At 32.5% G+C, this 72,089-nt stretch overlaps 1 protein-coding gene and 1 long non-coding RNA gene across 2 annotated transcripts; one reads left to right on the top strand and one right to left on the bottom strand.

Annotated features, from left to right (window-relative positions):
- Positions 1-31,065: 31,065 nt before the first annotated feature.
- On the bottom strand, positions 31,066-36,935 carry LOC132737386 (uncharacterized). Its single transcript, XR_009626729.1, has 5 exons — positions 36,740-36,935; positions 33,216-33,318; positions 32,862-32,920; positions 32,202-32,343; positions 31,066-31,080 (listed from the first exon to the last, which is right to left on the bottom strand). It is a non-coding gene; the product is annotated as an uncharacterized LOC132737386 (long non-coding RNA).
- Positions 36,936-44,099: 7,164 nt separating this feature from the next.
- LOC132737383 (adhesion G protein-coupled receptor L4-like) lies at positions 44,100-45,856 on the top strand. The gene has a single exon (XM_060724660.1). It carries the CDS (start codon positions 44,147-44,149, stop codon positions 45,395-45,397), a length of 1,251 nt encoding a protein of 416 aa, XP_060580643.1. The 5' UTR covers positions 44,100-44,146; the 3' UTR covers positions 45,398-45,856.
- Positions 45,857-72,089: the final 26,233 nt, after the last annotated feature.

Raw genomic sequence — 72,089 nt, 5'->3', positions numbered from 1 at the left:
TTTGGCTCTACTAATTTACTGCAGTGATTTTCAAACAATGATAAAAATAAAATTTACAAAATCTCTGTCCAAAATTGGCATCGTCTTTATCAACGATACAGGATTCAGAAATAAATTCGATTACCACATACAGATTATCTCTCGTAATATTTAGTAGTGGTCATCCTTACTGACGGTTAATCTTGGCAATAAAATCTTTTTCTCATTAATTAGCTTCAACATTATACACACACCATTAGGCAATTTGTTGCTGTGAAATTTTCAAGCCTCCCATTAACTTCGGCCTCAGCTAGAGCTAGCATTAATTTCAGGGGTTTTTTTTTTTTCGTCTAATGAAAACTTCCCCGTTGTAATGAATGATTATTAAAATCACATCCTTGATTAATTTGAACCATTCTGGAATAGCGATGGTAAATTTTTGTTATTTTAGATTGGCAAAGTTTTCTAGCAAAAATGACCTTTTAGAAAAATAGGCCGCAAATGCAAATAGGTGGCTTGTTTTCAATAAATAGTCCGGGAGCAGAATACCATATTTTAGCATTTTCTAAATGGAAACATTTTTGGCCTGCCTATGTTTGCATAATTCATTGTCAGCCTGAAGTAACTGATGGTCTATTACAACATGGAATATACTCATTATGAAATTTTATTTTAAGTCTTTCATTCTAATGTTTTATGTGTCTATTTTAGGCAATACAATTACCTTTAGTAAAATATACACCTCTGATAATGGGATATATATTTTTTTTTGTTTCCATATTGTATAACTGGTGGCATAATTATGAAAATGTTTTTAAATGTAATGAAAGTTCTTATCAAATCAGTTTTTTAAAATTTGCCTGTGTTAAGATTAAATTACCGTAAGTTGCTCCCTTTTAATAATATTGATATGTTTTGGGCCGAATAAACCCACTGACATTATTTTTTGGCAGAATCAAAATCCAGTTTTGGCAGGCTATTCTAGAGAAATTAGATTATCTCAAACCAGAACATCAAAAACTAAGCTTAACTTGGAAAGTTCTGTTGAGAAAATTCAAAACCAACTGTAATGAGGGAAACCCGTTGATTCAACATCGGTCAAGATTTTTAAACCAGTCTTTAAAACTGCTTACCCCAAAAATTAAGAACCAAAAAAAAATTAAATTTCTTTTAATGGAAATCTTCAATAATTTCTCCTCATGAAAAGATTATCAGACTTAACCCATCCTCACAGATGAAAGATTATCAGACTTAAACAATCCTCACAGATGAAAGATTATCATACTTAACAATTCCTCACAGAATGAAAGATTAAAGACTTAAACAATCCTCACAGAGAAAGATTTAACAGACTTAACAATCCTCACAGATGAAATTATTATCAGACTTAACAATCCTCACGATAAAAGATTAAATAACTTAACAATCCTCAACAGACATGAAAGGATTATAGACTTAACAATTTCCTCACAGATGAAAGGATTAATTTTTTTTTTTTTTTTCAGGAACTTAAAAAACCCCAAATTTTTCCTTTTCCCAAACCAGGGAATGGGAAAAATTATCAAGAACTTAACAATCCTCACAGATGAAAGATTATCAGACTTTAACAATCCTCACAGATAAAAGATTATCATAACTTAACAAATCCTCCACAGAGGAAAGATTAAATCAGACTTAACAACCTCACAGATGAAAGATTATCAGACTTAACAATCCTCACAATGAAAAGATTTCAATACTTAACAATCCCACAGATGAAAGATTCATTCAGACTTAAAACCAATCCTCACAGATGAAAGATTTAACCCAACCCTTAACAATCCTCACAGATGAAAGAAATTATCAGACTTAACAATCCCTGCACAAGATAAAAGAATTAAAATAGACTTAACAAACCTCACAATGAAAGATTTCCCAGACTTAAAACATCCTCACAGATGAAATAGATTATCAAAGACTTAACAAATCCTCCAGAATGAAAGATTAAACAGAACTTAACAATCCTCTCAGAGTTTTTTTTTTGACTGAGCTTTATTACAACCCCCACCTACACTATTTTCATACCTTTATCCCCACTTGGGATACTTTATAGGCTTTGTTTAACCAGGCCACTCTGTGTTTGGCTGGTCCCAAAAATCCTGAAAAATAAAATTTAAAATCACAATAAGTTGGTGCCAAATATCATAAAAAGAAACCCAATAAATTTAAAATCCAATAGTTGGGCTATAAGGATGGGAAGGACAGGGGAATAGGTGACAATATGATCCACCATTTTTTTTTAATCATAACTTCACAATGCAGATCTTTTGATCACAGATTATTCCCTACATTTTCAAATAAAAAACATTCCTGTTTCTAAAAAATCTATTTCATTTGAAAGTCCTCTCTTCCTTGGCATTTATTGCAGAAAAAATAAATACAATAACATTTCTGGCAATTATAAAGGGAATTCCTAAATTCTGGATTAAGTACAAAATTGGTACTAGACACTTAAGACGTTGACCTCAAAAGTAAGTAAAAATTCTGATTCAGGGGTGATAACTCAAAAACAAAGAACTGTGAAACCCAAAAATTATTTTTCCGCTTAAAATGTTTCCTGTTAACATGCCCCAAGTTTAAAGCAAATTTCTATAGAACAGTTTTAATTTTGCCTATATGTCTATATGAAAACTCCCAAAAACATCCTTAAATAGAGTAAGAATGGTTAGTTTTTATGTGACAACCGTCTTGCTATCTTACAGTTGGGACAATGTCTTGCTAATCTTACAGTGACAATGTCTTGCTTTTATTCTTACAGTGAAAAATGGTCTGCTATTTACATTGACAACGTCTTGCTATCTTAAGTGACAATTGAATTGCATCTTAACAGTGAAACTCTTCCTTCTGCTTATCTTAACATTGACCAACCGGTCCCTTGCTATCTTACGTTGACAACTGTCTTGCCTTATCTTACAGTGACAAACTGTCTTGCTATCTTACAGGTGACAACTGCTTCTATCTTAACATTCACAACTGTTCTTGCTATCTTAACAGTGACAACTGTCTTTGCTATCTTACAGTGACAAACTGCCCTTGCCTATCTTACTTGCTATCTTACAGTGACAATGCTTCTTCTTACATGACAACTGTCTTGCTTCTTCAGTGACAACTGTCTTGCTATCTTACAGGACAACTGTCTTGTATCTTACAGTTAACAATGTCTTGCTATCTTTACCATTGACAACTGTTCTTGCTTATCTTACAGTAAAAAAAAAAAAACTGGGACAACTGTCTTGCTATCCTTACAGTGACAACTGTCTTGCTAATCTTACAGTGAAAACTTCTTGCTTATCTTAAAACATTGAACCAACTGTCTTGCTATCTTACAGGGACAACTGTTTGCTATCTTACATGACAAACTGCTTGCTAATCTTACTTGCTATCTTACGGAAACAATTTGTCCTTGCATCTTAACAGTGACAAAACTGATTGCTACTTACAGTGACAACTGTCTTTGCTATCTTAAACAGTGACAACGTCTTTGCTATCTTACAGTGACAACTGTCTTGCTATCTTTACAGTGAGCAACCCCAAACTTGTTATCTTCAGTTGACAATTATTTGCTTTCGTACAATGAAACTCTTCTTGCTATCTTAAGTGAACAACTGTCTTGCTATCTTACAGTGACAAACTGTCTTGCTATCGTTACAGTGAAAACTGTCTTGCTACTTGTATAAGTGTTTTTTTCTGCGGGCCTCCAAATCCCTGGCGGTTTTCCAAATTTTTGGCATGTTTTTATTCTGCGGACTTTTATTTTACTGCGGGCACTTTCTTTGGACCAAAACGGGTGAATTTAAATATTCTGCCGACTTTCCTTATCTAAGAGTAACATTTCTCTTAGTTTATTTTTCAATGTTGAACAATTGATTTGTTTAAATCGTCGCCACCAAAAAAACTGTACCAGTAATTAAACAAACAATTTTATATTGTTTGCTTTGCAAACAAATATAATGGTGCCAAAAAAAAAAAAGTAATGCATCTTTTGTCAGCGGAAATGAACGTTTCTTGGTGAAAAAATATACCCCGGTAGTATCTTTAAATTTAATACCCGTAAATCAGAATGACAATTAAAGTATTCAACGATTATTAGCAGTATAAGAGGTTTGAAATGGTTTGAAATGATTTAGTGATAAACAAACCCTTTAGCGTATCGGCAAACACTATAAATTACATGCTGTTTAAATATTTTTATTCTTAAGGGGTTAAAAAATTTTAACAATAATACATTCTTACAAACAAACACAGAATACATACTTAGCAGACAACAGTTTTATTAACTTGAAAAACCCGCTAACCATTATAATCCGTTTATCGTAATTTACTTTTTAAAGGGTTTAGATGAAACAGGTCATTAATGCAGTGCACAAAATAGTACCAGGTTTAAAAAAAAAAAAAAAACATGGGAAAAAAAAAAAAAAAAAAAATTTTGCGGTTTTTGATTTCTGGCGGTGTGAAACTGACCGCAGAAAAACCAGAAATAAAGACACCGCAGAAAAAACCCACTTATACCAGTTATCTTAACCGTTGACCACCTGTCTTGCTATCTTACATTGACAACTGTTTGCTATTCTTACAGTGACAACTGTCCTTCTATTTACAGTGACAACTTCTCTTCTTTCTTACAGTGACAACTGTCTTGCTTTTTTACAAGTGACAACTGTCTTGCTATCTTACAGTGAAACTTCTTGCTATTTACAGTACAACTGTCTTGCTTCTTACAGTGACAACTGTCTTGCTATCTTACAGTGACAACTGTCTTGCATCTTCAGTGACAAACTGACTTGTATCTTACAGTGACAACTGTCCCTTGCTATCTTACAGTGAAACTGTCTTGCTATCTTACAGTGACAACCGTCTTCTATTCTTACTGACAACTCTTTGCTATCTTACAGTGACAACTTGTCTTGCTATCTTACAGTGACAAACTGTCTTGCTAAGCTTACAGTGACAACTTGTCGTGCATATTTTACAGTGGACAACTGCTTGCTATCTTATAGTGACAACTGTTTGTTTATCTTACAGTGACAAGCTCGTCTTGCTATCTTACGTGACAACCGTTTGCTATCTTACAGTGACAACTGTCTTGCTATCTTTGACATGTACAAATGTCTTGCTTCTTACAGTGACAACTGCGTTGCTATTTTACAGTGACAACTGTCTTGCTATCTTACAGTGAAACTGTTTGCTATCTTACAGGACAACCTCTTGCTTATCTTATCAGGTGACAACCGTTCTTGCTATTTACAGTGACAACCGGTGTCTTGCTATCTTACAGGGAAACTGTCTTGCTATCTTACAGTGACAATGTCTTGCTATCTTACATGACCACTGTTTGCTATCTTACAGTCATAACTTGAATTATTATGACAAGCAGTTATACAGCATCATTCTGTATTTATCCGCAATGGTAGGTTTTTTGGGGGACAGTTCTTCTGTATCTTCCTCTATTTACTTCAAACAAACTAACCCGAGGATAAATAATCTTGACAATATTGATCCAAACTTTCTCTGTGTTTATCAATTAACTGCTAATCTATCCCGATTGCTTGCAGTCTATCAATGTATCCCAGATTTAATATGGGTCCCATCGCAGATGAACAATTTTCAACATACAAGCAATCTGTCATTGCCGTGGCACCTGTTTATATTGTCAATGCAGGTTTATAAAAGACAATATAATGCTAGTCAACAGGGATATAATAAATCTTACCCTCAAAGAACAAAATTGCAGGAAAATTAAGTAACAATACCATGGCATTGAATAGGAGTGTGGGGAAGAAAAAAAGTTGGTGGTGGTGTTGGTTAGTTTTCACTCTGGATTTTACAGCGAAAGCTCCATTGAATTTACCAGAGCACAGGTCAGCCATCATTCCTTTGGCAGGCTGCAAGCAATTATACCAGTACTAGTCGCCTTTACTTTTGGGAATGAACTGAAACTTCTGTCATACCAGACAGAGGTAAATTTGAATGACCTTAGAATCGTTAGATCAATCCAACAATAAAAGGTTAATACTTAGCCCTTTTATAACTCTTTCCCCCAAAAACCCAATGGTGGTAGGGAGGGGGGAATGGGGGGAAGAAAGGGGGCAACAGTAAAAAGCGCAGCCACATTAGAGCTCGACTTTTTTTTAAAAAGAAAGCTAAAATGAATGTATTGATGATGCAACAATTGTTATGAAACAAAGCTATCTAAAACTAAAACTGTAACCCTTTTTTACTTCAAATAAAAAAGAAGTTTAGATCAAAAAAAAAAGCCCAGCTAACTGTCAAGAAAAAGAGACAAAAAAAATTTCAGATAATTATTCAGTTTAACTACTTAATAATTGGGGGAACTTTTTATGATGGGAACATAAAAAAACTATTCATATTTTAAATATAACTGAAATTTTGTAAAAGGTTTTCCCCTTTTCGGTCTTTTTAATGCCCACCTAAAAAAAAAATAAAATCAATAATTTGTGTTGTAAAAAACGTTATAAAAAGGAAAAACTTCACTCTCATGAGACATTAGAATGCAATCTTTAAAATTCCAATCCCACATTTGAGTAGTTTATTACAAACACGACAAAGGGTAAAGTTAAAATGTGGCTGACAAACATAAAGATTATTACAGACTCTACAATGACACATGATGTTCTTGCTTTAAGATAATATCTTTATTTTCAGACATGTTCTACCATTTTTTACTATTTGAGCCGCGTCACGACAAAACCAACATAGTGGGTTTGCGACCAGCATGGATCCAGACCAGCCTGCGCATCCGCGCAGTCTGATCAGGAACCATGCTGTTCGCTTACCAACCCTATTACAAGTAGAGAAACTGATAGCCAACAGCATGGATCCTGATCAGACTGCACAGATGCGCAGGCTGGTCTGGATCCATGCTGGTGCAAACCCATATGTTGGTTTTGTCGTGACGCAGCTCATTTCTAAACAGAAGGATGAGTAAAATGGTACTTCACGACCTGGCATTATGGTAACTAATATCTGTTAAAATTTGCAGTTTGGATCATTTTAAATCCGTCCCAAGTGAACACAACATCCCCGGCATTATTATATTCATATTTATAATTTTTAAAATGCCTTTTTCCTCAAATAAAACAATTTTTTCATGAAAAATAAATGTTATTTTTTTTCGTAACTATTTTTCTTACAATAGCGTAATGAATTTACCCGCGGCAAACATAACCGAAGAATGATGGTCACCCTAGGCAATGGTTATTTTCATTTTTAAAATAGGCCAAAATTATGTCATTTTAACAAAAGTTTCCTTCCCAAAAAATGTGCTAAAAATAGAATGCCATTGTATAGCATATCCCCAATCCAGATGAAATTTTCCGGCATGGGTAAAATTAACTAAACAACCAGTCTGATATGCAAGAATACAGAATACCCTCTCAGCATTTATGATCATTACTATTCATACACTTGTTTACTATATATAGTAACACAATTGCCTATGATTTTGCAACTGATTATGAGTGTCACTTGACCGATTATCAGTTTGCGGCCCGGAGCCAATAACTGATAATCATAATCTGCCCGCTGAACACGAGTACATGCACAAAAGCGCTTTATTTTTACAAAACACAGCGTTATTGAAATTTAAAGAAAGAAAAATACTAGCTACAATTTTTTATTCTGTGAAAATAAATTGTGTTTTCTAGATTTTGTTGAATACACATAAGGGAAACAACACTGTAGAAGTTACTGTAACAGTATAGTTCAGATGAAATCTACACAGATGGGATTTCACACGAAAAGAAATATCAGAGTAAATTTCGATCGATCAAGTGTATTTAAGACATTAATACATATCAAAAAATGGGCCAAAATGTGATAATCGGCCCTGAAATGAATAATGCCCTCGGGACTATTATTCATTTTGCGGGCCGATTATCACTTTCCGGCCCTACTCAGGCTTTCTATTTCCCTTTTCCCAAAAAAAAACGGGAAAAGTAGGGCTTTTTTTTAAAAAAAAGGGAGGGAAAAGTGGGGATTTCTGATTTTTTAAAAAGTGGGTAAAGTGGGAAATTTCCCCCGTTTTTTTAAAAAATTGGGAAAAACTACCATCACCAAGACCACATCAGGGGCTGTGTGTAACTTCAGTTCAGTCCATGCTTGAAAGACAAGCAACTCATAGCCAAAATGTTGCTTAATGTTTTTGCCAAGGCACCATGAGCAGAGCTGCATCAGTACTAAGGGTGTAGTACTTAATGTACCAGTTACCAGTACTTGCCAAGATTTGCAGTACCAGTAACTTGCCAAAGATTTGCATTACCAGTACTTGATTTTAGCTTGGTACTGCAGTACCAGTACTTTTTGGGGGGAAGTAATTAAGTACCAGTAGACTACTAATACTTTATAATATTTCATCAAAAGTTTGAATAAATACACAGTGTCATTCTAAAAATTGCAAACATTATTCAACAAAGAAATAAAATCAATTTAACTTTAAAAGTTGACATTGCATTTTTACAACTTAAATGAACGAACATACTTTTTTACAAACCAATAATTACAACATATATTTCATGTCATATGTTATCTGTTTTAGTAACCAGTCAACTGTAATACAATGCAAAATCTTACATTTTAAACCCACCAGTCTTTTTTTGTTGCCTTTCACATTTTCACACCTCTGTTTCAATTTATACCAAAGTAAATAACAAACTTTTTATGGTCGCTAACAATATCACTTGAAAATAGGATCATTTAGAATAGAAGTAATTAATTAGTGTTTTTTGCTTTTTTTTTTACTAGTAAATACAAAGTAATAAGATTGCAATAAGGATATTTTATCAGTAAAGATTTATTGACTCTGTTTATCTCAATTTTAATTTTACTTTAAGTCTTTTAGGTGCTTTTTTATGATAAATACTAAGTTAACATTTGAAGGAACTATTGCAGCAAATTATTCATTAGATTTGATAACTTTACTTTTTCACAAAAATAAAATAATACATGGAATTTACAGCTTTTACTTTATGAGTAAAATAAATGACATTTTCATCAAAAACCAAAAATTCTGCCTTGTAATGCAAGTAAGCAGTACACACCTTTTTAAGACAGTAATGCAGTACCAGTCCTGTGTAGAGCAAATTTTGTAAGAGTAATTCATACTGTATCAGTTACCATACTTTGCAAAAATCGCCTGCCAGTACACATACTGAGGTACCAGTACCAGTAATGCAGCTCTGACCAGAGTCTTTCAAGGCATGGGACCATCACAAGGAGACACAGCACACACAACCTGAACTACTCATCAATTGCCAACTGAAAATGCAACTGAAATACCACTTCCAATATCTTTCTTTTTTCATTTCATTTCAAAATGAAAAGTAGGGATAATAGGGCATATTTCAGAAAAAAAGTAGGGCCCCAAGTAGGGATCAAAAGAAAAAAAAAGTAGGAAAAAGTAGAAAATTAGGGACCAGTAGAAAGCCTGCCTACTGTACTCTGCTGTGTATTAATCATTTAATATCGTTCTATCTCGCATTAGGTGCCACATAGTGTGAAGCCATGGCCCCCTATAAAACCAGCGATAGAGCTGGGCCTGCCTTTACAACATAATTTTTTTTTGGAAGACCAAATTATCAAAGGAATCACCTGAAAACTAATTCTATTTCAAAAAAAATTTACCCACATTTGATAGCAAAACCAAGATTGCATTTGAGAAAAATGCTATGCCACCGCACTGGTTCAAACATTCATAGCCTGTACATCAAAGGATAAGGAAAGTAGTCACATCATCAAAATCTAGGTCAAAGTTCAATTTTACAACTAAAACTGTGCACATGGTCAAAAAATGTCATTGCTGTACATCAAAAAGGACAAGAAAGTAGGTCACTGTCCCTTGGGCAAGGCATAGTTTTGACCCCAAGGGTTTCATAACAATCTTGATACAGGTCACCACACAGCATTTCAAGTCAAATATCTAAAGCTATAGCTTTCTCCCATTCAGAAAAACATTTGTTTTATTTTCTGTTTTTACTACGTGTACATAATGAGAATCACTGCCCCCGGGCAGGGCCAATTTTGACATTTGAACAACTTTTGGTAGAGGACCTATAGATGATATTATATATCAAACATCAAAAGCTCTATGCCTTGAACCTTCAGACAAAAATTTCTTTTTTTTTTTCACTATATGTACATGTAACATAATGAAAATCATGACCACCGGGGCCCAGGGCTATAATTTGAACAATCTTGCTAGAGAGTTCACTACACAATGTTTCATGCAAAATATCTTAACTCTATCCTTTGTAATTTAGAGGAAGATGATTTTTTAAGTTTTTACTATATACATATAAGATAAAATCCTCTGGTACCCAGGGGCGGGGCTAATTTTGACACAAAGAGGCAAAATTTTGAAACAACTTTGGTAGAGTACCTTTAGATGATATTATTTAACAAATATTAAAAAGCTGTAAGCCTTGTACCTTCAGACAATAAGATTTTTTTTTTTTTTTTTACTATATGTATATATTAAATCAATTGACCCCAGGGCGGGCAATTTTGACCCCAGGGCTATAATTTGAACAATCTTGCTAGAGTTTTACCAACACAATGTTTCATGCAAAATATCTAACCTCTAGCATTTGTCAATTGCTAGAAGAATTTTTTTAAGTTTTTACTATTATATATATATATATATATATATATATATATATATATATAAGAAAAACCAATGACCCCTTGGGCGGGCCGATTTTGACCCCAGGGCTATAATTTTTGAACAATCTGGGTAGAGGTCTACCAGACAATGCCTTTATGCAAAATATCTAAGCTCTAGGCCTTTTGGGTCTTTACAAGAAGGTGTTTTAAGTTTTTACCTATATGTACATATAGTGAAAATAAAATGACCCCGGGGCGGGGCCGATTTTGGACCCAAGGGCTATAATTTGAAAACAATCTTGGTAAGGGTCCACCAGATGATGCCTTATGCAAAATATCTAAGCTCTAAGCCTTTTTGGGTTTTTACAAGAAGGTATTTTAAGTTTTTTACTATATGAATATAGTGAAAATCAATGACCCCCGGGGCGGGGCCAATTTGACCCCAGGGCTATAATTTGAACAATCTTGTTAGAGTGTCTACCAGACAATGCCTTATGCAAATATCTAAGCTCTAGGCCTTTTTGGGTCTTTACAAGAAGGTGTTTTAAATTTATTCTTATAATTCCTTTTGGTTGCCATGGCAACCAGATTTCTGCATGGAATGAAATTCTTTGAACATTACTTTGGAAGCCCTTCACCCAAGGAACAATCCTGCCAAGTTTGGTTGAAATTGGACTAGTGGTTTACAGGGCAAAAACACCATTTTTGGGGAAGGGGCCTCAGCCTTTTTCTTGGGGAAAATATGCGTGATTTTGGCATACTTTGGGAAAAGGGGTCTCAAATTTAACACAAACTTTTAACAAGTTCTTTAAAATAGAAAAGCAAAAAGCACTGGGAAATACAAATAAGGCAGTCAAAATCCTTAATTCAACACCATCATTTAATTTTGTTCTAAATTCTATGGGAAATTTCAAAAGACTGGGGAATTTTGAGGACCAAACTGGGGAAAAAAAGAGGCTAGTTTGGTTGGGGAAGTAGCCTATATTCGGCCTCTACAAAGAAGGGTTTTTTGACCCTGGACCGTTTTTCACAAGAAGATTTTTTAAGTTCACTATATAATCTATATAACACACACACAAACACACACACACAGGTGAATCGCTATATGCCACCGCATCGCAGATGCTGCGCCACCGCATCGCAGATGCTGCAGTGGCATAAAAAGAATATTTGGAATGAAAATTATTTCAGGGTTTTAGCAATCATGAAGATTTTTTATCAAACACATTTTTGTCCAATAAAACTCTTGTGCTCATACAAGAATCAATGTACCTTAATCAACATATTGGTAAACAAAAATATTGGAAATTGTTAGTTTGTTTGTATTTCTTTCAGTTCTTTGAGTTAAGATTATGATGCACTATTTTCATACATTATGATTGTTTTAATCATGCATATTTATGTCAGAATCACATATCTTCATGACATCAGAGTTTGATTACCACGTTATCATATTTGACAACGTCCTAATGGATCTAGTATGTTTTCCAGTTACAGTTGAGACTGTCATATGTGATAAAATTCATGAAAATCAAACAGGACAATGTTTTTACCCTATATCAACAAACCTTCTTTCATTCAACAGGCACTATTCCATTTAACTAGATGTGACAATAATCAAACAAATGCGTCAATGGACCAATAAAAAATCAATCTTATCTTGTAATATAAATGATAAAATTACAGTAATTATGGTACAATAATTACATTAATGTAAATGATAACTACCCTGAAGACAATCATTCTGTTCTGTCAGAGAAATTGATTTATATATTTTGACGGGACGTTGAGATAGCAGATAGATTAGCTTTTATAAGGTTTTACAGATAGCAAACAGTTTATTAATCTGATAGGGTTATATTGATTTTTAGATTTATAAGTCTAATAATCTGAGGAGTCTGGGTAGATTTTAATGTTTGTATCATAGTTTGGGGACCTTTCTGTTGAAAATGTGTCAGAGTTAAATCCTATACATATGTATGCACAGTGCATTAACTGATGTGCTAGTATTAGTTACACACACTCCAGAGCATGCCCAATGATTGGCTCATTTTTGCTGGGGTTTACTTATTGTGATGGCAGAGAAAGACAAGTGATAGAAATATCATATTCAGATGGTTACTTTTTTTCTGGGGTTTCATATTAGGACAACAGGGAAAGTATTTTATGTTTGACTATGATACAAAAGAGAAAGAACATCAAAATACTCAGCAATCTGATTTAATACTCGGGGGGCTACTCCCTCTCGTACAAATCAGAAAGCCTTGTGTTTCAATGCTCTTTCTATTACTTAGACTATATTCACTATAATGCATGTTAACTTACATACCCCGTCCAAAATGTAACAATTAATATTCTTTATCTATAATAAGTCATAATAAGTAAACCCCAGAAAAATCTAGCCAATCAAAAAGTATGCTCTTTGTTTATCCCCTACAGACAGTGCAGTAACTGCAGTGAGGGTAACTTAAATAATATCACACCCTGCATGTATGGGTATACGATTTAACTCTTGACATATTTTCAATATAAAGGTCTCCAAACTATGATACAATTAATAAATATATTATAAGTAATCAGGATCATGTGCCTCATAAAAGTACATTTGTACAAGTTTAGAGAAATAATAATTCATCTGTTTGACATTTTCTGTAAGCAACTTTTACTGAAGAGGAAATAAAAACCTATATACAGACATGCTTTTAATGTTTGTTTATCTCAAGTATTGATCTGTCTGTATTGCACAACAATTGCATCATTTACTACGCCTCTACATATTACATTTTCTGTACAACATGTAAAACAGCAAAATGGAAAATTATCAAGAACATTATTATTACAATGGACTTTTTCATGCTCTGATTTTCACCAATGTTTATTCTAAAATATCTTAAACTTTAAAGGGACTCCACTTTTGCATATCTTTCTGTTTTTAGTGCCCTAGCTTATCTTTATAACAAATTCAAATTTTATATTTTTAGGCCTTTAGACCTCAGTGGAGTTCCTTCAATTCATATTTAGTAATGCAGAATGCCTATATAATTAACAACATGGGAGAAGTTTACCATCAAAATACAAACACTGTATGAACACTACTCCATGACTGGTAAAAAAGTAACTAGCACAACTGGCTTGTGAAAAATTAGCAGTTAATCACATTAGTTAATGAAAATGAAATATGGATCTCATCCAAAGCTTTTCCTTTTAAATTAAATGGGTGGACTCATATGTGAAGAAGGCATAAAACAAGGCTTTACTGGTGAAGGAAGATCTCAGTTGCCCCTCTTCAATGCCTTTAACGGGCACCTGAGTAAAATCACCAGCGTTTCGTAAACTAGCTGGATAGCTTTCTCAGATAAAAGAATCCAAAGATGCTTGTGTGGCTCGAACCAAAAACGGGGTAGCAAGTTAAGTTTGATGTCAAAGAAGTTAACCACTCGGCCACAGATGCCCTTCCATAAACTAGTTCCTTTAACCACTGACATGCTTGATAATGAAAGTGACTAGCCTTTCCAAGAAGAATAAAACCAGGGCTGTAAATGCATCCATGCACTCTAATCAACTAGGCTTTATATTGTTGGTACAAAAATGTAGCTAATTGTTTATATCTGAAAAGAAAATCCCTTAAAGGCTTCATATTGTTGGTAGCTGATTCTTTGAATTTTAATATCCCCTAAACCTTGAATGGACTGTTCCAAAATCAAAGTTAGGCAAATCCATTACAAAGGCAAAGCGTTAAAACAAAGGTTAAACCTTTCTAAATTTCAGGTGGGAAAGTTATGATCCCAGACTCTTACAAAGCTGCCAATAATTTTACTTTATAAAAGTTACTACTTCTGTCAGTTAGCAAGAAATTTCCTATTATCAAAAAAACAAATAATTTCTATCAATTTTACAATATGATACTTAACTTCCTAGAATTTATTTTGAAGCATTTCCTTTTAAAAGAATAAAGTAATTACTTTACCAAGCAAATCAATTTTCTAATTTTCTCACAAATTACAATATTTAGTGTTTTCATATTCTGGGAATGCTATCAAGTAAACTGTACAATTTATAAACAAGACGCAAGTATGCTATGAGATTTTCTAAAGAAGAGATCAAAGGTTCCTTAAAGATATAAAATGAGTTATTACCCACTTTATAATTTAGCAGAGAATACATGCTTGTATCTAGATCTATTACTCAGAAAGTGAATTGTACAGAGCCAAAAGACTTCCTGAACTTTATAAAATAGGTAAAAGTGGACTGGTCTACAATGGGTACACTGTCAATAAGTATTTTAAATGTTGATGAAAATATTGGAAATATTTGAGCCGCGTCACAACAAAACCAACATAATGGGTTTGCGTCCAGCATGAATCCAGACCAGCCTGCGCATCCGCGCAGTCTGATCAGGATCCATGCTGTTGGCTTACTAACTCTATTACAAGTAGAGAAACTGATAGCAAACAACATGGATCCTGATCAGACTGCCCGGATGCGCAGGCTGGTCTAGATCCATGGTGGTTGCAAACCCACTGTTGGTTTTGTCATGACGCGGCTCATATATCATTTGGATACATATTCTTACAAAATATTTCTTAAAAAAAAAAAAATTGAATTCTAGTTCTAATAGATTTACTATGATCATTTTGATATGATAATAATAAATGATAATGATCATATTTTGTTGAAGAACACTTTACTATCTGCTATATACATGTATAAATATGTTACATCCAATCATGTATTTCCATACGCCCACAGCATCCATGTATATTTAAGGTATTTCATACTTTCCATTATGGACCAATTCTCTTTAAAGTTTAACCGTCTGGATTCGGAAGATGAAAAAATATTTCAAGAAAATCAATATTGAGAAAAATGTACTAAAATTTTAAGAAAGGTAAAAACATTCAAGATCCATAAGATCCAAATTATATTTTACATGTAATGTGCGGTTAAGACAGATTTTGCAGTATTCTATCACCATATTTCTACTGCGTTACTAACACAGTAATGGCTGTTTTTGCATATGTTGACCACTTTTTGGTAATTTTCTTGGATTGTAAGTGCCAATTGCAATGTGTAAATTACTATTTTTGTTAACCTCACAATATTTTACTTTCAAAAACAATTCTAAAATTTTCATGAAAATTAACATGAATCAGGAGACGTGCTGCTTTAAGTTTTAACCAGCTGGAAGTAGTAAGCCTTTGCCAACAGTGTTCTGAGAGCCAGACCAGTCTGGACATTCATACAGTCTGACCAGGCTCTATACCGATGGTAGCTTAAATTTTGTGTTCTAATATTAAACCCCTTAAACTTGGAATGGAATGTTCCAAATTCAAAGCAGGGCAAATCCATTACACAAATTTAGCAGGTTAAGGAATACAAATCAAGTACTGCACTTAGAGAATGTGTAGTTGAATATCAATGGAGCTGACAGTTAAAGACAGGTGTTTCAATGTAATATTTCTGTCTGTAACAAATTGGTTTTTCATGTATGGGATACTGTATGAAATACTTATAGCCTCTTAGTACAGGTGAATAAATCATTTATGCAGTCAGCAAATTTAGCACTGGCCCGGTGGCCTATGGCCAGTGAAAATTAGTTTGGCCTGTTTGAATTTTAAGAAAATTTTGTTAAATACCTTTGTAAATTTTAAGAAAATTTAGTTAAATATATAGTAGAATAAATTCAAAACTGTAATTCGGGCCAGTAAATTCAAAATCTTAAATTCAATGACTGTTCATGGTAGGTGAATTATATGAAATTCAAAAATGTTAGCCAAAGATATTGTGACAAACGAAAAAAACATAGTACAATTTCACTTACTACATGTTACATGTCAGGAAATACTTTAGCATTCCCACAACTACTATCTAGCTGTTATATGCTTATTAGTGGGCGGGATTTTATGACATCCATCATGTTCATAGCATCGTAAAATTTTACCCGCAATCATGACTTATTAATTTTGGAAAACAATTTTTAAAACTTGTAATTTGCTCATTTGCATTTTGGTAAAATTGAACAAAAAGTTTAAACACTTTACCAGTATCTTATGCCTGATTTTAATGTGTATAATTATGATCATATAATCTGCCATTTTTTTTTATCAGAATCAAGTAAAAACAGTTAAATTTGTCTCAGATTTTTAAATTTTTTTGACTGCTGATTTTTTTTTTAATTGGAAAAAAAGAGAGGCTAATTGGGATTTGGAATGGAGCCTTATTTCCGTGCCTAGTGATTTGGCAGAAATTGCGCTGTACAATCCAGAGATTTCATTTTCTTTAGTTAAAGGCACACTTTGCCTCAGAAACTAATATTTCTTTCTGTCTTTAGGAAGGGCAAACATGATTTTTATAATTTTTTAAATAATGGTTTTAAAGCATAGTACATGCATGATGCTTATATACGAAGGAAAGTAGTGCTGAATGTTAAATTATTTGTCATAAAGGTAACAAATTAGTATTTTGACTTCCATACAGAATACTTAATCACTATAACTGTACTAATTGCCGGAAAGCAACAGAAGCAAAAAAATGGTTCAGGCTCAAATGACTGATGAATATCTTTCTGGAAACAATAACAGGACACCAACAATACAAATCTTTTGAGAAATAAAAAATAAAGGATTTTTGAAGCATAATGGGCCTTTAAAATGTAGGTTTTACTCTATATGATATCGTATTTCTCATAAAACAAACAAACTTTTCTGTCAATCATTAACAACAAATATAGATACACATTGTATTATTATATGCACAACTTTAACACAAAAACCTATGGTGTTGAGAATAATATTATTCAGGAATGTAGTAATAATTGATATTTTCATGAAGAGATCCCCGACAATTACATGTAACACTCCTGTGAATATGATACATTTTGCTTCCAAAAACAACATGTATTTAATAAATACCTTTTTGTCGTATCCATCACTGACAGGGGACATAATTCCTGCTATAACATTGTATTTACCACCTCTTTGTAGCTGATCACGACCTAGTTCTGAAATGCATAAAGTAAGTATACATGATTTAAATCTCTTTTTTGGAGTTGAGTTTAAATGGCACCAGCTTAGTAAAGGTCATTTGGTGTCTTTCCAGCTTCACTAGTGGAGGAAGACCTCAGGTGTCCCTCTGTGCATTATTTCACACACAAACAAGCACACAAGTAAGAACCACCTAGAAAGATTTTAGGTGATGTTCAGAACACAGTAAGTCGTTCAAATGCTCACAGAATACAAGGTTATGATCTAAAATTGACACCATACATATATACGCTTGCAGTTATGCAACACCTAAAAGATAATGAGAGTCAGTCGACTTCGATTTGTAAACTGGGTAAAGGACAATTTAGACACATTAGAATTTAGTTGATTTGCTTTGGTTTAGTGACAAATCTCATTTCTATTGGAATGCTGCTTTGAATTAGAAAAACTGTCGCTATTGGGGAAGTGAAAAACCAGACTATCAAAACTGTCGCTATTGGGGAAGTGAAAAACCAGACTAAACCAGACTATCACCTGGAAAAATTGCTGCATAGTGATAAAGTCTTGGTTTAGGCAGCATTTAGCAAAGAAGGAATCATAGGGGCATTCTTCTTCAAAGACAAAGACAGACAAGCAAGCAGAAATGAATGTTACATGTATCTCAAGATCCTGGAACAGAGATATATTCCAGCCTTACGTAAGAAGGGTTATAATGTGAATAATATTTGGTTCCAACAAGATGGCGCAACGACCCACACCTGTTCTGTAGTGCTCTAGTGGCTCAAACAGACATTTAAAGACAGAGTCGTTTCCCTGAAGACACAGTACATATGGCTGCATGCAGCACTCACCAGATTTGAGTGTGTTAGACTTTTATTTATGGGGATATTTGAAAGACAGAGTGTACAAACCATATATCCAATTTCTTTAAATGAACTTAAAGAAAAGAAATTAGACACATCACTGAGGAAACTGGCAAAGCTGTGATTGGCAATTTCAAAACATGCTGCCGCATTGTTTTTAACAAAATGGACGTCATGTGGAACACATGCTTTAAAAACAAACATGTTATTCTCAGGAAAGTAATATTTTTTCAGTAATTATATGTACACTACATAAACTTTATTATATTACCTTTCCTGTAATGTAACTTTCGAATAAATACTGATTAAACAAATATGTATGAAAAACATTGTGAAATTTGTGATTTTGAGCACAAGCTTTGAATTGTCTAAAATCATGTTAGAATTTATAGCGAGCTCGAAGAGCCCAAAGGGCCTGCTAGCAAAGCAAGCTTAAATTTAAGGTAACGAGAGTACCTGCAAGATAGTGATGGTTTTGAAAGCTTTCGTTGGAAGTACTGAGCTGACACATCGCAACTTTTTAAATTACAAGATAACCATAAAAGCCAAGGAATTCTGATTAATAACAGATGCATAGAATGGTGTCTTGCGCACTTTTATAGGAACCATAATAGAACAGGGAACCAGAATAAATGGAAGCAGTGTATAAAATACCAAATTTATATGACAGTTTTAAAACGGAAAACTTAAAATAAATATGAATGATTATTTTATACTATTTCACGGTAAAAGTAAATTGAGCTCGCTTTGAGGCTTTGCCTTTTTCATATTATTTGAACAAATTGTCTATGATACTTTTAAAGATTATCCATTTCTACATAAATTTCAATTTTATTTAAGTAAATAGAAGCAAATTTCTGACCCAGAACAAAATATCTCAGAATCTAGCCTTTGGCATCTCAGTGTTATTTTTCCCTTATAATGTAACTGATACCGGAAAACGGCACAGTTAAAATAGACAACAAATTTCCCAATTCATGACTGATAAATTAAAAAAAAAAACACTGAAAATTTTCTCAAAAATTGGCAATTTTAAAGGTTAACAAAATCAGAAATGCCATTGACAGTGAGCTCGATGAGCTGGCCCGAAGGGCCTGCTCGCAAAGCGAGCTTTACGGTAACACGAGTACCTGCTAAGTGATGGTTTTGAAAACTTTCGTCTGAAATACCAAATTGGACACATCGCAACTTTTCGAATTTAAAGATAACGATAAAAACTAGTGATGGAAATCGGATGAAATTTGTCCCAATCGATCATCGGTTCAGTCGGATGGGACATAATCGATAACTTTTCGAATAAAGTCGCGTTTAAAAAGAAATAGGGAAGTAACATTTCTTTCCAAGGCACTTGATTATATTCAGTAACATGAACTTCATTTAGCACTTTTCAACACAGTTTTAACCTTGTATAGTCATAATTTTACGAAATAGGTTTTATTTTTCAATGTATGTCAAATAATAACATTCAAATCACATTACATTACTATTGTTTACATTACTTATTAATTCTGTTTAACTCCAAATTGTCTCTGACATTATTTTTTGCGATTGGCGAGGTGAAAATTACCGTCAGAATAATTCCCTTTGACACTTTAAACATTTTCGACGACGTCGCGGAACAAAATTTTATGAATCGATTATTGTCGCTTTACATAACAGTAAGTGATTTTCGGCGACTGGCGACAATCGGAACATCACTAATAAAAACTGAGGAATTCTGAGTGAAAACGGATGTGTAGACTGGTCACCCATGCACGTCTATGGTAACCATAAATGGATAGGGAACCAGAATAACGGAAGCTGTGTATAAAATATCGAATGACAGTTTTAAAACGGAAAATGTAAAATGAAAATTGAAGGCGCCATTTTGTTTGAAAAATCTGATAAATAAAAACAATTTTTTGTCGAATTTTGTTGTGAAAACTATCTAAAATGAAAGAAAATGGTCTAACTAAGAAAATGAATCCGAACACCAATATCTTTTATTCAGTCGTTTAACAAACGTTTAACTTTAAATAAAGTATTGTTTACGTGACGTCACAATGTAGCGCCAAACAGCACGTGCAAAACAATCAAATCAAGTACGCTATTTTTATGTCGCAAACGTTTTAAGTTTTACATTTATTTCACTTTTGATAATCTTTATTTTGCTTGAAAAATTATAAAGTGAAATAAAATAAACAAATAAAGTTCTATCAATGTTTTCAAATCTCGATATTCATTTAACGACAGGGGCGGAGCCTAGTCAAAATATATTGACGTGCCAAAGCTTGATTCTGAGATATTTTCGTTCTGGGGCAGAATCTCGCTTTAACGTCAAAACCAAAAGGAGACCTTTCTGTGGTGAAACGTGGATTTCGATGTAAATGTGAAAATGCAGACAATTTAAACTAAGAATTTATTCAACAATACAATTTTAAGGAATTAACAGCACAAAAAGTACCAGACTATCAACTTAGAAGAAAGTAAACCACGTTAGTTTCATTTCATCGTCTCATTTGTGTACCAACGCCGCCATATTGTGATGTTGCTACAGTAATGTAACATGTACGCTAAAAATCGATATTGTTCGGTACCGTGCGTGAATGTTGTTGTTTTTTTTTTCGTGGCTAAAAAAAACATGTAAAACTATTAAACAGTGGTAATTTTTCTTTAATGTTGTTATCATTAATTACATTTATTGCTACATTAAAATAAATCGCCAGGAATTTATCTTTAAATATTTTTCTAATTGATTGAAATCTTTAAAATGATGCGGGGAAACTTTTAATTTTGTCCTCTTTTTTATAAACATGTTTATTAAAGGATAAACAAAATACTGTATTTCATTAAAATTTATATTATCACCACTCTGTAGTATTATCTATGTTAGTATAATTATGTTAGTCACAACTTGCTGTGTATTAAAAACAGCAACTCCTTGCCTATAGAAAAGTTTGGTTTTTTAAACGTGTATTACGCAATGAAAGTTTTTTGAATTCAAATGGTAAATTCTTGCGTTAATTTTTCATTCCTCAACAGTTTTCAGAAAAGTAAAACTCGTTACTCCGAGCGCCCATTTTTCGTTTGTCTGTATCTGAAAGAACCTGTGTACATGTACCATTTATCCGTGTAATAAAAGACTGTTATCATAGCATGCCGTAATGGCTTAGATATCTGGTGTTGTTTAAGCGAGTTTCCAGACGGTATAGAAAATATATTCAACCGAATATTTATTTTTAAAATGTGTCAACTATTTCACAACGCCGACACCGGTACGCTGGCCAATATACACTTCGGAAATGTTGACACTATTAATAATTAGTGTCCAACTTTATTTATCATCCAATGAAAACGCTGTTTTTCTTAAAAAGTGTGTGTGTTAATTTTCATAGAACAAAAGTCGATACTATATCGAATTCCGTTCATAGTCGCCTTCTATTTTTCATAGTACTTCATAGAACGGCATAGTGACGTAATAAAGTAAGTGATTATGAGGCCAAATAAAGTTTGACACTAAATATGTTAGTATTCATCCGTAGCTGTTCTACAGAAATTAGAAACATTCTCCTGTCGCTATCGCTCCCGTCAAAGTTTCTAATTTCTGTAGAACAGCACGGATGAAGTTGAACACTAACATGCGCAGTCCTGTTTCTTCCTTACTTAATTTCTTTGTGTCAACTTAAAATTTATAAGAGTTAAATAAATAAATTTGGTTTATAGATTAGTATTTAAATTCGAGCCGTGATTCCTTTCCGGAATCAGTTAAACAATTTTCCATGCTGACACGGTCCAAATTGAAAAGAAGTTATATTTGTATTGCATGTATTTATTTTTCAATTTATAATTATAAATATACTTGATGATTTATTTTAAAGACGATAATCTTATGCTTAAATTTCTTTCTATAATACATTGATTAAAGTTGTTTAAACGGTGGTAAGAATTTAAATGTGTTACGGTCCCGAGTTTCCTCAGTACAGTTTCCCGTCTTACCAATACACTCTGAATTTACGCAAGATTTGCCAACTTTTTAAGTTTTGAGTAGTGGCATTTAATTATTAGGAACTTTTTTCTGGTTTTCTATCTAAATTTACTAGAAGGTTAAAATCTTAATTTTCGTTCTATATCAAAAACTCAAAAATTTACAGATAAAAAGAACTGAAGAGACGCCGTGATTAACGATTTTTTTCTAGTTCGTTTTCCAAAGCAACACCTTTTGTGTTTGGGGCAGTAACAATCTGTATCATATTATTGTTTAAAATGAGTAAATGTGTTGCATAACCCTTAAATCTGATAAGATTGGGCAAGAATCAAAGAAATCACAGACGCTTGGGCTGTGAAGCTCAAAACGCCTTTAAAATCCAAATAAAATGTATATTTTTCAAAGCTGGGGAGCAACGTTTGAGTATTTATCATGCCATTACATTGATTTCTGTTGATAAAGTGCATGCCTGATAAACCTAGCTTTATCAGTCACCCCAAGCTTTATCAGACACCTCATCAAAAATATGCAAAATTTGGAAATATTTAACTGATAAACTTTGAATCGAATAGAAATTTTGAATATGAATGCGTCACTTACAATTAACTAAAACATTCGGGACTATTTCTTTTTGATTTGGCATTTCACATATTATTGCGCGCCGTCTGAACACGAGAGGTTCTGGATAGGGTTTTGCTTCAATTAAAATAAAAAAATTCAAACAACAATTGAAATTGAAAACATGATAAATAGAATACCAAACAAGTGTCTAATATTATAAAATTTATCAGGCTCGGCACGAAAAAAAAGGAGAGCTCGGCACAGCCTCGCCCTTCTTTTTTTTTTCTTAGCCTTGCCTGATAAATTTTATAATATCAGACACTAGCATGGTATTCTCTATTTAGCGGCGATAATCTCGATGTTTATTTTCCTGTTGCGTTGTTTATATTGACGTTGAAGTTTAAAATTGACCATCATCGTGAAGAATAAGCCAAAGGATTTTGTGAAAATATTGGAAACAGAATAAAATACATAGAGGATATTTGTTTATTTCAGTGTAAGATCGGAATATATTTCACCGAGTGGGCACCAGAAGGTATATTTCACGAGTGGCGCAGCCCAAGTGAAATATGTACTTTTGGTGTTCACAAGGTGAAATATATTTCGATCTTACACTAAACTAAACAAATTTTCTTTTTATTACATGCAAAGAAACGTTTTAAAAAGACATTAAACCTAATACTGAATGAAAAGCGCGCCAAATAATAATACAACGTGACGTCTTTTACGACGTCACGTCATTAAGTTGGTACCCAGTACTGTGCACGCTGGTATTTCACTGAAACAACGTAAGGGGCTTAAATTCAAAACAGTGAAATTATCAAAGTGGTAATTTCACTGTTTCAAACAGTGAAATTAACAGTTTTAAATCAGTGATATATTTCTATAAACCACCGAAAAGCATGTAATAAATGGTGTTTTTGACGGCAGGTGTACGGATTTTTTCCGGCGAACATATTTATCTTGTGTATTATTATAGACGTTGAAATATTTTTTTTTCAAAACGGCTTTTATTAAGTTTTTTGATATATATGATCAGTAAATGTGCTGGTATTGACAAATATTCATTTTATTTGGATTTTAAAGGCGTTTTGAGCTCCACACCCCCAAGTGTCTGTGAAAGAAATTAGCGGCGCAGCGTTTTGTAACATAGTAAAATAACCGCGTTGATTCTTCAAATCGCACCTCGCAATGCATGTTTTTTTATAAAAGAAAATAATTTCTTAGACAGCATAAAAGTGAAATGTATGGAATAAATCTTTACTGTATACCAACATTAATATGAAAGTCTTTTGAAAAACAAAATCAACAACAACAACAAAATGAAGCGGGCACCTGTTTCATGAAATAAAGTATTTTTTCTCTGCTACCACGGTCATTTTAAAACAATTTTCATAGCTACGTTTGTGTGTGTCTTTTTCTTTCTAAAAATCATCTTCAGAAAGCTTTTTGGAGTAAACTATCCAGAATTATGGGCCTGCGTGGATAAGAAATAAAAAAAAAAGAAATTTACATAGAATGTTGTTTTCGCACATACATGTATAATGTCGAGGCACCGCGTTTGACATTTATTCGTTTTATTATTGATAAAAATTATTTTGAACATTGAAAGTATCGTTTAATAGTTAATCAATCTGAAATTCCTTAGAATGGTGTCTTCTTGTAGTCGCTAAGGCACTAGGAATCCGTACGTTGCTCTTAAAACATATAAACCTCGTGTTTCTGTTTCTATCATAACCCTATTTTCATCATAATAGTGGAAAAAAAATTCTATAGATACCAATAGGTCCCATGTCCTCTATTTACTTGGAAAGCTGAACAAAATATATTTTTATAGACAAGAAACGGTTTAGTGAGGAGTCCATTTACAGAGTAGCTATTCTATAAAAGATAATGATGATTCTGATATTTCCTTGAACTCTCTGACAGTAACATATAAGTTGTGCATCTGCTCCAATAAAATAATATTTTCATCCTTTCATAATTATTAATTTTTGCATGAATAAATGTCTTAAATATAACATTAAACTTGATATTTTACTAAGAGTGTTTCGTCGTTTCTCAGTAACGCAGTACCGCATACACACCAGTGTAGTTATCAACAGTGTATTTGTCACGTGACATTAGCGGCGATGTCTTTATTTTGATGGTGCATGTGTTTACTTTTCTATCAAAATCGTTATGTTAGGAATATTTTCAAAAATAAAACATCAAATTGATGTAGAAATGAATAATCTTTAAAGGTATCGTAACAAATTTATTCAAATATGAATTTTAATACGATTTTAGACGGTCCAAAGCTTGCGCTCAAAATCCCGGCGCAAATTTCACCACAGAAAAGGTACTTTTTATGTTGTACGTAGAGGCGAGATATTGCCCAGACACGAAAATAGCACAATATCTCGTCGCGCAGTACAATTAGTTGGACTAGGGCGGAGCCATATTTAACTGATGAGTGATATTCTTACCCAGTTAATTTCGTACTTTTATTATTTCACACCTGAACATTATTTATGTACAATTATTATGATTATCATTTTTTTTCAACCTCAAGAAGCATAAAGTTAATAATACATGGTTTTAAAGTGTTTTTTAAACATAATTTTCATGTCTCCCTGGATAAAAGAAATTCCCTAAGAATATTTTGCATCTAACATAAAATTCCAAATTTGAGTCAAACTGATGAATTTCTTTCCCAATCTGTCCGGTACCGGCACCATTCCCAAAGAAGTGGAAAAAAAAACACTGCACCTTAACATAAACTAGTAGATCTATGACTAGTCAGGCTGCATTATCATAAATTATATTTGACAAATATATATTTTATTAAGAAAAAAGACGTTGTAAAAAAATTGTTGTAAAGATAAAATTCAAATGTTCAAAGATAATAAAAAAAACTATTGGAGATATTTCTTGAAAATGTAACCAAAAAAAAAATTTCTACTTTCAATTTCAGATTTTTTTTTCAATTTATTTGTGGCACTAAGTTATCGATCGAGATTTAAAAGTTATCTTACCAAACATTCGTAAATGCATATTTGTCGGTGGATTAAATGATCCGCATGCCAGCAACACAACCTTTTGTGGCGTTGTCATGTTTAATCTAAAACAATTCATTAAATGCAACTGTAATTCCCGTGATTTCCAAGCAAATGGGTAAGGGCGAAAGTCTATACAAATATTACAAGGTTTTCGTCTATACAGATTTGAAAGTCGTAAAATGTGCATGATGTCGTGAAAGTAAATATAGATATACTGTAAGGAATACATATTTTTCTGAAACTTTTTCATTTTCATGAAAAATAAATTAGGTTTTTATAAGGAATATTTTGAACCAAACCAAACAAAAAAATGCATTACTGCATGTCCTGCAAAAGGTTCCTGACCACCAAATTTTACTCCGATATTTTGTCTATACAGATTTCACTTGACCACATTGATATGATGTGTATCAGACTTCATTCGGTATGATCTGTCTATACAGATTTCATCAGACTTCATTCGGTATGATCTGTCTATACAGATTTCATCAGACTTCATTCGGTATGATCTGTCTATACAGATTTCACTAGACTTCATTCGGTATGATCTGTCTATACAGATTTCATTCAGTATGATCTGTCTATACAGATTTCATACAGTATGATCTGTCTATACAGATTTCATACAGCATGATCTGTCTATACAGATTTCATCACACTTCATTCGGTATGATCTGTCTATACAGATTTTAAATCAGACTACACTTGACATGATGTGTCTATACCAATTTGACTATATTTCAACCTTTATAATGTGTCTATACAGATTTCACTAGACTTCATTCGGTATGATCTGTCTATACAGATTTCACTAGATTTAATTCAATATGATCTGTCTATACAGATTTCATACAGTATGATCTGTCTATACAGATTTCATCAGACTTCATTCGGTATGATCTGTCTATACAGATTTCACTTGAGCACATTGATATGATGTGTCTATACTAATTTGACTATATTTCATCCTATATAATGTGTCTATACAGATTTCACTAGACTTCATTCGGTATGATCTGTCTATACAGATTTCCACTAGATTTTATCAATATGATCTGTCTATACAGATTTCATACTGTATGATCTGTCTATACACTCACAGATTTCATCAGACTTCATTCGGTATGATCTGTCTATACAGATTTCACTAGATTTCATTCAGTATGATCTGTCTATACAGATTTCATACAGTATGATCTGTCTATACAGATTTCATCAGACTTCATTCGGTATGATCTGTCTATACAGATTTCATTAGACTTCATTCGGTATGATCTGTCTATACAGATTTCATTAGACTTCATTCGGTATGATCTGTCTATACAGATTTCACTAGACTTTATTCAATATGATCTGTCTATACAGATTTCACTAGACTTTATTCAATATGATCTGTCTATACAGATTTCAACAGACTTCATTCGGTATGATCTGTCTATACAGATTTCATCACACTTCATTCGGTATGATCTGTCTATACAGATTTCATACAGTATGATCTGTCTATACAGATTTCAACAGACTTCATTTGGTATGATCTGTCTATACAGATTTCACTAGACTTTATTCAATATGATCTGTCTATACAGATTTCAACAGACTTCATTCGGTATGATCTGTCTATACAGATTTCATCACACTTCATTCGGTATGATCTGTCTATACAGATTTCATACAGTATGATCTGTCTATACAGATTTCAACAGACTTCATTTGGTATGATCTGTCTATACAGATTTCACTAGATTTCATTCATTATGATCTGTCTATACAGATTTCAATCAGTATGATCTGTCTATACAGATTTCACTAGATTTCATTCAGTATGATCTGTCTATACAGATTTCACTAGACTTCATTCGGTATGATCTGTCTATACAGATTTCATCAGACTTCATTCGGTATGATCTGTCTATACAGATTTCATTAGACTTCATTCGGTATGATCTGTCTATACAGATTTCACTAGACTTTATTCAATATGATCTGTCTATACAGATTTCAACAGACTTCATTCGGTATGATCTGTCTATACAGATTTCACTAGACTTCACTGGGTATGATCTGTCTATACAGATTTCATACAGTATGATCTGTCTATACAGATTTGAACAGACTTCATTTGGTATGATCTGTCTATACAGATTTCACCGATTTAATTTGTTATGATCTGTCTATACAGATTTCACCAGATTTGTTATGATCTGTCTATACAGATTTCACTAGACATCATTTGGTATGATCTGTCTATACAGATTTCACTTGACATGATGTGTCTATACCAATTTGACTATTTTTCAACCTTTATAATGTGTCTATACAGATTTCACTATTACTTCATTCTGTATGATCTGTCTATACAGATTTCATTCATTATGATCTGTCTATACAGATTTCACTTGACATGATGTGTCTATACCAATTTGACTATTTTTCAACCTTTATAATGTGTCTATACAGATTTCACTATTACTTCATTCTGTATGATCTGTCTATACAGATTTCATTCATTATGATCTGTCTATACAGATTTCACTAGTATTCATTGGGTATGATCTGTCTATACAGATTTCACCAGATTTAATTCGTTATGATCTGTCTATACAGATTTCACTAGACTTTATTCATTATGATCTGTCTGTACAGATTTCACCAGACTTCATTTTTTTATGATCTGTCTTATTATACAGATTTCACAAGACTTTATTATGATGTGTCTATACAGATCTAACCAGACTTCAATCAGTATGATCTGTCTTTACAGGTTTCAGATTTCACTGGACATGATGTGTCTATACCAATTTGACTTTATTCTATCTGTATGATGTGCCTATTCACATTTTGCTTGACTTTGTTTGGTATGAATCTTAAAATTTACCATTTTCATAAGTAACATCTTTTTTGAATATTTAATTGTGTAACAAAGATATATAAGGTCATCTCCATAAAAGTTCTGGTAGGAGCAAATCATGTTCATCTAAAATTGCAAGAACTTTTCAAAACTACATTGCTACTACAGACCAAGACAATTTTAATTTCTTAGTGTCAACATAAAAGTGGAAATTCCCTCTACACTATTTATAACAGTTGTATATCTTAGTTCACTCCCTGAAAGAGTAAGTCATAGCAGTACCAAACCTTGACCACAGGAAAGAAAAGACAAAACAATTAACAGCTGTAATATAGTTTTATTTTGTACTTCATGGTCTTATAAGTAACTCATGACACTCATTGATACATGTATTGCTAATAGATGCTCACACAGGACATCAATATTATATCAAGCAAAAAGCCAAAAATGGAAATTACATAAAATGATATTAATGAGGAAAAAAAACAATTGTGAAGCAACACCTGGTCTTTCCACAGAAAAGAACATCACCCAAAAAAGTAATTTAACCTTGTACATGGTTATTCATTGGAAAACGATAAGCAAAAACATTTTGTACTTTCATTCAGCCAAACATCTGTTTCTTCTCCCAGTATGTTTGTGTACATACTACATGCCACTTGCCCCTCACCTCTGTGGGTTCGAATCCCGACAGGGACTTTGGATTCTTTCATGTGAGGAAGCTATCAAGCTAGCTAACGGAACGTCGGTGGTCCCACTCAGGTACCCGTTCGTGCCTGAAATAATGCACGGAAGGGCACCTGAGGTCTTCCTCCAACAGTAAAGCTGGAACGTCGCGATATGACCTATACTGTGTCGATGTGACGTAAAAACCCAAAACAAACAAACAAACAAACATACTACATGACAAGTTAACATATTGATGGCTGAAGCAACACTGGTCTAACTTAAAATTTCTTCAAAAATTACTTTTGTACATTTTTAGCCTAAATTGCATGAAATACACAAGTAAATAAAATATTAGAAATAATCGTGAAATTTTATTGTTTTTATTTACCACTTGGAAAATATTAAATACAAAAACTAAGAATGATAGAGGAAAGAGAAATGTAACAAATTACTGTAATTGGAATATGGGGAAAAATATATTAAAAAATGTCACAAAATTTGAGTACTTGTATGGTGGACAAAGCTATAGATACAAGTGCCATGCCATGTTTAATTATAAAGAGCTGCAAAAGCTTTTCTTTGACAACTTAGAGATATCACCTTACTTAATGCAAAAATGTTCTAAAAGTTAATTAGGATTATACTTGAAAACCTGACTTGCAATATTTTTTCAGATTATCAATTTATTGATGCTATAAACATTAAATAAAAACATATAATTCTATGAAAGTATTGGATTTGAATTTGCAACCAAGCACAGACTGATATCAACTGACACACAACTGTGCCAGCTAGTTTATATGGGTATACACTCTTTGCAGCTTGGACAATAAGACCCTTCCAACCATGTTGGCAATTAAGTGTGTGGTTCGATCATCTGGCAAGGGTGCCTGCAGATCTGGTCTACACTGGTCAACATGGCCTGAAACGTTTGTTTCCAGCACTATTAGGGTTCAACCAGTATTTCGTAGAGTTTGTTAAGAAAAAAGTTCAACAAGTCTACAATTAATGCTAATAGAACATTATCATATGTTTGACATCACAGGATTGTAATAAAGTCATTACAAAAAAATTATTATACACTAGTGTAATAAAGATTTGACGTCAATGTCGTTTAAAGTATTGGAAGTGTTGATTAAGTTGGCTTGTTAAAATAGTAAAAGAAAGAATAATTTTCAATGTTTTGACAGGAAAATCTAACATGTGATAAAAGAATATTACATTTGTGACTTTCCAAATTGCATTAATTAAAACTTTTAAAATGCTCGACAGAGCCTCACATTTTATTTTCTTTATTCAACTTATATGATAAATTCAATATGAAAATACAATTATGTCATATCCTCCATGTAAATGCATACTACTACTTGAATGTTACTTATGTGTCTGATAATTTTTGTGCCGTGACACAAACGACTAGACTCTCTTTATCTTAATAGGACGCTTCTGGGTAAAAATGTCACTCCATTCAATCGACCCTTTCTTGTTTGTAGTTTGGTTTTCTTTGAATCACCTGTAAAAAAAATGACAAAACTTTACTTTACTCTGCATTTAAAGCAACATTTATAACATTGTTTCTACCAAAATTGTGATCACTTAAATAAATGCACAAATTTTTAACTTAAATTCGGGCACAAAGTGTTCAATTTTGGTTAAGGCTTTCTTCCCAAGCATGTAGTGCTTTGTTATTTTTAGATTTAATGTACAGTCAAACCTGTAAGTAAAGACCACTCATGGGAATGGCAAAATGTGTTATTGATTTACTTGTCAGTCTTTATCACTTACGGACGTTTTTGGAAGTTTTCATATAGACATATAGGCAAAATTAAAACTGTTCAATAGAATTTCTTTAAACTTGGCATGTAAGATGTTGTTAGAATATGATAACAGAAACATTTTAAGCGAAAAAAAAAATTCTCGTTTTTTAAGTCATCTGCCTTTGAAATGGACTTTTTTGTTAAATTCAAGGGCAGATAATTTACAATGAAGAGAATTAATACATTTTTTTTCTTATTTTTCATCAAGCTTACCTTCATTTTAGTTGATATGCAAAATTTCAAGAAAAAATTTAGAGTGGGTAGTTTTTATTCCCACTTCTTCTGTGCATTTTTTCTTAAAAAATGGCCTGTTTTTTAAGGATTTAAAGTACCTTTATTTTCATTGAAAAAAAGTTAATGGAAACAATGTAAGGAATTGCATATTATTATGTATTGTACTCAAAAATAAAAAGAAAAGCATAAACCAGAAGTAAAAACAAGAATTCATTTGAGTATTTGTATAAGTTATCTGCCCTTGAAATGACCTCAAATAAGTAGAAAAGTCTGACAATTCCCTTGAGACGTTTTAGGAAAGCATTTTCAGGGAAGGTTCTGTTGAAATAATAAATATGTGAAATGCTATTTAGTTTGGTCTTTTAAGTTAAATATGTCTCAAAATTTATTGTCACTGAATAGGGACATCACTGAGGTGGCAGGATGACTGACTAAATTGACTACAAATCTAATAATGTTTCTAAGTTCTGACATTCTGAAGTTGGTCGGTAAGATATAATTCAACCTTTAAGATAAGTTTTCAGAAATGTGCAGAGTTTGTGCTATATGTTGTATGATAATGAAGTTAAGGAAAAATACATACTTAGTTGAATGTTACGCGGCTTTGTTTTGGATTTGTTAAGAAATTGTGTACAATAGTCTTCAAGCCTCGCTGTAATCACTGTCTGGAAAAAACTTGTAAAATTGCACATCGGAGTACCTCTGTGTTGCACTGCTCTACTACGCTTGAATGGAAGAGAAAAATATTGTTTAAACAATTTATTGTGGGTAAAGGGTTTGATGCTACTTCCAACAACAATTTAGTCATATCACGACAGCAGTAAATACTTGCCCTGCTACAAAGTTTACCAGGTATACTAGTAAATATTAACTTGCACTACAGAATTTTAATATTGGTTAATGTCACATATAATAATGCAATACATGGCACCAAAGTAAATATTAAAGGCCAGGAGGTCTTCTGCACAAAAAAGCATTTAGCCATCCCCAACAGTAGAGACTTGTGAATAATTCCATTGTTCAAATTGAATATTATATTAAAGTCATGAAAATGTAGACTTCTTCATGTTTCCAATGTTTTTTTTTTAAAAATATTTCTGACTGTATTGTTATTTAAAAACAATTATTGGAATCCTATCAAGTTATATTCACTGATAGACATGACAATATGTATAATATCAATTTAGTATCAAATCTGAAGAATCCATTTCATATATAAACATGTGTATACATGTACATGTACCTTGTTAGAACCTGAGCTCCTTAATTTCACTGAAGCATTCATACTATCCCTCTGTCCACCTGCAACACATGGGAGATAAATGCTATAATACTTCAATAGTAAGTAAATAACAAATATTTACATTAAAATAAGCAACTTCTCATTTCATAATTATATGAATGATAAAGAGACACTGTTCCATGGGTTTTAAATCGAGCTAAAAATGATTATGTTACTTAAAATATGGAATTTAAAATTGCATACACAACCCTAACCCAAGTCTAGCACTGCTGCAAACATAGACTTGCAAAGGATAAAATTCCTCCAGTTATTCAAATAATCTTAAGTTCGAATACATTTAATATGAATACAAACTTTTAGATTTGTCCTCAGCTATACAGGTGTCAGAGGTTCTAGAGGTATGACCTTGTAGACATGGTGTTGGCTTACTTGATGGGTTTGATCTGCATACATCTCTCTGAAAGCAGTACAAATTTATTTACAGATAATTTAAATTTGCATTCTGTAGGCCTACATATGATTGATAAATACAATTATTCACAATAAAGTAATGAAAATATGTGTGTAATGTAATCTATTATAGCTCATATGATTTATTAACTATATTGCCTTATGTGGCATCAGAAGGTAACACTCTGTAATGTCCCATGCAAACAACTTATATGGCACCAGACAGTATTGAACAAGATATAACAATGGTCGTAGGACAGGGCGGACTGTGAGACAGGGCAAACCATACCAGGACGGACCATATGTTTGGAAAGGGCGGACCATATCTTGGAAAGGGCGGACCATGACTCGAGATGAGGTGGACCATAATTAATTTCAAATTTAATACTGCTATTTCATTTATTTTATTTTTTTATCTTTTAATATCAATGTTATCAAAAACAAAAAAATGTTTAAAAAAATAAATTAATATAATTTTATACTAGTACATGTATACAATGTATATTACTGTGAATACTTAGAGTATTAACATTTACAGTTCCCTTGCAATTATAAGTATAAAATAGGTAGGGTAAGATAGTGGGAATGGATTGAAAAAATCTTATAAGTAAAACATATTTTCGTTCTGCACTGAAGTTAATAAACTTGACAAAATTACTTTAATTGTAATATTTTTTTATATAATACATTCATAACATTTAAGTTTTATAAAGGAAAAATGATTATTTATATTAGTTCATTCCTTACTAACTATAGGACAACCAAGAATAGTTTAAATACAATTCTAACACAACCCGCATTTTTCCCTATTGAACATAGAAGAAACGAAAGTGTGTGTTATCATGCTATAAAATCACTGTTTCATGTTCTATATTTAGACATGTGAAGTAATCATTATAGACGTGACATAACCACTAACAAGAGCTGTCTGTAGGACAGCACGCTCGACTATTCTAAGTGCTTGATAGTAAAAGAGCCTTGATATTGTTAAATTTTTTAAGTTCACAAAAGGGCTAATTTTTTTTTATAAATTCATGTTATAGGCCTTAGAGAGAGTCTAATTATACAGAATTGGCTTGACTATTAGGAAGGTAATGTCACAAGGGTTTTTTATTGAGTATAATAATACTAATTACCTATGAATACATAAATTTGACAGAAAAGGTACAAAGGCTTGTTATTAAGATGTTTTATCAAGTAAATCACTACTTTATTATTATGAATGCATAAAATTGTCCCAAAAAAGGCACAAACCCTTCAGTAGTTATTGCGATAACAGCTTACAAGCAAAACTTTACCATGAATTTCTAAGTTGAAAAAGGGGAGAAAAGTCAGCCTAAATGCAAGATAGAATTATGGATCTTTGTCAGTGACCTACAATTATGACCCTAAATGCATATGTGAAGTTTTAAATAAATATCTTTAATAGTTATTGAGATATGTAAAACTTGCATGTAAACATTAACCAAGAAACTAAGTAGAAAAGGGGATATGAATCAGCCTTAATGCAAGATAGAGTTATGGAACTTGGTCAGTGACATACAATTATGACCCTCCAATTATGACCCTAAGTGCATGTGTAAAGTTTCAAGTAAATATCTTTGAAGACCGTTAACCTTTAACCAAAATTTCTAAGTTTCAAAGGGGCAAATAATTCTGCAAATATTGCAGACAGAGTTATGCAATTTTGCAAACTGATGTACATTGTTACTATAAATAAGTATTTTAAATTTCAATTGATTATCTCAAGCAATAATTGAGATATTTGACTTTACAAAAAACTTTAACCAAAATTTCTAAGTTCCAAAGGGGCATAATTCTGTCAATATGGTAGGCAGAGTTATCCAACTTGTCAATCTGATGTACATTGTTACTATAAATAAGTATTGTAAGTTTCAATTGAATATCTCCAGCAATAATTGAGATATTTGACTTTACAAAAAACTTTAACCAAAATTTCTAAGTTAAAAAGGGGCATTATTCTGTCAATATTGTAGGCAGAGTTATCCAACTTGTCAATCTGATGTACCTTGTTACTATAAATAAGTATTGTAAGTTTCAATTGAATATCTCAAGCAATAATTGAGATATTTGACTTTACAAAAAAACTTTAACCAAAATTTCTAAGTTAAAAAGGGGCATAATTCTGTCAATATTGTAGGCAGAGTTATCCAACTTGGCAATCTGATGTACCTTGTTACTATAAATAAGTATTGTAAGTTTCAATTGAATATCTCAAGTAATAATTGAGATATTTGACTTTACAAAAAACTTTAACCAACGCAGACGCCGACGCGGACGCCGACGCCGGGGCGACTACAATAGCTCTCATATTCTTCGAATAGTCGAGCTAAAAATGTGACGTGCTGACAATAAGTACGGACACAAATCAGGCGCAATTTAGCTAATTATCATGCACGGGCAGCATTTATTTGTTGATGTCGTGTTAGAATCGAAATAATATATCCAAATCGGTGATTTTATTGCTTGATAACATCACTGTTTGTCGTTCGGATGCGCATCATTATATCACTCGGGCTACGCCCTCGTGATATAATTCCCCGCATCCGAACTCCAAACAGTGATGTTATTGAGCAATAAAATCACAGTTTGGGATATATTATTTTTTATTGGTCAATGTATATCAATTTGCTAAACAGACAGCATCTTAAAGTTCATGATGTAAACTAACTTGTCAAAGGAATCAAAATTGAAGGAAGTCAACCACGAGAAAGGAGTCAAAAAAGATAAAATATTTCCACCAAAAAAAAAATAATTCTGGATAGGTGCGCAATTTTGTTTGTAATTCCAGACCGCCTCGTCTTGAGTCAGGGTCCGCCCTGTCCCAAAATATGGTCTGCCCCATCCAAACATACGGTCCACCCTGTCTCACGGTCCGCCCTGTCCGTAATTCATAACAATATAACACAAATCCATTTTTTTCCATTTTTATCTTTTCTATATTTTGATATTAAATGAATAACAAGATTAAACAAATGTTTATGTCAAATCAATCATTCAATGCGACTAACACCTTTGTTTCACTCATTCGCAAAAATCATTAGAGAGGGTAACCCGGTCATGTTGCCCTAAGCCGCTTGATAATTGCAAAGGCCGGTGTAAACAATGTCTTTGACGTCACAAGATCAAGATTCACATTTAAGTTTTAACTGCAAATTGCATATAAGAAACTAAGGTCGTAAGGGAAGTAACTCATACTATCTGAACCCCATCTGCGAATTATGATGAACGATGATTGTCGTGATTATGACAAGTAAGAGATTCAACAATATTATTTTATCACAAAACGTCAAAAGACTGTCTATGCGCAATTGGCGCAAAGATATAAACTGATAAAGATGTTAGCTTTAATCTTGTAAAAAGAAACCTTTTAACATAATAACAAAAATATAACAAAATAACCATACCAAGACTTCTGAAACCCTTTGGTCACATATCCTCGATGATATCTAACACTGTATTCCCTTTCATACTCGTCTAGTTGAAAACATCGGCTGGCGGCCATTTTCCGGATGTTTTTGCTGAAAATCGTTCTGTCAGACGGTTTACGGCAGATAAATTTGTATAGACAAGGGGCATGAAATCTGTATAGACTTTCGCTTTAACGAAGCAAATGTTTTCAACTTCCCCAATTAGACGGTTATCATAAGAACTTTAAATGCGTGATTATAGATTTCCGATGGGTGGCAGAATGCTATAGTATTTAGCCGATCTTTGTAAAGTAGGAAGGCTCCAGATAATCTTTAAATCTGCATTAAATTTGAATTAAAATACATAAAGATGTATATGGAAATTTTAGTTGATAATCATATAAACATAGCCTGTACAGTAAAAACAACTGAATGCTCGGACTTCTACTCATGGCAGGCCATATTTTTTTCATTTTGCCCTATTAAGCCTCGGAGTAATGGTATCTGATAATACTGTTTTATTACATGCTTTTTGATAGTTTATATAAATATATCAGTGAATTAAAACTGATAATTCACTGTTTGAAACAGTGAAATTATCAATTTGATAATTTCACTGTTTTGAATTTTAGCCCCTTACGTTGTTTCAATGAAATACCAGCGTACACAGAACTGGAAACCAACTTAATAACGTGACGTCGTAAATAACGTCACGTTGTATAATTATTTGGCGCGCTATTCATTTATTCTTAGGTAAAAATGTCCTTTTAAACGTTTGATTGCATGTAATAAATTTGTTTAGTTTAGTGTAATATTGAAATATATTTCACCTCGTGAACACCAAAAGTTCACATTTCACTCGTGGCTGCGCCACTCGTGAAATATACCTTTTGGTGCTCACTCGGTGAAATATATTCCGATCTTACACTGAACTTAACAAATATCCTCTATATAATTGACGTAGAACATTGAAATGTACTCCACACAATATGTTATATGGCAACATGTCATAAGCGTTCACTTTGAACAGAGTATTTATTTTTGAGTCTAAATGTGGTGAAAGCTTGGAACTTATTTGAACCACTTCCGTTTCCTTGAACTGACCAGAAATGATACATAAGTAAAAAAAGGAATATTCACGAAACCTTTTTTATACAGAGAGCAACAACCCGTGCACCTTAATTTCGGCGGCGAGCATATTAATAAAAAATGTTAATTTAAAAATTCTTGTGGCATCTCGTAAAAGCCATAAAAACATTGATCAACCACAATTTTAAAGAAATACGAAGACTGTTAAATTGTACAACAGAATTCGACTGCCTGTCGTTGAATAAAGAGTTTTATCAAAGCCGATTAATTGACTATATAGTACCTTTATTGCCAAATTGTCATATCAAGTCAATAAAGTGCTGAAATATATTTGTACTTTTGAAAATCACCTTTACATGCCATACAAGAAAAAAAAAAGATTTTGTTATAACGATTCATAAACACATATATAACCTGCATGGGTGTCAGTTTTTATCATGTTTACTGCATGCGTAAATATTATGCCTTCAAAATAAATCCTGCAAAAGTATCCTGCGGAAAAACAAAATTTGCATTAGAAGGGGCATAACTCTGTCAATGAAAAGTTGATTGCTGCGAAACTTAACCTGTGTTATGATATATATTTAAAATTACATACTAATTTTTTACCCCCTTTTCATTAAAATTCGGGCAAAAGTTTTTTCCCGGGGAAAACCAAATTTAAATCAAAGGACAAAACCGGAGGGATAAAATTTTTTTGTTTTCTGTAAAAAAATTACCAGAATTTTTCTTTGGCTTTTGTAACAGAAAAAAAATTTAAAATTTGCTTTGTTTCCCACCAAAAATTGAAGAAAAATCAAACTTTGGAAAATTTGAAAATTAAAGAGTTTAAAAAAAAAAAAGTAAAAGTTTTTCAAATTATAGTAAAAAGGAGGGTTTTGGGCATTTCAGCCCTAAATTTTTCCAATATTTACCCAAAATTTCTTTTTGAAAGATAACGCTGTAAGAACAAATAATTTGCTTTTTTTGCCCTTTTTTTGGTTTTTTAGTTGAATAAAAGGTGTTTTTCCCAATTGTAAAAATTTTTATTTTTCACTTAAAAAATTTAAAAACCCCCATTTAAAATTGGGGGCGGGGGAGGGGTTTTTTTAAGGGGTTTGAGTCCTCGGGAATTGAAACCCACCTTTTTAAAAACCCTAGGGTGATCGTAAGGGCGACTAAATAGTTTTTCCGATTTTTTTTAAGTCTACACATTTTTTAGCTCCCAAGGTAGGTTTTTTTTTAAACCCCGGGGTGTTGCTTTAAAGCTTTTTTTTAAACCCTAAGGGTTTAAAGCCAAACATCTTCCTGTTTTCGGGCACATAATTGACCTAAATCGTGTGGGATGCGCCGTAAACAAAACCAAAACCCAGAAAAAAACTTTCCCATTTTTTTCATTGTTGAAAAATTTTTCATTAAAACTTTACAAAATGAATTGGGGGTTCATTTGCTGCTTTTGATATGATAGTAGAAATAATGCCTCCAAATTTTCAACAAAATCACCACATAGTAACAACTCTTGATTATATTAATAACAATTAAAACTTTAGAGGATAATTAGTATAATGCCTTTGAATGTCGTAAAATTTTTACTCAAGGGATGCCATTTTATGAATCATAAAGACCCTAAACATTAAGCAAACAGAAATCAAGAGTTATGGGGCTGTAGTTTTGTTAACGGCTTTGGGTTTTTGATGTGTTTCATCGAGTAGCAACTACTTCGGCCTTTCCGTTAAACCTCACGAATATTCCGACAGGTGATTCATATTTGATTTAGCCGAAATATAGCCATACGAGTTCAAACCTAACGTTTACATCCTTTTAAATTGCATTGTAATTTTTGAATAAGGGAGAACAATCAAACACTAGAAAACTAATAATTCTTCGTAGTTACATTCCTTACTCTGTTTAATTATTCAAACAATATGCTACATTATTTACTGGAATTATAAAGAGAATTTCAGTGCCTCAAAGATATTAACAATTTAGAAAAAAACACACACACAAATGAATGGGAATGTGTAACAAGACGGCCATGATGGCCTGAGATACACTGCTCGAAAAGGTCAAAAAGATAGTAGAAGATAGGAAGATGTACAAGATAGTAATTATAGGACATAACGGATTGTCATTTTTGGTTTCCAAGCCTGCATTTTTCTCAAAATATAGTCAATAGATGTCCGCAAGGCAATATTGTAATGCCAATTCAAAAGCTTGTAAAACATTGAAAGACTTGAAATGATAAGTGTCTTTTTTATAATTGTCTTTACATAAACTAAGGACTAAGGGAATTTAATTTTAGTATAACTTTTGTAGGAAACAAATGATACTGCATACCAAAAACACGTTTATGCTTTATATTATTAAAGAATTCGTGAAAAAAGAATTTTAAAAGACAGTTTTTATCCTATAAGTCTTTCAAATTATTTGAAACACCAAGAGGCGGGACCTTTTTTTTGACTCAAAAAGCCATAACATATATACAATTTTAAATAAGACCATTTCACTAGAACAATTGTTACATGCTCGTAAGCATTGCAGTTGCATCGGAAAGAAAGAGAAAATGATTTTTCCCTCTATTTAAGTCTATTTAAACTAAGTGACTCCCAGTGAAGGAAAATTTTGACCCAGGGGGCATGGTTAACAAAACCATGAAATTTGATAGCATTCATAGAGTTGCAGTCAATAAAGACCGTCACCCGAATTGTTCTTGAATGTTTTTTGGACAGGGATGTTCAGAGAAATCTATAAAGCTATAAGTTTTAAGACAAAGAAGTCCATTCAGCTCAAACCAATAAAAAAGTACACTTAAGATATTTCAAGAAATCACCATTTAGCTAAAAATTTTATTCGGTATTGAAATAAGCGGCAAACGGCATTAATGATATCAAAATTATAATTGGGTTTTTGAATTATCAAAATATCTATGCTTTCTTCAGAACTGAATTCATATGTTAAATTTATGTTTGTGCACTTGCAGTATACAACTCTTTTGAAAGAATATCGTATGTGGTTTTGTTGGGCAGAAATGCTAGACGCAAATGCTATATAAAGCAGACATAACGTCTCTGAGAATAAATGGCATGACTTTTATAAATTGCCATAGTGCTGATAACACAGGGTATTATTTCTTTATTTTGACTATATTCAGACAATATTTTAAATTACATTGTTGGTATTTTGCCCCATGGGCTACATATTTAGACTTCATTAACACTTTTGGTATAAATGATATGACACATTTATACTTTTTTTGTTCATATATATTTCAACATTAAATGTCTTGCAATTCCCCACTTTGGAGCTCATTCAATCAAGTAAATGTCTGCAGCTAACTCCGTGCCATTTGAATAATTAGATTGAGAAATTTGGAGAGGCAAAAATGTGTTATTTTGTGTGGTATTTAGTCATTATTTGACATTTTCCTGACAATTATTCATACAACACTTAAATAATTGCTGCTCTCGTTATATATTTCATGAATCTTTCACGAAACCTTTAATAGTTTTAAAAAGTGTTAACAGTATTGGACGAAATCAACTTAAATATTGATACTTTGGAAAACAGTCACAAAAATCTAATATCGTAAAAAACGATTCTCCTAAAATTCTAAAGTTATAGATGAATTGAAAATATTGGAACATTCGTTTACAATTATGAATTTGGCATTTGTAATGGTACACGTTCTTCTCATTTGTAAAAATTGTAATGGAATGTATGAATATTTAAATCACACGACATATTATTATGGAACAGAAGGAACGCCAGTTTCAACAGGGATTACGAATGAAACAACAGTTACTGCTGATTATAATTCATCATATTTTAATCAGGTCATAGAACTAACTCCATATGAAATAGAGCAATACTTAAATCAGGATATGACGAAACAGTTTTTGTCACAATTTCCACACAAATACCAGCGGGACATTCTGAGACATTAACTAAAAACGTCTTTTATAAAGTTGTGGGGTTTTTTCATTGAAGGAAAAAAATTTTGGCCCCGTTTTTGCTTGGAATGCAGTTGTCATTTTATCAAAATTTTTGGGAAATTAAAAATGTTGTCCTGATAGTTCTTTTTTAATATTTAATGAATAAAACCTTTTCCTCAAACATTCAGGATTTTTTTTAAATTTTTCACCAAAAGGGAAAATTTAGAAAAAAGGTTTGGGTTTTCCAAACTGCATTTTTTCAAAAAACAACTATTTTATAACTCTTTGGGGGTTTTTGGTTTCCCTTTTTCTTGCCATTTTGGAAGGGAAAAAAAGGAAATTTAAAAATAAAATGCTCAAAAAAGTATTAATAATGGGGCACATTTTTGAATTAAAAGGGACACTTTTCCCTTTGTCTTTCCACAAAAAAAATAAACGGGAAACCGGGAACAAGTTTTGGGGCATTCTTTTTATAATGTATCGGTTGATTATTCAAAAATTAAAAAGAGTTTTTATCTCAGAAAATTCGTATATACAATTTGTTAAAGAAATTTTAACACGGCTATTTAAATGACATTTGGCTTGTAATGAAAACATTTGCTGTTGAATCTTTCAAAAATTAAATTTTTTTTCCAGAAAAGGCACGACGAAATAAAACGGGAAACATTCGAAGAACTGATGTTCTAATCTATAAATCACCGTTTTGTTAATGAAACCCTTCCAAAATTTTATTTTGGGAAAGTTTTTGGAAAATAGAATTTTGAATTTTTTCGTTAACATTTGGTATGGCTTGTATCCGAAAGGTTCAGCGGATTTATGCATTTTCTGGTCTGATGAATGTTAAGCCCGCCTAATCAAGACACAGTAGAGTGCGGAGAATTATCAACTTTATGACAGCTTATCGGTGAGTAAATTTTTTATCAAAATCATAAAGAAGGTCTTGCTGAAATAAGATTGCAAAGTTCTCAAATTCTTAGCTCATGGCAATTTTTACTGGGAAGTCAATATGTTTTGGCTTTGGCATCTTCTTATGCATGAAGTAACTAATTTAACTAATGATGGAAATGTGTTTCCGGTCGTAATAATTCAGTCATGTTGAATACCCTGACCGTTTCCCATGGTTTTTAGGATCAATTGTTATATAACATCATAAGGACTAACAAGTAAATATTTCTTTATGACTTTCATTTAACAAAGCATAAATAAATAAATATATAAAAATGGTTTTTATAAAAATTGACTGTGCTGTGTTATGCGATTTGAAAGATGTTCAACAATGTTCATTATAAACATATATAGGAAGATTGTGGACGAAGTGTCTCCCATTTTATTATTATACATGGTTCATTGAATACCTATTATAGACATATATGAGTGAAATGTTTCACAATACGTTTGAATAACTACCAGATTGTATTAGGTAAATTTGGTTGATATTTAAATACATTTGTTTTTGTAAATATTTTATCAAACATCCTTCCAGAAAAGTTTTATCAGCTGATTAAATGCCCATTAATTATACCCCAGAAATGCATTTTTCAAAGCTTTTTTTTATTCCTTTGTGTCCGGTTATCTTTTCCAAAAAGTTACTCATTGGCCAATTACCAGAGCTACCTTTTTCTTCTGTTGCTTTTTGGCAATGAGTACAGAACTGATTTAGTGATTTAGTATTTTATAAAGAAGCCAAAATGCTACTTTGTTTACATTTTGCTACTTTTATGACCAATATTTTCACTTTCAGCACTACCTTCTTCTATTGATATGCATCTTACATGCTCTTAAACCAAAAGCTAAACGTTATAAAACTCATATTTATCCTTTTTACAAAAGGAAACAGTTATTCGTTTCAGAGGCATGATGTGCCTTTAAATATAATACTTGGTTTTTTCTTTATTCAAGACGTTTTACTTCAGACAATGATTCGCTTTTAATTATTTACAATCGATACTTTGAAAATTAAAGTTGTATAAAATTCCCATTTCAAATATTAAGTATTATCATACCCATATAAAAAAGAGGTAATTTTATTTTATTTTTGCAGGGTGTCTGCAAAAACATATGGTGTTCAAGTATAACTGTGCTAGAAAATGGTAAATGTGTGGACCATGTCGGGAAACTGAGAAACGTGTCCTACATAGCATTTATAAAAATGAAACCAATCAATTCCCTGAAGATTTTGGGACGGCTTTGTGTCTGGATCGGATTTTTTATTTTCATGGCGTGGTTTTTTCAAAGATGGTAATTTGTGCGTTTTTTCCCAAGCAGTAAAAAAAAATGTAATTTTTAGTAAAAACCTGTTTCCCAAGTGTGTTTAAATTTTGGGTGCAACGGGTTCAATCCCATGTTACTGAAAAGTCACGACCCGAATATTGTTGTAAAGGAACTGTTTTCGCTGCATAACTCGATGCACTCATTTCTAATGAATGATACAAACCAACTTTTAACACTTAAGTTTCAACTTGATGATAGTATTGACGATGTTGCCCGACTAACTGAATCATTCAACGCTTCATATTCTTTACAAGCTTTGTCAGGAAATACGCAACAGATGATGACTTACAGCCATGAATTTCCTTGCCATTATCATGGGTTTGATTTATATGTTCTTGAGTTAACAACATGTCCAAAAGTTACTGTATCCAAAAAAGATGTTCCATGGAAGAAATTTGAAGACGAAATCATTTTTGTTGATGGTAATTTTAGGCTTACTCGGTTTGAATACTACTTCCTTGACATGGGTCACATAATGATTTGCACAGACAGTTACAAAGAGTATTTGTCCGTTACTTCAAAGTCAAAAAAGGGAAGTCATTTGTCAGCGGAATTAATTACATCAATATCTGTTATTACATTATCCATCATAGCTCTTTGTGTTACATTATTTCTTTACTGTTTCCTTTCCAACCTTAGACAATCGGTTCCTGGTAAAAATAACGTGTCACTTGTAACAGTATTGCTATGTGCTCAGTGTCTGTATTTGATAAGTAGTTTCTCTGAGTTAGATGAATATTCTACCATTTGCTTTGTGCTTGGTTTATTTGTTCATTTCTCCTGGCTTGTTGCTTTGTTTTGGATGAATATTTGCACATACCACATGTTCCGTGTTCTTGCAAAAACAAGGGTGATAACAAGTTCATCGGGAATGAAACGATTGATATTATATCATGCGTACGCTTTTTTAATGGCTGCAGTATTCGTTTCTATGAATATTGTCCTATCTTATATCTCAAACGGTGACTATGGATATGGTGGTAAAGCTTGCTATATCACTTCACAAAGAATGTTAATATTGACGTTTGGTATTCCGGCTACATTGATTGTACTTTCCAATCTTATCATGTTCACAGTTGTGGTGATCAAGATCAAACGATCTCCATCAGTCCAAAAGAATGTAAAAAACGAACGTAACGATATTGTCATCTTCGCAAAGTTATCAACTATCACCGGAGCGACCTGGATATTTGGACTGCTGTATATGTTTACCAAATCTATTGTATTATCATATATTTTCATTTTTCTCAATGCAAGTCAAGGTATCTTTATAATGTTTTCGTTTGTGGTAAATAGGCGAGTGTACAATTTACTAAGAGAAAAAAGTTTTGGGATTGGATGTGTGTCATCAAGTAGTGGCCAAACGACAACGCGCACAATGTAGATGAACATCCAGGAAACATGATTTGAAACGAGAACTACAGGATGCTCCAGAGATACCCGGCATTAAGCCATACATTTAATGATTTTTAACTTAAGTTCATATTACAAACACTGTCTTAATGCGATATATATCCTCGATAAAAAAGGCAGTTAAACAAATTATGACCAACATATGCATATCTAAGCAAACATAATATTGCGCATTCGTCGCAGTCTATACGCTGAGACAATGTCATTAGTATTGACGTCACAATAACCTTTGCCTTGGGTGAATAATTATGTTTTTGTTGGAAAATTTTAGATGTCGCTTTCCGTAAGTGTGCAAAAGGTGTGCTAAGTTACGACAGTGCTAGCAACTTAAACATATGACTCTGTCGTTTAATTGTGTGGAAAATCGAAAATCATACGACATTAAAGGCGAAGGCATAAACCATTTTAAATTTTTATATCATTTTTTTAATTAAAAAAAAACAAATAAAAAAAAAAAAACAAAAAAAAAAAACAACCTTTTATTGATAACACTATTTGTCACTTTGTGTTGTTATTTACTCTTTTGATTTTGTATTAGTGGATATATGTTGTAGATATATTTTATGATGATGAAATACTTGTGTTTAAGACAAATGGTTAAATAAAACTATGGTTTAGTTAACATTAACTTTTTACTATCGTTGCCGAATCGTCGACATAGATAAGCAGCATCATTTGCTTAATTGTTAAATCAAATAAATGTAGTAGACCTATGGCGAGAAATTAAAGAAACAATTACAATTTGATTAAATGTTAAAACTTTTCTGACCAATATTTTTTACTAGAGAAAGCATGTGTCACGTAACATTCATTTTAAAATTGTGAAGTAACTGTTTCATATGTTTTTATTACTATTTATTGGTGCTATTGTTTAATCAATAAAAGAGTTAAATTTCCCAGTAGTTAGTTATGTATGGAAGTTGTAATATAGTTTACACATATATCATTTATAGTGTATCCCTCATTAAACATATACTACATTACTGTCCCTAAAATGTTATGGAATAATTGATATCAATTGATGGTATTTTATAAAATCATTTTTAGAATTTGCTTTGCCATTTAAAAGTTTAGTTTATTGAAAGATAGCACTATGCCTGTGTTTGGAATTAAATGATTATTAAAAAATTGTTATCTGCATTTGGACAGGGTTTACTTCTTTTGGAGCGTCCGCATAAATATCGCTTCAATAGAAGCAAAAACAATATTTGATTTACGGATAGAATAAGAATAAAGTTATTCAGTTAAATACTGTATTTCCTTGTCATTTTTGAAAAGAAGTTCGTTCGTAACATTGAAAAATTAGGACAAATAACAACAAAAAAATTCTTATAATCTACAGCGGTAGTTCATTAGTTTTAACAATATACAAACCATTCACAAGATTTCTAAATGAACGAATTGTAAAATGGTCAGACTATATTGACCGTATTGTAGAGGAGCGAAACATGTCTCGAAAAAAGCGCAGCACTGTTGATCATTTGTCAAGCCTCATTAGCTTAATTGATACGAAAAGTCAACATTCTGTGCTTTTATTGACTTTCGCATTTTATTCCATTAATAGACGTTTACTTTGGCACAAAATGGCCACTTTTGCCATATCCTCCTGTATGCCCTCCGCTATGCTCCATTCGGAGCTCATTGAATACATTGACACTACTTCAGAAGTGAGCGATAGTGAAACATTCACGGTCAGCATTGAGCTACGTCAAGTATGCTTCTTATCTACGATTTTATTTAATGTTTACATAAATGATCAAGCAGTTTCTCTTAAAAGTATGAATAAAGGTATTGATATAAGAAATGAGAAAAGATGTGTTTTACTTTACGCATATTGTTATTATTGCTGAAAATGAAACTGATTTAGAAGAAATGTTAATTCATCTAAATGATTGGTACCTTTTAATCGGAATGTTAGTAAATGCCAGTAAAAGTAATATTGTGCACTTTAGACCACAGACTGTGTCTAGATCACAATATAATTTTTAAAAATGATCAGCAACTGAATATTCTTGCAAGTACATGTATCTTGGTATCATATTAGATGAATTCTTAGATTATAATTTTACAACTAAATATGTTGCTCAAAGAGCTGGTTGTGCCCTGGGACTTCCCATTGTTAAATTTAAAAAAAGCCGGCGATCTTCATTACGAGGTATATACTAACCTTTATAATGCTTGTGTAATTCTTGTTATATCATATGGCGCAGCTAATGGGGAAATAGTTAATTCGGTTCATCATAGAGCAATGAGGGTTTACCTCGGCACGGGCAAGTACAATCCTAATGTTGCTGTAAACGGTGAAATGGCTTGGAATGCCATCATTATTGAAAGTTATTTGTAATCATTGGAGTCGTTGTTTTAAATTATGATAATTATGAAGTAAATAAATCTATATTTGTATGGACTTTTGATAAAGGAAATAATAGATGTAAAAATTGGTCTTTTATTGTCAGAGATAAGATGCATTGACAAGGACTAAACATGTACACTCATTTGCCGTTCTCACCCAAGAAATTGTTAGAACAAGTTTAAAACATCACACAGCTCATTGGTATAAAGAGTTGCAGAGAGTCACTGATTTGAAGGGAAATGGCCGAAATAAGCTTAGGACATACATAATTTTCAAAGATTCCTACGCTGTTGAACACTATTGTTATATTGATTTACCATTGCTTCATAGATCTGCCTTCTCTAAATTTAGGTGCGGTATGGCACCAATAAGGTTAGAGACAGGTCGATATGAAAATCTTCCAGAAATCCAAAGAATCGGTCAGTTGTGTGATAATTGCATTGAGTCAGAGCTCCATGTTAAAACACCCAATGTATGTTAGGGAGAGACAAATATTGTTCCATAAAGCCTGTAATGTATAACTTTAATTAAAATGTGTTAAATGATTCAGAAAAAAATAAAATTTCTGTTATCGTAATTTCTGTTCTCCAACCCTATGGTTAGATCAACTGCAAAAAATTATTATAATATGCCGAAAACTAGAAAAAATGCTTTATAGAGCATGACTTTAACTATTGCGTAATGTTTTAATTTATGTATATACATTATATTCTAAATGTTATCATTGTCACAATTCGATTATATGCAGTTTTTAGCTATTTTATGCTGAATTCTTATTCATCGCTAAGGTTTTACATTGTGTTAGAAATTTCGTGGTAATTTGTTTGCTACTAAAGTAATAAGGTAATTTTTGAAATCTCATTTCAGCAATGTAATGCAATAAAGTGGCATGATTTCAAGAGTTGATATACAAAATTAATGTGTTAAAGTCCGTAAATAATACTTAGAAGTCTCTTGCAATTTTATATATTTTAGAACGGTTATGGGCAATGTATATGTACAAAAGATTTTTATGTATTGATGTTATGAACTGTACAATGATGAGACTTAAATAAAAGATTAAATCATCTATTTTGTTTAAACGATCTTTTGTTGTGCTAAATATATATTATAAACGGTTTGTATATTTGGCATTTTAACTGCTTTATTCTTCATACACTGATTTTGCCAGGCCTTCGACTTCAATTCGTCACCTCTATTCTCGATGCAAGTACTCATACTGGGTTTTTACACGCTTGCCAAATGGAATCACTAAACTACTAAACCTCCTGACATTAAACGCGATAACGAACATAATCCATTTGTACTTATAGACAAACGCAGGATTTGACACTGATAACAATACTTATATTATAACTGGGGAAAATATTAGAATTTACACTCTTAATGTCCCAATTTTCTTTTTGCATCATGTTCAAGTAACGTTGGTTATACTATATTTGATTTCTACAACCTAACAAGTGATACAATAAATGTATTGAAAACTATATTGGTCATAAAACTATCTGTCCATGAATTGTGTCATTGACAGGTTATCTTTAATAAACAAAATGATAGTCTCTATCTCATAAAATGGGTCTAATTTCATGAAATCCTTAACATCAATCGGGTTTTAATCCATGCAAGTATGTATATACAAATATTAAAATAATTTAACCTTTTCCCTCATATAGACGTGTTTTGACGGCTTTTTGTCCCCCCTTTTTGAGGCCTCAAATAGTGAAAAAATGCCCTATTTAGGCCCCATGGCAAACACTGTTTCTCGTTTTAGAAATGTTCTTAAAAAGTGACCACTTTTTCGGTGGCAGCCCCCAACCAAATGTTATATCAGGGGGTTGCCAGAAGGGGGATATGCCTTCTGTTGGGGGGTTAGAAGGGGGCGTTAGTCCCCCTCGTCGCCAAGAAAATTTTGGACATGTGAGAGGCTAAAAATTATGGAGGGCGATCGTTGCCAAAATTCCAGACATGTAATGTGTTCCTTTTGAAAACTTTCGAAAATGCGAACATGTATGTCTTTATTGCATTCGTGCACAGCAAATGATATGCCTCTAATCCAATCTTTTAATTGAAGGCACCCGCTTTTAAATAACACGTTTACATGTAAATCTTAACAACTGACCTAACATGGAGAACAACAACACATTTACAAGTTCGTATCTACCATTGCATATAATACATAAGCATGTTTACACACTTGTAGATATATATCTGTACCTGAAAAACACAAATGAAATGTAAAACTCGAATGCAGAAAATATAATTTAATAAAACGTGTTCCAATCGTAGAACTACAACAGTACGTTTACACAGTTACATGTTTAAAATGACAAAAGTAGAATCTCAAAGTTAGACGATTCTAAGTCATGCATGACGCCCCGCCTCTCTCTGAGTATTTGCGATCTTCTATCACGGAAATGTTCGGACAGGTATAATCCCCGTCGCCTCATTCCTATTTCTCAATAAAGTGAAGGAAACACGGCGTCCATTCTAACTTTTTTTTATTTCTATAAAAAGTCCAATATTATTGGTATCAAATGAAAGATTACTCCATAAGCTTTCTATGAGTGCCTCGGAAATAAAAATGAATTAAATAGATGTATGGAATTATTAGTGTTTTTTTTTACTCTGAAAATAACACTCTCGAATTGGTAAGAAAAACACGGCGTTCCCTCCAAAATTTTTTTAAGTTCGTAATATATTTTGATAATTTTGGATTGAAATAAAAGTGTGCTTCATACGATTTATGATATATAATTATATAATGCCTAAAAATAAAAATGAATTAAATCAAACTGAATTAACTTTCGTTAAAAAGTTTATCATATTACTTTTTGTAAAATAGAGAAAATAAGAATCCCTAAAGAACGCTCAAAACGACAAAATTGAGAATGTTGCAGGCCCGGTTTGATTGAGCCTGCTCATGGACGGTAATGGAAAGAGCAAGTTATCGTCCACGCCCCCTAGCACCGGCTTAAGCAAAATTCAACATGAACTGGTACAATTTTGAAACATCCGCAGATGTGTTAATGTGGCGATTATCATGGAACCTTCAATGTGACACGTAAGTGCCATACCATGAAAACGGCATATGATCCCCAAGTAATAAAAAACACACTCTGAAATTCAGTAACACAAAAAAAACATGGCGCCCCCTACTTACTTTTTTTATTTCTTGGTCAATTTTGATAATAAACAAGAACATCAAGGAAAGGCAGCGGAAAATTACATAAGAATTGCAGATTCGGTTTGATTGAGTCTGCACATGAGGGATAATGAACAAGTGACGATTATCATGGAACCTTCAATGTGACACGTAAGTGACACGCTCCCTAGCACCGGCTTGAACGGTACTCAATTCTCAACACTTAATAGCGCTGGCATCAATGATCCCGAAGGACCAGAAAATCACTGAAGTGAAGTACGGGGCAACTTTTTACAACTGCCACACGGCACTTGGCACCTGCTGTTGTGAAGTATTAAAATCTGGAAACAAAATGATCCCTCGGAAGCATTAATCACTACAAAATTACATAAGAATTGCAGACTCGGTTTGATTGAGTCTGTACATGAGGGATAATGAACATGTGCAAAAAGTTTTTATTTATACTGAAAATACCGTATTAAAGATTGTACATATATGCTACGGATAAGTATTTTCTTGATTTCGGAAAGGAAATCTCGGTGGCCGCTTTAAAATCCTATTTTTGCAAATACTTGCATAGTTTTTGTCGAAAGTGAAATTTGTGCCAATACATTTTTCAATGTTACCAATTAGAATATTGGATGGTTTTTACATTATCAATAAAATTACTCCCTTGAAGTTGGTCATTGTTTCCCCTAAAAATTTCCAAATCGCCGATGTTTCACAGGAATATATGATAAACAAGATCAACAAGGAAAGGCGGCGCTCAATGAACGCAACCCTACATGACCCAGCAACAAGAACAAGTGGCAAGAAGCCCAGGCGGACCCCAAACAAAACACAGGACAGGGCACTAGGCATAGCACGGACAGGCTTATCACTAAAATGATAAATAATTTGTAACTGATAAGAACACGATGTTAAATAATAAGGTAATGCACAAGTTATCTTCATCATAGATGGTAAAATCAGCAATTTTCAAGTGGTGTTGCTAGTGACAAAACTTTTGTAACAAATGCAACATATATATGTTATGAAAAATGCCGTATGTTGTCCTTCAGTTTTATTTAAAAATATGGGAGAGGCGCCGTTTTATACCTGTCCGCAATAGAAGGTCGTAAATACTACGAGAGGGGCGAGGCGTTATGCTTGACTTAAAATCGTTTAACTTTGTGAATCTACTTTTGTCATTTTAAACATGTTACTGTGTTAACGTACTCTTGTAGTTCTACAACTGGTAACACGTTTTCTTAAACTCTATTTTCCTTATTCGAGTTTTACATTTCACTTGTATATTACAGATCTATAAGTGTGCAAACATGCGTGTGTATTGCATGCAATGGAAGATACGAACTTGTAAATTTGTTGTCGTTTTAGATGTTAGGTCAGTTGTTACGATATATATGTAAACTTGTTATATAAAGGCGGTAACCTTCAATTAAAAGATTGAATTAAGAGGCATACAATAAAAATGGTAGGCATACAAGTTCGCATTTTCAAAAGTCATTTTAAAAAGGAACACTTTACATGTCTCGAATTTTGGCAACGAACGCCCTCCATATCAAACATGTTCAAAATAACGTACAAATCTATCACCTTAAATTAGGAATATCCTAAAAAAAATGAAAAGGTCACCTTAAATTAGGAATATCCTAAAAAAATTTGAAAAGGACATCACTTTAAATCATTGGAAATAAAAGTAATTAAGTAGTTTAAGATCATCGACTTGATTTTATTGAGTATATTTATAGACAGATATTGAAAATTGCATATTCTGCTATCAAAGAATTTTTTTTACTGCTGCCAAAAAGCACTAAATACCTGCTGTTCTTAATAAACAAAATGCTGGACAAGGGAACCTGATTTTATTGTGTCTGTTCATGAGAAGTAATGAAAAGTGCGACATTTCACACCCTAGCACCGACTTTAGCGGTATGCAACCATCCGCACTAAAAAGTATTGTAATCTATTATCCGCGTTTATTGAAATGGTTATACTGATTGGTATTTTAAACGTTTATATTTAATTTTAAACGTAAATACTCGTCATTTACGGATTTATTATTCACTTGTATATGTGCTATATATTAAACAAACTACAGTACACAGAATCAACATTCAATATCAACTTGTATATAGCCGAAACTGTGAAAATCTTATATCAGAAATCGATAACGTACGACTATTTTGCAAAAATCGATATCGTCACATTATTTGAAAATAAAAAATATATACGATATAGATACCTGTTTGTTATTGTTTTTTAGGATTCTGCGGAGGCCCATAAGGGTCACTTTGTTTTAATAATTTTGAATTTCGACTTTATACTTTCTTATTATCTGTTTTGTTTTATTTGTTACTTCTTCGTTGTTAGCTATTTTGTCTGAGGCAATTCAAAATTATTAAGACAAAATGGCCGTTATGCGCTTTTGTAAGATTCTCATTTTTTTCCTGGTTTAATTTCTACTTTTATATAATATCATTCATACCAAAACTTATATTTTTAGAAATAACCAGTTTGGGGTCACGCAAAAGTATACTTACGAGAACACCGTTATCAATTTGCAATCACTCCTCTTAAGCATATTTTTTTAAAATATACTAGGGAATTGATGAACATTGTTTTTCTGGTCAGTACACACCCACTGCGGTATACCGTACCCCGGATATTGCTTGATATTATGAGGACTTTCATCCCATTACGTGACTTTGAACGAGGAAAGAAGGTAAGTTCAGTGACAATATTTAGTCATTTTGAATTGGTTTGATATAAATTTTATAGAAAAACAAATACTTCGATAATTTCTCTAGTTACTGAAAACCCAAAAATGTTGAGAAATAGCTTTGAAATGTAATAAGGAGGTAAAATTCGTCTCTTTGCTCACGTGATAAATGAGCTCGGATCAGTCAAATTTGATGTTTTTGTGCATATACTTCCTTAAAAGAAAAACTTGAATCGAGTGAAATGTGATAATGATGATAATGTTTATGTTGTAAATGTTCAATCAACAATAGAACCTCAGATGACAGTGCATTTTGAGAATAAATACACATGTCAGTGTACCGAGTATTGCGTTGGAGTTGCCCGCCGGTGTCACGAGTATTGCTTTTTAGTGTAACGAGTATTGGTTATCAATATAGAGTAAATGCAGGTAGTAAACACAGAGTATTTCCTACATTTAATTTAAATATTTCTTATTGTGTATACTTATTTGCACTAAATGTGCAGAATATGCAGAGTTCGGAGGTACTTTCCTGGAAACATCTGTGAATAATCCAGATTCTCATTCCTGCACTTGAAAAATCTCAGTCGAACGAACTCAGCAATTTTCTGTGTTTAAAAAGTTCTCGTTGCCATCGAAGGATCAATCTTTCCAGAATTTGTTTATAATTATTGCATATCTTACTTTAAATAGTAAAAAAATGCATCCAAACTGCATTAATGCTGCCTCAAAATTGTCAATATTAGACAATATTGAGCAATTGTGCCAATATCTAATATTAACCGACTTCCTACTAAGCCGAAAATCCATAAAAAGGTAACTTTCGGTCATTTTACACCTGCACTCTAGCAACGGCAGACCGTCTGCACGTGAAATTTGTTACGTCATTAGCAATGAGTTACCGTATGACTGCCGAGTGGGTACTGTTTAAAAACCGAATAATGAATTTTGATAAGATTATGATAAAGGGCAGCAGATGCAATAAAAAAGTTATGTTCTTTAAAACCTCATAAAGGCGTCTTTTGAAGGCTTTACACCCTACCCCTTTTAATGTCTCAAAAAGTGTAAAACATGCGCTATTTACCGTGAAATCTTCCCCGAAAACCTTAGACTTTATCCCAATCAATTGAGAATTTGCTGCACCTTGAAATCAGTTTTGATGTGAAAAAAAAACGCAAAATAAGAAATTTTTGGTAATTTTGAAACGTCCCCCGTTGCCATGGTAACTTGAAATTTAAAATTGACCATGCTTTTCCACAGGCTATGGTCAAGCCAACATATGTGCCCAGTTTGATCAGTATTGAAGCATTTTTTTATATTTTCATAGCAGTTTGAAATTGTAACAATAGGCTTAATTCAATGAAAACAGCCATTTTTCGCAATGCTCATGCAGTAAAAGGTTAAGACGATACCGGCATGCTTGGACGGCATAAGCACTCGAGCCAATATTTTTACTAAGAGTGTCGATATGTTTCTTTAGACAAAATTGCACTGTAAAAACCTATCATTAATACCATCTAAATATGTTTTGTTATTCTTCTTCTTTTCAGAGATGGGTCTCCTTGATCACAGTTTCTTGAGACATGTATTTAAAGACTTTTATCGTCAATTTTGATGGTTCTACCCTTCTCCCGACCCTGCAAACACTTTATTTCACCCATAGTGTGATTTTCAATCAAATGGGATATTAAATCTCTGTATTTGCCAGTAGGAAAAGAACAGTAATAACACTGAAAATGCATTGTTGAATCTGAAATATTTGAATAAATATCATATAAACAGTACATTATTAGCAAAATGAAATGGAATCGATAAACAGACGTGAAAATCAGACAAATATATCGATTTTCCATACAAATGTGCTCATTCTGTTTTGCAATACACTGTACGTGCACTAAAGTTGGGCTATTTTGCAATACTCGGTACACTTAAAAGCAATACTCGGTACACTTTCTTGTATATTTTTTGGCCTGTATCTTTTTGTACTTTCACACTTTCTGCTTGAAGTTTGGACAAAGCATACTTGGATTGTGAATAAAAAAATTGCTCGATTCAATTTTTTTATATTGGTAATATAATAATTTCAAACGATTCTACAGTATCGCGGTCAGTATTTTCTAGTGAGCAGCGGATCGTTTAGGGGTAGTTTAATCAATTTTACAAATACCTGTAATACTTTTACGTCTTTTAGAGCTACAACAATACCTCTATATATATATAAAACCCGTTGAGATAAATGAAATAGTCATAAGTTTGGAAAATATCGTCGCTGAACTTACCTTCGTTCCCCGTTCAAACTCGCGAAATGGGATGAAAGTCCTCATAATATCGAGCAATGTCCGGGGTACGGTATACCGCTGTGCATCTTGATTAAAACCTTTTGTTCCCATATTTCCATGTTTTTCTTCTGCTGAGTAAATAATTAATTTTAGAAAATTACCAAAGCTATATTCAGGAAAAACGTTCTTTATTAAATTTGAAAATAATTACTGCTAGGTATATGCTTATTTGGTTTAATATGCTTATTAAAAAGTACTGTGGAGTTTATTTGTTGTTCACTTAAACTGGAACATATTAAATATCACAAAAATAGATAATTAGAAAGTCAAGATTTCGTACACTGGTATGTGATCTCTGTTGAGATCGCGATGTGTTTTTGTTCTGGATGACGTGCACAGGTGAAAAGTTCATTTATAAAAACGAATAAGTTAAAATTATTTATTGGAGAGGTCATCAGACCTCTCCATAGTGTTCAGACTGATTGCTGGCGGCATCCATTTTTGCGTATCTGATTGTAGTGAATGAATCTCATTTTAAGCGTAAAATCATTAGGAGCAGTCTACAAAAATTGTTTGCGCATGCCCCGTTTCAAAATACGGCTTAACTTAAACGAAAAATTAACATTGAAGACATAGAAAAATCGGAAAATATCATTTACGTTACTTAGCACTACGTGGATGTTTCATTCCGTTTAATCTTTTAAACTTTGTTATTCGATTACCGTATTGTTTTCTGAATAACGTTTTACTATTTCATGTTCCGATAAATAGTAACAGTGAACATTATAGCTACAATATCAACAAGCATTATATATACCGCCTCCGTGGTCGAGGGGTTAGATTCGATGACTTCTAATCCAGTTACCTCTCTGGTGCGGGTCCGATCCCCAGGAGATGCTTTGGTACTTTAGCGCGGAGAAAGGTTGTCTAGTACTGGTGTAACTCTCCAGGAACGATGATGAGGAAACTGCCCGCCTATATGACTGAAATACTGTTGGGAAAGGCGTGAAATGAAACAAACAAACACTATTATATGACCGAGAGAACCGTGTATTGAACCGGTATGTCTGAATAACGCAAAGGGAAATTTTTTGGCGCAAATGGCACAAATTTTACCTCAAGTTTTATTTTCTTCTAATATTAATAATAATTGTGGTTGGAGGCATGCAGCTTTATATACTGTTTATTCCAATAGTATATAACACTGTATACTGTTTATTTCAATCAAATGATATTAACATTTTTATGTAAACCCTGGACTTGAAATTGTTTGATTAACATACATTATACCCGTTTTGGAACATGTAGAGGAAATATTTCATTATATTTAACAAAACAGTGACCGAAAATTTGCTTATTGAACTTTACTAGAAACTTTTATTTTGATACTACTTTTAATATGTATATATACTTTTTCTACAAAGGGAACTGAATTTAAAATACAAATGAATCATTTAATTTACATTAAGTAGTTTTACATTTTTTTTGTAGAAAAAGGACCTAAATGCGCCAAGAAAAAAGTCCATTTCTCCGGCATATAATTTTTTTAAAACATTAAAAAAGATGAAGTGTAAAACAAACTTTCATTGCAATATATATAATAAATTCTATTTTGTTTAATAATTGTAATTTATAACCATCCATTGTGTCTTTTATGCCATATAATATCCCCAAATATTTTCGAATTAAACAAATCTACCACAGCAGCAAAGATACCTCTCGCATGCTTCTTTTTAAAGAAGCAAACTTGTATTTTTTCTCTAGTAACTAAATACATAAAAGGATAATTTCAGATCCAGATAAACAAAATTATTACAAATATACTTCTTAAAATCTTATTTATATCAAGTAATCCCCTAGTGAATCAAGTATCATATAAAGGTCAACTTGATGGCTTATAAATCATTTCAACTCATTCGTGGACTGTGTTTAGTGAACATTATGCCCCTTTTTGAACATTTCGTTCATATATTATAGAACTCTTACCTCACGGCATATGTAACTTACCAATCGTAACTTCTCGGCCCTTTCGATAAGGATATTAATTGTAAATAATAGCCGAGATAATACAATTGGCAACTTACAATACCATTTCGCTTTATCCATAAAAGAGTAAAATGAGTATAAGCTAGGAAAGAAAGTGGATGCAACGTAACAATTTGTTTTTGTTGCCAACCTATTTGTCTTTGGTGACTCGCCCAATGAATATGATTTACGCATGCGTTCGCGGTATGGTTATTGTGGGATGGCGAATATCATACTTCACCCGATGAATTGTTCTGTTGAATACTGTTTGAACCAATGAGATTGCAGCTATTTTTAGATCATATATTAACGACAGTCATAGCAGTAATCACACCTTTATTGTACCATCCGTCACTTAAAAAACGAAATACGTTTTCTCTTTCCTTTCACATGTATACATAGACCTTTGTTGAGGATGGCAGTTCTATTTACGATATAGAAAATGATGATATAAAATAATACTAGTGACAAATATCATTACTTTTGGACATAGTTTAAATTTCTTCATGGTAAGTGCATCTGGCATTAATTTTTAAGTATATATAAAGCTATTTATTATATACTTGTAAATGAAATTCTGAGAAGTATTGATGAAATAAAACGCATATATTAATTTTCCGTATTTTCACTGTAAAACTTTATTTTTCAAAAAAAAAAGAAAGAAAAAAAAGAATACTTCAAAACTGCTTGAAATGAATATGGTATATTGCCTTGAAAGCGAATGGCGCATGCATGAAAATCATAAAATCATTGCTAATCGGATAAGCATTAATTAAAAAAGCAGAATGATATTTTGTTCAAGGAAGATTTATGGATTCTGTTTACGTACATTTGTATTAAATGACAAATGCATTCTATGCTGAAACTCTTTCGAGAATCGACCATAAAATTATGGAACCATTATAATTTTACTGTTGATAAGCTTTTTAAAAATATTTCCTAATATATATACATGTATATCTTTATATCCTTTGAGAGTAAATTGCTATAAGGTTTTATTGGCATTGAAAGTACTGTCAACGGGAAAAACAAGTTTATGAATAAGGAAACAATATATGGTTTATCAGCACCTAAAGGGGAGATAGTTAATGATCACATGGTTATGACCATCGAATTTAAGCTGAGAAATCAAGAATGATATTTAAAAAAAATCATCGAAAACGTCAAGTCGAATTTTTTATTACTCCAAACTAGTCTTTGTCTCACATTGTAAAATATGTGTACTGCACAAAACTGTCCGTCTATTTGTGCGATATCTAGATGTTTTGTATTCATTTGGCGAAATACTTATGGCGTGAAGCTGCTAGAATCTGGATGCCATGCAATATAGCGTCAATATTTCTAGATACCGTTGAAAATTATAGCTTGTGTGAGATAAAATTTATAATTGCTTAAATACAGTTTATTATTATCTTATTTTTCGCAGATGTTAACAGATCTTTTAGAATGAGTGGGACAAAAAAGAGTAAATATGTTACGTTTGTCCGGAAAATATATAAGCGATTCGGATCTTAAAGGTGACAAATATCTAAAATGTACTTCGGAAGAGACAAACAGCACCGCGATGAATACAACTTCTATTAGGGCGATGCATACAACTTCTATTTAAGGCGATGAATACAACATTTACTAACGGTTATACAACTTCTACTAACGGCAAGTAATACAACTTCTACTAGCGGCGATTAATACAACTACTACTTACGACGATGAATACAATCTCTACAAACGGCGATTAATACAACTAATACTAACGGCGATGAATACAACTTCTACTAATACCAGCAATAATACGGCTGACTTGCAGATTACCTATGAGTCAGAGCATGAATATGTTGAATTACACAGTCCAGCAGTCAAGGTGGTGTTCATTTTTTTAGCATTAGTCTCAATGACGTCAACCCTGTATGCAATAACATTTATGCTCCAAACAAGGAAAATACCGTATGCGACAAGGTTCATAACTACCGGTCTACTTGTCTTTGATTTGACATTTATAGTTCTGTCAACTATAAGGAAATTCATCACAGATCCTGTATTAAGTTATACTGTTCAGACTATATTGACAAATTTCTTGCAAATGACAATTTTCACAGTTGGTTTAATGTCAATAGAACGCTACTTTGTGATCACAAGGCCGATGTTGTATATCCGTGTTGTTAACAAACAGCTTGTTCGCAAAGTAGTTCCCATAGCTTGGATATGTGTTTTCATGTTATGTGTATCAATGCGCTATGGGTTCTGCTATTTACGTTACAAGTCAATGTCTGTATTTACCACAGCAGGGTTTTGCAATAAATTTATGACTATTTATTACAGCTGTTTACAGGTAACGACTCTTTGCATTTCATGTGGTTGCTACTGGAAAATATATCGCTGTATAAATAAAGTTACTTCTTCAACTATAACTACGGCAAACATAATGCGAGGGTACCGATCAACTTATTTGGCTTTTGTTTACCTTCTTGTCATAATTCTTTCCTCATTCGGGTATTTAACCATCATTATCCTGATACAGACTAATCAAATACAAAATACAACATTACGGCTATCTATGGAAGCTGTGTCATTTTTCAATTGCATCTTGGACCCGTTTCTTTACGTGTTTTGGTATGAGGAATGCAGGATGCAGTTTGTGAAATGTCTTGGAATATGTTCCGAAAAGTACAGACAGAAAGCGGAGCAATGGAGGATAGATGTATACAATATAGTTACTGCCCACCATGCCCATGCATCCAAACAGTCTGAAATTGTGGAAACGAAAAACGATGAACTAAATTGTAAAAGATAATGGAGTAAAAAAACAAGAACAAAAAAAAAACAAGCGAAAAAACAACACAAACAAACAAAACAAAAACATATCAGTACTAAAGACAATCCGGTGTTGGTAATGGTCATTTCAGACCTACTTCATTCCCATTTTAATACTGTACAGTGCACTATTTCTACATTTTAATTATAATAAGCACACGTCATTTTTGTTAAGATTTTGTTTTATTAGACTTGGTATGATAGGATACAGCGCCCGGTGTTTCATTTTGTTTTGTTTATAAGGCTTGCAGTACTTTAATGTATTTTGCAGAGTGCGCGCTTTAATAAACTAATCGCGGAGTACGAGAGTTTAGGAGATTATGGTAGCTATGAATGTCTTTGTATTTTGTAAGAGGAATTGAACGATAAGAGGAAATGAATCTTTGTTTTGTACAATTAATCCTCAATAAATTCTCATTTCTCCCAAGGTGACCGACTACAAATCACACATGATTTCTTTATCAAAGGTGAGACAAACACCATCCATTAGATTTCATGTTCAAGATCAATAATTGTCGCGGAGAAATTAAACAAATAAAATAAAAATATAAAAATCGCCCAAGGATCGAACCACAGAACCCTGGATTCCAATCCGATACATTCAAAACGATCATGGATTTTTTTTGAAAATAATCCATATTAAATAAAGTGATGTGCATGGTTGACAAACATATTTAAAACGTTAGGTTTTATTGAAACCTGATACACCACAGGCTAAGAAAAGCAGATCTAAACTACCCGTGTGAAATAATTTTGTTATAAATGTAGCCAAATGCAAACAAGTGGTATTTTGACTTCCACACACAAGTCATTATAACTGTACTATATAATTGCTGAAATGTTAAATAAGCAAAATACGACACAACATGGTGGCAAATTACAAGCAACATTTTAGCAACATTTTGTAAACTGTAACAGGATACCAAACAAAATAACAAGCTATTAAAAATATAGCATTTTTTAGGCTTAATGGTCCTTTAAGAATGACAAAATGAACATTCTAACACTATCGGGAATTTTTCTATATAAACAAAGAAGACCCGAAGCGTGCATTATTCTACAACAATGCACTCGCCGTTCTTATTATCTCCCTGCGTATTTTCACATTGAGGGCGCCATTTTGTTTGAAAAATCTGATAAATAAAAACAATGTTTTGTCGAATTTTGTTGTGAAAACTATCTAGAATGAAAGAAAATGGTCTATCTTTAATTCAGTCGTTAACGCTGTACAGACGTTTAAAGTGTTGTTTACATGACGTCACAATGTAGCGCCAAACAGCACGTGCAAAACAATCAAATCAAGAACGCTATTTTAATGTCGCAAACGAGTTAAGTTTTACCATTTATTTCACTTTTAATTAGGAAATAGATATCAATTCTGAGTGCATTGTTGTAGAATAATGCACGGTTTGAGTTCAAATGCGTAGTAATTTAATCACGAAGGCCGATAGGCCTGAGTGATTAATTACAAAGCATTTGAACGAAAAACGTGCATTATTATACAATAATGCACGATGAATTAATATCGATCTATTTCCATTCTAACACGTCCAGAAAAAATATAATTATAATTATAAAGTTGGACTTTATGTTTGGTGGTTAAATTTGTTTTCGCCTCAGAGTTTCCAATAGAAACGTTCTTTTAAGGCTGTTCCAGTGGGTTGAAAAAACTGTCGTTAATTTTACCGTGTGTAGAAACATTTTGAGAATAACGAATTTTGAAAACGTTGATAAAACTTTGTTTGTTTATTTTATTTCACTCTATAATTTTTCAAGCGAAATACAAATTATTAAAAGTGAAATAAATGTAAAACTTAACTCGTTTGCGACATTAAAATAGCGTACTTGATTTGATTGTTTTGCACGTGCTGTTTGTCGCTACATTGTGACGTCGCGTAAACAACACTTTAAACGTCTGTACAGCGTTAACGACTGAATTAAAGTTTTTGGTGTTCGGATTCATTTTCTTAGTTAGACCATTTTCTTTCATTCTAGATAGTTTTCACAATTAAATTCGGCAAAAAATTGTTTTTTATTTATCAGATTTTTCAAACAAAATGGCGCCCTCAATGTGAAAATACACAGGGAGGTAATAAGAACGGCGAGTGCATTGTTGTAGAATAATGCACGCTTCGGGCCTTCTTTGTTTATATAGAAAAAATTCCGATAGTGTTAGAATGATTTGTATATCGCTTGGAAAATTATAGACTGAAATAAAATAATCAAACAAAGTTTTATCAACGTTTTCAAAATTCGTTATAACACACGGTAGATTTAACGACAGTTTTTTCAACCCACTGGAACGGCCTTTAAAGAACGTCTCTATTGGAAACTCTGAGGCGAAAACAAATTTAATCACCAAACATAAAGTCCAACTTTATAATAATAATTATGTTTTTCCTTGACGTGTTAGAATGGAAATAGATAATAATTCTTTGTGCATTATTGTATAATAATGCACGTTTTTCGTTCAAATGCTTTGTAATTAATCACTCAGGCCTATCGGCCTTCGTGATTATATTACTACGCATTTGAACTCAAACCGTGCATTATTCTACAACAATGCACTCAGAATTGATATCTATTTCCTAATTAAATGGTAAAAGGGGTATGATTTTATTCTTCAGAATTATTTTATGTTATAATTGTTAAGTTTTGAACGTTTTGTTGTAATTGTTAAGTTTTGAATTTTTTGCTGTAATTGTTAAGTTTTGAACGTTTTGTTTGTAATTGTTATTTAAACATAACAAGCTTTTGAGAAAAAACTAGATTTTTTAGGCCTAATGGGCCTTTAAGTATGAAAAAATTTGCATGAAATTGTAAAACGTGAGAATTGTAATGCACATGTTTTATTATTGTTTTTTGTTGTTGTTATTTTTAACAATTTAGTACCGTTTTTGTCATGTCATCATGAATCAGTAGTTCAATGGACTAAAAGAAAAAAGTCACTCTCACTCATTTGTAAATAATATATTTTGTATGAACTGTTTTTTGGTAATAACATGATGTTGTTATTAGAATTTTTTCTTTTCAGTTTTAATACTATACAGTGCCTTATTTCTATATTTTTATTTTGGATCGTGAGGGTTTTTTACCTTTTGTACGAAAAGGACACTTGTTTATAATTTTACAACCATAGTGCAAAGTAATAGGGTTTATCTATATTTTGTATAAAATATTGAAAAGCATTGGCACAGATTTACTTGTTGCAGGTTGTCTTTAAATTTCAAAGTTACGCACGTGTCCTTTTTTGTTGAGATTTTTGCGTTATAGATAATGCGCCAGTTTGATCTTGCATTTTTTCTAGTAATTTGCAGAGTGCGCGCTTAATACGCCGTAATTGAGCAGAACTCTAGAATTAAGCGAACTTACGTAGCTCTGCGTTTCAAAGAGTAGTTGAATAATAAGAGGAAATGAATCTTTCATTTATACAACTTATTTCTCCCAAGGCGTCCAAAAATCCAATATAATATATAAGGTAGCACGTGTTTTATCCTTTTGAATTTCATGCACAGTCATTATAACTGTACTAGCTGCTAAATTGTATAAAAAGAGAGCAAAAGATGGCACGGCTAAATATGGACACCAAACATAACAAGCTTTTGAAAAAAACTAGATTTTCTTTAGGGCTCATGGGCCTTTAAGTATAAAAAAATGTGCATGAAATTGTAAAACGTGAGCATTGTAATGCACATGTTTTATTATTGTTTTTTGTTGTTGTTATTTTTAACAATTTAGTACCGTTTTTGTCATGTCATCATGAATCAGTAGTTCAATGGACTAAAAAAAAAAGTCACACTCTCTCATTTGTAAATAATACATATGGTATGAACTGTTTTGTTTTGTAATAACATGATGTTGTTATTAGATTTCTTTTCATTTCAGTTTTAACACTATACAGTGCACTATTTCTATATTTTAATTTTGGATCGTGAGTGTGTTTTTACCTTTTATACGAAAAGGACACTTGTTTATCATTTTACAATCATGGTGCAATGTAATAGGGTTTATCTATATTTATTATCTATTATTATTATTATCTATATTTTGTATAAAATATTGAAAAGCATTGGCACAGATTTACTTGTTGCAGGTTGTCTTTAAATTTCAAAGTTACGCACATGTCCTTTTTTGTTGAGATTTTTGCGTCATAGATAAGGCACCAGTTATTTACTCTTTTTAAAGGCTCGCATTTTTTGTAGTTATTTGCAGAGTGCGCGCTTAATACGCCGTAATTGCGCAGAACGGACTTACGTAGTTCTGCGAATTAAAGAGGAGTTGAAAGATAAGAGGAAATGAATCTTTCATTCATACAACTTATTTCTCCCAAGGCGTCCACAAATCCAATATAATATATAAGGTAGTGTTTTATCCTTTTTTACTATTATAGTGTACTAGCTGCTAAATTAAACAAAAAGAGAGCCAAAGATGGCACGACTAAATATAGACACCAAACATAACAAGCTTTTGGGAAAAAAACTAGATTTTTTTCGGCCTAATGGGCCTTTAAGTATGAAAAAATTTGAATGAAATTGTAAAACGTGAGCATTGTAATGCACATGCTTTATCATTGTTTTTTGTTGTTGTTATTTTTAACAATTTAGTACCGTGTTTGTCATGTCATCATGAATTAGTAGTTCAATGGACTAAAAGAAAAAGTCACCCTCTCTCATTTGTAAATAATGCATTTGGTATGAACTGTTTTGTTTTGTAATAACATGATGTTGTTATTAGACTTTTTATAAAACTGTAATACATGTTTTCTATTATTGTTAGCTTTTCTTTCAAGTATACCTGCTGTATAATTCAATTGTAATTCAACGTTTTGTCAGTGTGTTAACCAATAACACACTTCACAAGTGGCCCTTATCAAATTTTGAGTAGTATATTTTCGTTTTCATCACTTGATTATCTGGGATCAATGGTCTAAACAACTAAAAAATAGAACAACTATGATGTGAAGTACGAGGCAACATTTTTCAGCTCCAACACAACACTTGACACCAGCCGTATTTAAGTTTATAAATGTAGAAAATTAGAGATCATTCTATACAAGTTTATATCAGTGATCCCCAGGACAATTTCTAGCCTGGGAAATGGCATTTTTAAAGCAGACCGACGGTCAAGACCGATTCATGCCAAATAACTGCTGTTAGCAGTGTTGTTGTTTATGTGGTCCATTTTAAGTTCTTATGTCTATTTTCAACTCCTAGAGTCTCTGCATTGCACTTGATCCATTTATATCAGTTTTGTTCAGCCATCTTTTGAATTTTGAAAAAATCAACCATACTCTTCAGTTTTTACTTAAAGAAAAGGTGGGTGACAAATGACAAACAAGAACTGTCGGAGGAGACAGCACGCTCAACTAAATGAATACTGGGCCCAGAAAAGAGACAAAACTATGTACAAAAACAAGAATATGTTTGTTAAACACAAATGCCCCAGACTCAGGTTCATGTAACAATTTTTCAAAAAGTATTACGTATTCACTCAGTTATGGACAGAAAAAAATGCCAAAAATATTTTTAAAAAGGTATATAACTTGAGTTATGGCATTCTGTAATTGTGAAAAATATAAGTTGGCAAGTCATTGCTATGACTTTTGATAAAATTGAAAAACATTCAACTTTATCAAATATTCATAAAAGCAAGACTTTACCGTCAACTCAGTGATGGCAAACTCCATCTAAACTTAAAATACCACTAAGGTATGTTCTTTCAAAATAAAAGACATTGATGAAAAAATACAAAACGCTGTATAAAAAACTGTATTTTTGCACCCTTGACCTTAAAGATCATGTAACATATTTTTTTCATAGTTTTGTATCATGAAAATGATGCTTAAACTAAGATTTATCAATTTCTGAAGTTCCAAAAAGCATTATTTATAAAGATATTAACGAATCTAATATTTCATGTAAATAAAGGGAGGCAATAAGAATTTATTTTCTGTAAAGTGTAAGTAAAAATTTTCAATAAAAAGGGATGCATATATTTTAATGATTACACATAATAAGTACAAATATTTGCAGTAAATATTTTACATATTTTTCGATGTTTGAAAATTGTTTTATAAGCATAATTATGTACATGTACATATATATAATTTCACTTAAATGTGGTACATAAAAATCTGGAAACAAAGTGATCCCTCGGAAGCATTAATCACAACAAAATTACATAAGAATTGCAGACTCGTTTTGATTGAGTCTGTACATGAGGGATAATGAATAAGTGCAACATCCATAACGCCACCTAGCACCGGCTTGAGCGGTTCTCGAGAGCGTACTTAATTCTCTACACTTGATAGTGCTGGCATCAATGATACCTCAATTACAACATACAGGATCTTTAGCCAGCTGACTCAATCCAAAAAAATGAAGATTAAGCAAATATCTTCCTACCAAATATGAAAGACATCTGTCCATAAATTAAGGCTGTATGGGAAAGGTACAATTGTTAAATTCTATTTTAGCTCTGGCGATCTTTGACCCCTTACTCAATTAAAAAAAGAAGACTACGCAAGTTATCACTCAACCAAATATATTTACAAATAAACATCAGTAAATAAGCAAAAATGTACAATCTATTATAAGCACCCTTGACCTTGGTCCGCTGACCTCTAACTCAATCAAAAGATAGAATATCATGCGAGTTATCTTCCTACCAAATATGAAATATATCAATCAATAAATAAAGTCTATATTAGAAAAAGTGTAAAAATCTTTTATAAGCACTGGTGACCTTATCACCTTATCGGCTGTAAAAAGTATCCCCGTACATTTAATCAATGATGTTATATTTTCGATCCTTGAAGATCGTTCAGCACAACATTATTGTTGTGAATACATGTTATGTGGTACTTTTAGTTTCTTCTATTTGGTCATTTTCAACTTGGGTTGTTCGAATACTGTAAAATCACCCTTAGGATATGTTGCCTGCTTTTTAAATTTGTCTTTTGTCTGTGATATGCAGGCTTCATAACCTCAGATCCCCTTTTAAAATTCCATTTTATTTAGTCTGCCCATAGTTTGTTCGTTTATGGTGAAAGCATTCTTTTACTTTGGGACCATACGCCGCTTTTCATGGAATGGCACTACTGTGTCACATTGAAGGTTCCATGATAACCGCCGCATAAACACATCTGCAGATGTTTCTAAATACAAAATTTCACCATTTTCGTGTTAAATGTTGAATTCTGCTTAAGCCGGTGCTAGGGGGCGTGGACCTTAAATTGCACTTTCCAGTACCGTCCATGAACAGACTCAATCAAACCGAGTCTGCAACATTTTCAATTTTGTTGTGTTGGATTTTCTTTATGGATTCTGTTTTTCTCTATTTTTTTGACCCACTGACCCCTTTTTGTCCCTATTTGCGTAATATAAATTTACCAGTCAAGTTTATTACTTACCTTTAGTAATCAGTCAGTTCATCACTAACGCTAGTAATACGGTGTGATACAGTGCTTACTCATTCTTAGTTGTCTTTCTTTTTTGAATATCTATTTATTTTGTTATTAAGAGATTAATACACGGCAGAGTAGGGCCGGAAGGTGATAATCGGCCCGCAAAATGAATAATGGCCCCGAGGGCTTCAGCCCGAGGGCATTATTCATTTAAGGGCCGATTATCACCTTCCGGCCCTACTTTGCCGTGTATTAATGTCTTTAATACACTTGGTAGATCTAATAGTAGCAGCATAAAAAAAATACTTTGAAGTTCTTTCGTTGAAATTCTTGTCTTCACTTCTACTGTTCTGTAGAGATGTTTACTGTTTGTGTGTTCAAAGCACTAGAATCAAGAAGCAAGTTTTTTTTTTTCGGAATTAATTTGTATCGTATTATTTATTCAAATTTCAATAGTAACAAAAATTTGTTTGTACGAAATACGCTTAAGCTCTCATAATAAAATAAAGCGATTCGTGCTGACAACCTACTTTCACTTTTACAGTTAACTGTTTGATGACGTAAAATATGACGTCATTGTTTCAGTTTGTGCACGTGCACATGTTCTGCGGGCTGATAACTAGTTCTCGGCCCCGGGCCGCAAACTCATAATAGGTCACGTGACACTCATAATCAGTTGAAATCATAGGCAATTTTGTTACTATATATAGTAACAAGTGTATTAATAGTCACATCGGCACGGGAAATGTCATACATCGACTTTCTAGCTTTTATCTTATTGATAACGAGCCCGTATAAAAGACATATCCGTTGACTGTGCGCGCCACTTAACACAGAGCTGGATATTTAAATAAAAGCAACAAAAAGAAGGCGTGATTAGCAAACTTATCTGCCCTTGAAACATTTTTCACAGACAAAAGGCAAGAATTATTTGAATTTAGATTTTCTGATGACTTTAATTCTGAAAAAAATGTTATACATAAGTGATCCTTGACTTTTCATTTTCTTTAACTATTGTTTCAAGCTCGCTCTTTACATAATACAGACAATGGTTAACGACCAAGCTCACACAGTACAGCAGCATTTGATGTCCGCTTTCGAACACCAAAAAAAAGAACTCACTTGCAAAAACAAAAATGAAGTTTATCAATTTCTTTATAATTGTATACTCCCCATACTTCTGAACCATATAGAAATATTGGTACTACAAGAGAATCAAACAATGATAAATGTGTTTTATAAAAATATTAAGTCTATTATAACTGATAGAAGATTTTTGTATGCTCTGAAGGCTTGGTCGTTTAAAGCCTGAACATCAATTTTCATATTACCAGCATATGAGTATAGTAAAATTTAACACAAAGGTAACAAAATGGATGGAAAATATCTAGCTTACCGCCATTTACATACCAATTGTAATTGCATTGTGATTATCTTTTCTCAAAATTTCATATTTTAGTCTTGCCAGCATTGATTTTAAGACCCTACTGCAGGTTTGTGATAAATAGAGATACATCATCAGCAAATAATAACATATGTACAGATAGTAACTGTTAATTGTGAAACATCAAAAAAGGAGTGTTGTATATTAACACTACCAAGGCATGCTTGAAGACACTGTTGGAGTTTGGAACTATTTTAACACAATCTTTTGAGCTTGGTTCTTAATATTGATAAAATAATCTAAAACTAAAAACATTAATAAATGAAAAGAGAGTAGCTACTTTTAGCTACCCATGATTTGCGAAAGGTCATTTTACTATCTGAAATTTCTTTATAGAGTCTATTTCATATAGTACAATTGAAAGAAAATAAGAAGAAAAGAAATATTAGAAAAGAAAGATTAGAACATTTAAGAGAACGATAAATTATTTTTGTATGTAAAACGTATTTACCTTACTACTTTTAACAGTTACCTTGTAACACACTTTATTAATAATTAGACCTATCACTGAAGGTGATTTATACCCCCACCAGCAACTTTGACCTTTTGAGAAATAAGTGGTCTGAAGAAAAATTTAAACATGAAGTATCAACTGTGTACACAGAATTATTGCAATAAATTGCAATCCCAACCGGGGTCTTCATATAAACTTGCTTTACACCAAGTTTGATTAAAATATCTCATTCATTTTTCTTGTTTTTGTCCAGAAACCATTTTTCTATTTTTAGTCATGGTGACCTTGACCCAGGGGGTTCAAATGCAATACAAACCAAGGTGTTCATATAAGCTTACTATACACCAAGTTTGCTTCCTTACTCTAGTTATTGTCCAGAAACCAGTTTTCTATTTAAGTAACGGTGACCTTTACATTGACTCCAGGGGGTGCAAATGCAATACCAACGGGGGTCTTCATATAAGCTTGCTATGCACCAAATTTGATTTCTATAACTCATTCTTAACTCTAGTTCTTGTCCGAAAACCTTTTGCTATTTAAGTAACAGTAACCTTGACCCTAGGGGGTCAAAATGCAATACCAACCGGGATCCCCATATAACGTTGCTTTATACCAAGTTTGATTACAATATCGCATTCCAATCTAGTTATTGTCCGGTAACCATTTTTCATTTTTCTTGTTTTTGTCCAGAAACCATTTTTCTATTTTTAGTCATGGTGACCTTGACCCAGGGGGTTCAAATGCAATACAAACCAAGGTCTTCATATAAGCTTACTATACACCAAGATTGCTTCCTTACTCTAGTTATTGTCCAGAAACCAGTTTTCTATTTAAGTAACGGTGACCTTTACATTGACTCCAGGGGGTGCAAATGCAATACCAACGGGGGTCTTCATATAAGCTTGCTATGCACCAAATTTGATTTCTATAACTCATTCTTAACTCTAGTTTTTGTCCGAAAACCTTTTGCTATTTAAGTAACAGTAACCTTGACCCTAGGGGGTCAAAATGCAATACCAACCGGGATCCCCATATAACGTTGCTTTATACCAAGTTTGATTACAATATCTCATTCCAATCTAGTTATTGTCCGGTAACCATTTTTTCTATTATTAAAAACAGTGACCTTGATCTTGACCCCAGGAGGTCCAAAGGCAATATTAACCGGGGTCTTTAGATAAGGTTGCTATATACCAAGTTTGATTATAATACCTCATTCCAAACGAATGACGGAATGACCGAACGACGGACCAACGGACCGACGTAATGACCGACCGACAAGCTGACTCCTATATTCCCCTTAAACGTCGTTTGTGGGGTATGACAATAATGTTGTGCAGGGAAAATCCCGGGATGGCGTTTATAAAAGGCCGGGATCCGGGATCGTATTGAACATATAGTAATATAGTATAACATATAGATAGTAATTGACCACCTGCTTTAGGTGTCATCGATAAATTATTGATTATATCATGCCTTTGTCAAAGATAAGTGTGTGATCTGAAATGTTGAAAGTTTTAACTCTTTTTTTTGAGGATATGAATTATGTATATATTTTTTATGGTTGGATAATTCCTATGTTAAATAAGGAAATGTGTAGTTAAAACAGCCGTGCTACATATTACAATTTGTACGGAAAAAAAAAAAACATTGTGAAATATTGAATATTTTGTAGGGTTTGCAGAATAAGTTTCATTTGTAATTATAGTTATCTGGTACAAAAAACTACAGGTTATTTTTTGTCCGAGTAGTAACGAAAAAAAATGAGATCGTAAAATTATCTAAGAATGTAACAACGAAATCTTATGATACATAGAGATGCATTACCATATATCATAAAAAAAGCCGGGATGGTATTAAGATATATATATAGAGATCCTTGGATTGACCATTGCCATGTCACATTAAAAAAAAGCCGGGATCCTATTTGATTTAGAAAAGCCGAGATGGTATTAATCAGTTCATTTCATTGTAATACAATATGCAATTATTAACTGTCGTGCTATTGAATATGATGTGATAATAATC

This window comes from Ruditapes philippinarum, unplaced genomic scaffold (genome assembly GCF_026571515.1).
Source record: "Ruditapes philippinarum isolate M1 unplaced genomic scaffold, ASM2657151v2 ctg2805_1_1_1_1, whole genome shotgun sequence".
In the NCBI taxonomy this organism is placed as follows: domain Eukaryota; kingdom Metazoa; phylum Mollusca; class Bivalvia; order Venerida; family Veneridae; genus Ruditapes; species Ruditapes philippinarum.
Note: the sequence above shows the minus strand (reverse complement) of the source record. Positions and strands in the feature narration are given on the sequence as shown.

Bases quoted from the DNA above. Each gene is read 5' to 3' on its own strand.
- LOC132737383 (XM_060724660.1), top strand. From the start codon at position 44,147: ATGCACTCATTTCTAATGAATGATACAAACCAACTTTTAACACTTAAG.